At 43.1% G+C, this 72089-nt stretch overlaps 1 protein-coding gene across 1 annotated transcript; it reads left to right on the top strand.

Moving 5' to 3' along the window:
* Positions 1 to 26675: 26675 nt before the first annotated feature.
* Positions 26676 to 71552, top strand: SLC27A6 (solute carrier family 27 member 6). Its single transcript, XM_083464527.1, has 11 exons — positions 26676 to 27557; positions 35145 to 35351; positions 37712 to 37870; positions 41057 to 41181; positions 47058 to 47252; positions 58860 to 58950; positions 61647 to 61845; positions 62875 to 62972; positions 65382 to 65512; positions 67657 to 69046; positions 69590 to 71552. The coding sequence occupies exons 1-10, from the start codon at positions 27077 to 27079 to the stop codon at positions 67831 to 67833; spliced, it is 1863 nt and encodes a 620-aa protein (XP_083320653.1). The 5' UTR covers positions 26676 to 27076; the 3' UTR covers positions 67834 to 69046; positions 69590 to 71552.
* The last annotated feature ends 537 nt before the right edge of the window (positions 71553 to 72089 follow it).

Here is a 72089-nt window from a genome sequence, read left to right as displayed (position 1 = left end):
TTTTATGATATGGTGGTATAGACATACTTTTATAAATAAATACGCTGAAATCTGAAGTATTTATAAAGTGGACTTTGAACCAATGAACTTTCCATCTAATTATTTCCAGGTGACTGCTATGAGCAAGAAATAACCAAATAATCTGCTGTGAGCATATTCATAATGAGGATATCTATAACTGTAAGAATTCTGGTGTTCTTCCTTTCTTCATTCTCTGTTTCCCATGGCTGCAGGTACACATGTGTTTCCAATGCACATCTTAAGAAGTGAATGCAGGTCCACAGCAAATGAGTTAGTCTTGAAGGTGCCACAAGTTTTGGGGTTGTTTTTGTTGCAATGGCCCAACATGGCTACCTTTCAATAAATAGAATTGATATCTTCTTCTTTTTCCTACAACATGTCTTAAGAGCTATATCAAAGGTAGAAATTCAGGTTTTAGCTGTGCCGTTTGTTTAAATGTCGTTTTTGTTGCACAAGAGTGCTACAAGCCTGACAGGGATTTGTAACTACTACCATTTGTGTCAAAAGTCTGCATGGTTGGTCAACTTGATGTCATAGCATCAAGTGCTTATAGTAAAGGACCCCTGACCATTAGGTCCAGTCGTGACCGACTCTGGGGTTGCGGCGCTCATCTCACTTTATTGGCTAAGGGAGCCGGCGTACAGCTTCCGGGTCATGTGGCCAGCATGATGAAGCCGCTTCTGGCAAACCAGAGCAGCACATGGAAACACCGTCTACCTTCGCACCGGAGCGGTACCTATTTATCTACTTGCACTTTGATGTGATTTCGAACTGCTAGGTTGGCAGGAGCTGGGACAGAGCAACAGTACCTATCTACTTGCACTGCATGCTTTCGAACTGCTAGGTTGGCAGGAGCAGGGACTGAGCAACGGGAGCTCACCCCATCGCGGGGATTCAAACCGCTAACCTTCTGATAGGCAAGTCCTAGGCTCTGTGGTTTAACCCATAGCGCCACCTGCTTATAGTCATGTGCAGAAAGTGAATATGCCCACATCACATTCTCCTAGTGCAAGACATGATACCTCATCCATGGTTCTATCTCATTGATGGCAAATGATACTGTTAATAATAATAATAATATTTATACCCCGCCCATCTGGCTAGGTTTCCCCAGCCACTCTGGGTGACTCACAACAGAATATTAAAAGCACGATAAAAGATCAAACATTAAAAACTTCCCTAAACAGGGCTGCTTTCAGATGTCTTTTAAAAGTCAGGTAGTTGTTTATTTCCTTGACAAATGATGGGAGAGCGTTCCACAGGGAGAGCACCACTACCAAGAAGGCCCTCTGCCTGGTTCCCTGTAACCTCAACTCTCGCTGTGAGGGAACTGCCAGAAGGCCCTTGGAGCTGGATTTCAGTGTCCGGGCTGAATGATGGGGGTGGAGACGCTTCTTCAGGTATAAAGGGCTGAGGCTGTTTAGAGCCTTAAAGGTCTGCACCAACACTTTGTATTGTGCTTGGAAATGTACTGGGAGCCAATGTAGGTCTCTCAGGATGAAATGTATGTGTTTAGGGTGCAGAGTTTCTACTAAGACAGAAGGAGGTCTGTCATTGCTACCATTGCCCTGATGTCTCACTTTTTTGAGCACAGGACATTTCAGAGACTAATAACATCCTTCACTTCAACAGACCTCCTCTGAAACAAATGGACTATAGACCGCAATCTGACAAAGTAACATTTCCTATCAGATTCCATACACTCACAGACAGTGGGAAAGGATTTTAACAGGAGAAATTGAGGCCAGGCTGAGATTTTTTCCCCCACAGGTGAAATAACATTGGGGAAAGAATGAATGAGAGGAGCTATTTTGTTCTTGGGCTCACTTCGCCATTGTGCTTTAAAAGGTAATCGCCATTGTTGACCGAAAAGGAGAAGTGTCGGATGTTTGTCCCCAAAGATTTATGTGAAGAAAACTTTACAAGGAATGTTGACGTTGTGGCATACAGGATGTTGTTCCAACTGGGGCCTAAGTGGTGAAAAGTCAACATTCGCCACTTTTTCTTGGTAAAATATTTGCTAGAATGTGTAAATAAAGAATAGAAAGTTTTTACTTCACATCCATGTGCTAAAACATCTGGGGTTTTGTTTACACTGGAATGTAATGCAGACTTGTCTTTTTTTTTTTTTAATCCAAATCAGAGAACCTCTGAAAAGTATGTTTTTCTAAGCGAGACAATTCTGTCTGCATGTGTGGATAATTCTTGACTATGTAGCTGGAAAATGGCAATTAGGAGAAAGATATTCAGCTAGAGGTTAAGACACCATACTGTGGACATGTGTGTATCATTGTTCAAAGCATGAACTGCTATTCCCCTCTCCTTTCTCCGCTGCAGTTGCAGGTCTGGTAGGACTGTGATTTTAAAAATCATTAAGCAAGTGCTGTTAAGCTTGGCCTGGAACATAAATATTTTGGGTGTGGTTGCCTGAGCCTCTGTTCTGGTCTCTCCCCTCCTTCTGCATTTCCACCATCAATGGCTAAGTCAATATGACTTCAGCACATGTACTGGGTTGCACTAACCTTTGCACCTGCTCAGGAATTAAAACAATCCGTCATGTGGCCCTATGGATCTGCTAGTGCAATTCCCACCCACCTTCCTGTTAAGTTGTGGGTGAACATATCAGATGACACAGCGATTCTCCAAACAGCTCTTGTTTATTCACAGGCCAGAACAGAACAGAACTGAAGGGTTCAGCCAGCCTGCTTGTATAGAGCTCCACTACAACGCAACAGTAACCACTTTCTGTAACTATCCAATCACTGAACGTCACTTTTTATCCCTTATTTGCATATGTGGACCGGAACTATCTACAGTATCCCCCTGCTGGTCCAGGGTGAGAACTTCAGTACATAACACTTCCCATCTCTTTTTGATGGAGATAAATCTCATGGAGGGACTGGGTGATGGCACAGATGCTTCATCTACAACATAACTTCTATATGGCAGCAGCAAAAGACCGTCTCTGTATTGGACACTTCTAAGAAATACAAATCTCCCTTTGTATCCAGAATTACCTAAGGTAGTGATGTTATTTTCAAAGTGATGAATTTAAATTAGGCAGAGAACCATACGGAAATTTGATTTAGACGATGTCCCAGAAAGAGAAAACCAAACTACCTCAGAATAATTTGAGGTTGGGAAAAGTGAATTTTATTCTGGATAAAAGCAAAAACGCAACGAAGACTGTCTTAAACTGGAGCAGGGCTGGGCTCTAAACAATCCACGCAAAGGAGCTGTGAATTGATTTGTTGCTCACTGTGATAAACGGTTGACTACACCAACTGCTTGTATAGTTGTATTTATGCTTTGTGATTTTTTTCCTGAACTGCATATATAACGTTTTTTACTTATGTTTATGTTTTCAATTTGTTGCAGGTTGCTTGGAGACCTTTTGGGCAGCAAGCAACTAACAAGTTAAATAAGTGAATAAATAATATTGAGTGGAATCCAACTAACTTGTTCCATCAGCGCAAGGATTTCTGCTTGAGCAAAAGAACTCACCGCTCTCTTCCTCCCATGCCCCCTAAATCTGTTATGGGTTTTCCCTCCACCTCCAAAGCAGATTTGGGGAGGGTGTGGTACACACACAGGGAGAGGAGACCAGGGCAGGGAGCTGGCGGTTCTGTTGTACAAAAAAATACTACAGTGGTAACTCAGGTTAAGAACTTAATTCGTTCCAGAGCTCTGTTCTTAACCTGAAACTGTTCTTAACCTGAAGCACCACTTTAGCTAATGGGGCCTCCTGCTCCCGCCGCGCCACCGGAGCATGATTTCTGTTCTCATCCTGAAGCAAAGTTCTTAACCCAAGGTAATATTTCTGGGTTAGCGGAGTCTGTAACCTGAAGCGTATGTAACCCGAGGTACCACTGTATTGAGCTGATGGAACAAGTTAGAGACTGCCTATGATGATTATGATTTAAGAGCAGCCTAGTGATTGTTCTAGAAGCACAGGATACAGTGAAACTGATAAAACTAAGCAGGTGTGATCCTGAACAGAGGCCCAGAGAAAAGACCTGGAAATCTTATTTTAGCTGCTCTGAGTTAACATGAAAGCAAAACTGCTTCAAAAAAGACAATAAATAATGGGATTGAAACAAAACCAGACCGCAGAACATGCTACCATCCATGTGGGCCAAATTCAGAAATTTGAATTGGATCATACAATACGGAACAAATTAATACTGAGTTTTAAAGTGGAAAATGAAAGTACTTTGTGCACTCATCGGAATATATTCTGTGCCCAATGTGGAGCCTCGTTCTTTTCAAGGGAGGGTGCACACATCTGGGGGGGGGGGGAAAGCTGCTGATAAAGTCACTTTTGTGCATGGGAACCTCTGTGCTGAAAGTAACAGCATGGGGTCCCAGGGCGTGCCCCCCCCTTGCTTAATCTAAGTGGATCTGGGTCAGTCAGTGACTGGATGAGAAACCACCTGGGAACCCTATGTATTCTGCCTTGAGTGTCATGATAGACGAAAGGCAGAATATAAATTCAATAACGTGCGTGAGATTTCTCAATACGAGAGAAAGAGAGAAACTGCAAGGTCTATAAGATGATCATTTGCCGTCATCATTGGTGACTGCAAATCAAGCTTGTTTTACCTCGCATTTTCAAAAGGGTATTCATTATGCGTTGGCAGCCGCAGTCATATTTTCCATTTCTTTGCCCCCATCCCATCCCATTACAGAAATTATGTCATCCAACCGCATAGATCATTTGTCTTAAGGTAGGCCATTGGGAAAAATATTTATCATACATTCCAGGAGAGAATTACGCCACAAGAACCTGCTTTATGTACATCAGCCCCTGCATGTTTCTCTCCTCATCATCACACCCAGCAGAAATGCACAGAAAGGAAAATGTTAGATGGCAAAAGACTTAAAGCATTTTCGTTTATTTGCTTTTATAACTAGGCTTCATCAAGAAGACAACCCAGACAGAAAGGCTAGCTTTTCAGCACAGAATCCAAACAAATTGGCAGGGTGGACAAATCCTGTGTCTCATAACTCTGGAGACTTCGAAAAGCCTAAAATCCTGGTGATTTTTCCCTTAAAAAAAAGACTCTATCTGTTTTCATTTAAAACTATAATGTAACCTGCGTATCTGTAACAGGGGAAAACTTCAAAATATGATTATAGCATGCTCAAAAAGAGTCAGAATCAAAGCTGCTAGTTTAAAAAAATGCAGAAATGTATCCATTGCAACTATTTTTGGGTTTTTTTTCTTTTTGATGAGAAATCAACCAACATCTAGTCAAACTTGTCTCTCTCTCACACACACAAAGTCTCCTGCATCAGCACCTAGTAATCCCCATCACGTTTTGTGTTTTTTTAGTTATTGGTTTCCCTGCACCACAGCCTCATCACACTATGATGCCTTGTCGAGCTGTGACATTGCTGCCAAATGATGCCAAATTCCCAACAAATAATGGCACTAAAGAGGGATGCGGGTGGTGCTGTGGGTTAAACTACAGAGCCTAGGACTTGCCAATCAGAAGGTCAGCGGTTTGAATCCCCGCGACAGGGTGAGCTCCCGTTGCTCAGTCCCTGCTCCTGCCAACCTAGCAGTTCGAAAGCATGTCAAAGTGCAAGTAGATAAATAGGTACCATTCCAGCGGGAAGGTAAGCGGCATTTCCGTGCACTGCTCTGGTTCACCAGAAGCGGCTTAGTCATGCTGGCCACATGACCCGGAAGCTGTACACTGGTTCCCTCGGCCAATAAAGTGAGATGAGCGCCACAACCCCAGAGTCGGCCACAACTGGGCCTAATGGTCCGGGGTCCCTTTACCTTTACCTTTACTGGCACTAAATGGTCTGGTTTCATTATCCAAGTGTTGGGTGGCATCTTTGATACCGGGTGAACACCAAAGTTTTCTAGAAACTTTAATTATACCATATAGTTTATATAGTGTTTGATTGTTTAAACACACACACACACACACACACACACACACACACACAAAAACACAAACACACACACACAACCCACCACTACCAACAACCCTATGAACCATTGGCAAATACTGGCGCTCCTTTCAGAAAGGTCTAAGTGACATCTTTAGCAGTTGGTTCTTGGAAACATTAGAGCAGTACACTTAGCAGAACAGTGCATTTTCTATTCATATTTGGCTGTGTGGAAAAACTCTCCCACCGCTAACAAAAGTGGGGAGGGCTCAGATGAACATCCTCTAATCATTGAAATAACGTGGGAGCACAGGTTAGTTCAGCTGCTGCCATGTGTTGTGTGTATATGAATGGGCTCTGTGTGTATGCTGAGGAATGTGAAAAGAGCTCCTCAATGCAAGGGAGGTCCCTAATCAGAGTGTCGAAAGCGAGAATGGGACTGGCCTACACAGCCCTGCAATCCCCTTGACACATTATCTCAAGGTATGGGTTGGATCACTGTATGACACTGCCTGCCCTCAGCAGTGGAACTTCCAGGTTCATTGGCTCTATCTGCCTTTTAGCAGCATGGAAAACATTGCCCACAATGGTTCTTTGGTTACTGGACTGCCCCAGAGATAGCGTTGAACCAAGGTGGAACCACATCAAAGATGCAAGCTTTTGACAAAAGAGAACAGCAGATCTCCGATTGGTTTGAGACTGGCATTAAGGACATGGAGCCTGCTACTGCTGGGATCAGCACAGAGAGAAGGGACGCCGTGGTGCATCTGTGGCAGCAAAACCAGACACCGTCATCTGCCCCAGCTGCAATAAAGCATGCCTGTCAGGAGTGCATGCAGGAGCCAGGCCCTGTGACCAGTAGGGCTTCGCAGGACTGGGGCCTTCCTAAGTTTGTTCTGGAGAGGCAAGGCGTGGCCACACAGGTGAGGCCGCTTGGTGACTCACTGCACCTGGTGGCAAAAGACAGGAAGGGATATAAGGTCAGCATTTCCCTTTGGCTCTTGGCCACAGCAACACGCTTCCTGCCTTGCTGTGTTTGGCTTCTTGATTTCTTGCTTCCTGATCCTCAGACCTTGGCTTCTTGACTCCCTGCTTCTTGATCCTCGGACCCTTGACTTCTGGACTCTTGTTCCTGCTCCCACACTGCCATCTTGCCCCCGGTCCCGATGTCCTCAGCCGGGACTTCGATCGCCCGTGACAGTGCCTCTCTCATATCAGTCTCTACAGCCAGGTGCTGTATCTCTCCAATGGTTTGACTTTACTCCCAAAGGCACACGCTTCCATTGTCTCCCCAAACAGATGGATGCCCACAACTATTCCACGGAATATTACTTGACCTCCGTGGCAGAGCGACATGGCGGAGCAGCAAACAGGCGGGGGCGTGGCTGGCGCGTGTCACGGGGGTGTGGTGCAGGGCATGGCGCACGTCCCAGGGGTGTGCGGCAAGTGGTGTGCATCCCGGGGGGGCAGCCACGGTGGCACTCCCCCCCGGATGGCACCCAGGGTGGCCCGCTTCCCCCGCCCACACATTCATCCTCCAGTGCTTGACCTCTCACTAAAAAATGCTTTGAAATGTTACAACTGATCGTTTTGCCTCTCGATTAGCATCTGCAATATTAACTTTAAGGCTCAGGTATTTGTGGGTTTTGATATTTGTTTTAACATCTTCTTGATAAAAATAAATAAATAAAATGGCAAGTTAGGCAAAGGAGTTTGGCATTTTTTGAAGCTCTTTTATGGGTGCCAGTGTTCCAGCCTCAAGCAAACACCAAAGAGCCATGATGAAAATGCTGCCCAGCCATGGGATGAAGGAATCTGAACAATGCCTGAATTAGCCAAAGGTGACATGGCCAGAAATGTTATCCAGTCTCATTGTGCCAGTTTGATTGGGTTTCTGAGCAAGCTTCCGCTCAACATCCACTGGAAAGCTTTCTTACTGAAGTTCAGGGAACTACCCTTTTGGATTAGCTAAGCAACTTTTAGAGGGTCACTCAGGGACCGCCCGATCCAGTGTGGCAATAAATGGCAGTAAGCATTACTAGAATGCATGCAAATTCTTGGAAAGGTATCCACATATTCACATACTTCTTAGATTAAAATCAGCTCAAAAAGAGATGTGGTGCAGAGGGGATTGATTTATATCTGACAGTGAAAGCTACTGACCCATGATGGTGTGGTGGACTTTATGAACCTTCACCAGACAGAACTCTCCGTCTGACAAAGTCTAGGAATGTACATGCTAAAATAAAATTAAGGGTCGTCATCACAATTCCCAAAGATTCTTTGTTGTTTATTTTATTATGCAATCCATAACCCCCCCCCAAAAAAAAAATTCTGCCAAAGCTTGCATTCCCTTGCATTTGTTAATTTGAGTTCTAGATGCAGAAATCTGCAACACCTTAATAAAGCAGATTGGGCTTTTTTATATCCATTACCATGCTATTTTTAATTTTATTTTAACACATCAATGCCCTCTAGTGGCAAACCACTTTAGAAACACACTTGAACGATATTCTAGGATTCCAGCATTAAAACTGTGAAAGCGCACTGGTATCTGAGCGAATGTGCATCTGCATTAATAAATTGCAGACCTTTGAATCCTGGATGAGTGCACAGAAAATAGATCTGAGCTCAAATATAATCCAGCCTATTGGTGCAGCGATTACAACATAATACTTGTGAAGCACTTTGAACACTTAAAAACCCTATCTGAAGTATTATTATTATTATTGCTGGACTTTGCCAGTGTTGCATCAGGATTGTGAATGCAGAACTGATCCACTCCATCTATATTTATCATCTCCTTGGGAGGAAAAGGATACCACAAACTTCCCCTCATCATCCCTGGAGAGGTTGCGCTGTCAACACTGGCTTCAGCTATCTGTTGAGTAGATCTGTATGCAACAATATTTGGATCAGGCAGCACCAGATTTAGGCCAGTACAGGTGATTCTTCTGCATAGGGTGCTGAACTGAGGGGTACAGGTATCTGCTCAAAGATAGGCCCAGTCAGACGGACGACTGAGTTGCCACAACTAAGACGTGGTTCATTTAAGAGGATGCACAGAATGGAAGGTAAGAGCGGAGAGTGCACAAAATAAATATTTAGGGCACCAAACTTTGTCCTTGTTCAGGGCACCATAATACCAAAGTCCACACCAGGATCAGGGATAAAGTATATCTGCTATTGTAAAAATTAAAGGTTAAAGGTCACTGATCTGGTGCATAATGGCTGGGCTCACTGGCAATAAAGTGGGGAGAGCAAAGTTCATTACAAAGCTTAAAGCAACATGTTTAAGAGGGAATTTCTCATTAAGGTTTCTCTATTGAGTAGTGAATACATTAGAGTAATGTTGGCATCTAAAGCAAAAGCTGCTTTGAGTAATATGCTTGAATCCGGCGCAGGTTTGTAGTGATGGAAAGCTATTACCAGCTGGCCAGATGGAGAGCTGTTCAGCAGCCAGTGAAACACCTGGGTGGTCTCTCTCAGCATGGCCCTTATCACACAACCCTGCCAGTGCAAGTGAGCTAATTGGCAAATATATTAGCAGACTCAGCACAGCAGTCAAGGAAATGGAGAAGGAAAGGCCTGCGTTAACATATTCTAGATTTACACAGAGACATACAAGCCCATTTATGGTACGGTGTCATATATAGAAGCCAGGTTGGAGGGGAGGAAGGGAATACAGGTGTTCCTAATCTTCTCATTAGCATCTCCTTATAAATGGTCTCCTTTTCCACTGCAGAGCAACATAAGAGTGGTTATCCCTAAGCAACTAAAGCCAGACCTTACATAGGAAAACAGAAGACCATTTGTTGGAATGGCTGGACAGAGGTGGATTCAGATTGTTAATAAACTAAGGATGGAAGCCTTTTTCAGGCCCGGACCCACATTCCCTTATGGCAACCATCTGGGGGACACATGCCAGGTCTGGTGCAAAAGTGGATGTGGCCAGAGGCAAAAAATGGCAGAAGAACAGTTGTGATCCTTGTTGTTGTTGTTTAGCCATTTAGTCATGTCCGACTCTTCGTGACCCTTTGGACCAGAGCGCGCCAGGCACTCCTGTCTTCCACTGTCTCCCGCAGTTGGGTCAAACTCATGCTGGTAGGTTCGAGAACACTGTCCAACCATCTCGTCCTCTGTCGTCCCCTTCTCCTTGTGCCCTCCATCTTTCCCAGCATCAGGGTCTTTTCCAGGGAGTCTTCTCTTCTCATGAGGTGGCCAGAGTATTGGAGCCTCAGCTTCACAATCTTCCAGTGAGCATTCAGGGCTGATTTCCTTCAGAATGGAGAGGTTTGATCTTCTTGCAGTTCATGGGACTCTCAAGAGAAAAGCATCAATTCTTCGGTGATCAGCCTTCTCACCTCCATACATTACTACTGTGAAAACCGAGATCTTCCAGTTCTCACTTCCATACATCACTGCTGGGAAAACCGTAGCTTTAACTATACGGACCTTTGTGATCCTTAGTTTTCAACAATTGGCTACATTTGAGCCATGGGAAAGTAAGAGGTTTCTGGCCCACCTGCCCCACTGATACCCTCAGTATTTTCCATGCAACCATGCACAAACTAAGAAAGCATTCCAGCCAGGCAAAAGCACTAAGAGGGCACAGAGCAGGGTCCCTAGGTGTTGTTTGGTGATAGGATGTGTGAGCCCTGGAGAGGCGGGCATGCCCTGCAGGGGGCATGTCTTGAAGGCCACACCCAGTCCTTAGGTCTGAGGTTCCCTGCCTCTGCTTAAGAAGTAAACAGCACCTATCTTTATGAATATAATATTTAAGAGAATATTGGGATGGACTTTCGATTAAAGATGGATACAAAAGGTAATTGGTGACAGAACAGTTGCTAATACATTCGGAAACAGGCTTTTAAGTGGAAATGCAATATTATTAAATGGCATCTTTGAAACTTTTGTGGGAGCAAAAGGCCTGGGTGGTTGCAAGCAAGTTGGGCAAGTTTATAAAGAATCTGTTGTAGTTTTTATTGTACACAGGTGTGGATTCTTTGAGCCAAAAAATGTAAAATGTGCTGACATCAGCAAGACAGAATCACTCCTAATTAGAGTGGAGAGTGGGGAGGAGGAGGAAGAAAGATTGTAATTCATTGACTGACTTGACGAATCGGAAACATTATGGCTTTAAAAATTTGGAATTGGAATGTTAACGGACTCAACGATAAGAAGAAACGAAACAAGGTGGAACAACTGCTGAAAAAGAAGAACTTAGACATAATTTGTATGCAGGAGACACATGTTACAAAGAGACACAGAAGAATTTTGATCAATAAGAGGCTTGGAAAGGAATTTATATCTTCAGGTAAAGAGAAAAAGAAGGGAGTGATCCTGTATGTAAAGAGTAAGATCGAGGCCCAACAAATTTTTAAGGATGAAGATGGAAGAATCATGGCAATTCAAATTACTTGGCAAGGCGAAAAAATAATAGTAGTCGGGATCTATGCACCTAATGGAAACAGGACTGACTTCTTTAAGAATTTGGAAGAAAAACTGCTGGAGTATGCGGACCAGAAGATAATTTTGATGGGAGATATGAACGGAGTGGCGTCATTAGAAATGGACAGATTGAGAAACAACGACTCCAAAGAAGGAAAATTACCAAAAACCTTCTTTGAAATGGTCAAAAACTGCAACCTAATAGACATCTGGAGGTTAAGACATCCGCTAGACAAACAGTACACCTTCTATTCGGAACCAAATCAGTCTTTCTCGAGAATCGATCAAATCTGGATTTCAAACGAACTAACGCCAAGAATTTTGCAAGTGGAAATTCAACCGAGAGTTATCTCAGACCATAGTCCCATTAAGTTGGAAATTAAAGGTTTCGAAGAAAGGACATTCAGATGGCGACTGAATGATTACCTGCTGGACGACCAAAGGGTGGTCCAGGAGGCACAGAAGAAATTGAAAGACTACTTTATAGAGAACTGTAATAAAGGAACGAAAATATGTACAGTCTGGGACGCACAAAAAGCAGTAATGAGGGGTTACTTTATACAACAGAACTCGATCAAAAAGAAAAATAGGGAGAAAGGAAAGAAAGAAATCTTAAACCAAATTATGGCAAATGAACAAAAGCTAATTAGGAAACCAAACAATGAAAGGATTAAACAAAGCATCAAGGCCCTCCAAACCCAATTTGCAATGATGATAAACAAGGAGGTGGAATGGAATATTAAAAAACTGAAACAAAAGAACTTCGAATTTGCAAATAAATCAGGAAAATGGCTTGCGTGGCAGACTAAGAAAAGGAAAGAGCAAAATACAATAAACAAAATCGTAATGGGAGGAGAAGAGATAACCAACCCTAAAGATATTAGGAAAGGCTTCTTGGATTTCTACAGACAATTATATAAAAGAAAAGAAAAGAGCAACAGGAGAAAAATAGAGAGATATTTAAATGAGAAGGAGGTGCAAAAGATCCCGACAGAAGCACAGGAAAGGCTGAACACCCCAATTGACACAGTAGAACTGATGACGGCGATTAAAAAATTGAAGAACGGAAAGGCCCCGGGACCTGATGGTTTCACAGCTAGATACTATAAAGAATTGGGCTCAACCTTATCGCAACCACTGAGAGAGGTCATGAACACCATATTAAAGGAGAGAGAACTCCCAGAGACGTGGAAGGAAGCATTCATAACTCTTATTCCGAAAGATGAGGCAGACTTAACCCAAGTAAAAAATTACAGACCAATTTCATTATTAAACACGGATTATAAAGTGTTCGCAGGAATAATGGCAGAAAGATTAAAAAAGGTTCTACAAGAAATCATTCACGAAGACCAGACAGGCTTCCTTCCAGGCAGGCAGATGCGAGACAATGTGAGAAACGTCATAAATATTTTAGAGTATCTGGCCGCCAAGAATGAGAAGCGAGCAATGCTGATGTTTGTGGACGCCGAAAAAGCGTTCGACAACGTGTCATGGGACTTCATGCTAAAAAATATTGAACTGAGGGAAATGGGGAATGACTTTCTCAATGGGATAAAAGCAATCTATACGGAGCAAAAAGCGAAGCTAATAGTAAATAATGTGATTACGGAAGAGATAAAGATCTCCAAGGGAACTAGACAGGGATGCCCATTGTCTCCGCTATTATTCATCATGGTCCTAGAGGTGCTATTAGACTCAATTAGAAAGAAGGAAAGTATAAAGGGGGTGACAGTGGGCCAAAATCAATACAAAGTTAAGGCCTTTGCCGACGACTTAGTTTTGATGGCGGAGGAACCGTCGGAAACTGCAACAGAGATACTGGAGGAAATTGAAAAATTTGGAGAGGTGGCCGGCTTTATAATTAACAGGAAGAAAACCAAAATCTTAGCAAAAAATATGGAAAAAATAGAGATGGAGCGCCTGCAACAAAATACGGGAATAGAAATCGCCAAAAAAGTGAAATACTTGGGAATATGGCTTACGCCAAAGAATATTGATCTGTACCAAAACAACTATGTTTTAGTGTGGAAGGGAATCAAGAAAGATCTGGAAACATGGAACAGGCTTAAATTGTCTTTCTGGGGAAGAATCTCAATGATCAAGATGTCAGTACTACCGAAGATGCTGTTTCTTTTCCAGATGTTACCAATTTTAAAAGGAGCAGCGATTTTTAAAGAATGGCAGAGAACGATCTCTAGATATATCTGGCAGGGCAAAAAGCCGAGAATTAAATATAAACTACTAACAGATGTAAAAGAAAGGGGAGGCTTTGCCCTGCCGGATCTAAAGTTATACTACGAAGCAGCTTGTCTCTGCTGGCTAAAAGAATGGATTAAATTAAAGAATACAAAGCTCCTAGATTTGGAAGGATTCAATGCCAGGTTTGGATGGCATGCGCATCTCTGGAAAGAAAAGAAGAAAGGATACAGCTCATTTGAAAACCACATCTTTCGTAAATCGCTACTGGAAGTTTGGGACAGATACAAAAATATATTGGAAACAGGGGTCCCACATTGGTTATCCCCGTTAGAGGCTATGGGAGTTAAGAAAATTAATATGAGAAGTGACTGGGCCACCTATGCAGATTTGGTGAGGAAGGAAGGGGAGAAGTGGAAGATTAAACCATATGAACAAGTAAAAAAATTCGTCTATGATTGGCTACACTACCGCCAAGTAAACGAAATGTTTAAAAAGGAAGAGAAAGAAAAAGGGTATAAAGAAAAAGACTCAAAATTTCAAACAGAAATTGTTAACAACGACTGCAAAATAATCTCTAAAATGTACAAAATCTTGTTGGAATGGCATACAATGGATGAGGAGGTGAAGGGAGTTATGATTCAGTGGGCTAAAGATCTAGGCTATAATATAGATTTGGACGATTGGCAAAAAATTTGGAATGAAAATTTGAAGTTTACCGCATGTGTCACATTAAGAGAGAATACAATGAAGATGGTCTACAGGTGGTATATGACACCAGTAAAATTATCAAAAATGTACAAGACCTGTAACAAGTGTTGGAGATGTAGGGAGAAGGAAGGCACATTTATGCATATGTGGTGGGACTGCAGGAAAGTAAGGGGGTTCTGGGAGATGATATATAAAGAACTAAAGAAAATGCTAAAATATAGCTTTGGTAAGAAACCAGAAACCTTCTTGCTGGGGATAACAAGAAGGGATATAAGTAAGGGAGACTGCAAATTGTTTCAATATGCGATCACCGCAGCAAGGACACTGATAGCTCAAAGGTGGAAACAGGAAGAGGTCCCGAACCTGGAAGAATGGAGGTCAAAACTAATTGAATATGCAGAACTGGACAAATTAACGGGGAAAATTAGATATCAGAAAGATCACAGATTCTTAAAGGACTGGGGAAAATTTACGGAGTATTTGGAAAACATATGTGAGGATGGTACAACGCTAGTGTGTTTCAAAACAGCTTTGTGAATAATAGGGAATATTACCAGAAGGTAAAGAAGAATAAAAATATAAAATATAATGGGAATATTGTTATAAAGGAATGTGTGGATAAGGTACAAACTACGAATGATTGCCAGAAAAGTTGTGGGAGGTCCAAACAAGACAAAAATGTGATATGTAAATGGAGATGTTGAGTGTGTTTTTTTTTTGTGGAAAACTTTAATAAAAATTTAAATGCAAAAAAAAAATGAAGGCCACACCCAGTCCTTAGGTCTGAGGTTCCCTGCCTCTGCTTAAGAAGTAAACAGCACCTATCTTTATGAATATAATATTTAAGAGAATATTGGGATGGACTTTCGATTAAAGATGGATACAAAAGGTAATTGGTGACAGAACAGTTGCTAATACATTCGGAAACAGGCTTTTAAGTGGAAATGCAATATTATTAAATGGCATCTTTGAAACTTTTGTGGGAGCAAAAGGCCTGGGTGGTTGCAAGCAAGTTGGGCAAGTTTATAAAGAATCTGTTGTAGTTTTTATTGTACACAGGTGTGGATTCTTTGAGCCAAAAAATGTAAAATGTGCTGACATCAGCAAGACAGAATCACTCCTAATTAGGAACTGCTCTGAAAGTTTGGAATATGGCATACTGTGGAACTTGAACTGAAAGTTGTGTTAAGTTTCCCAACCACCACAGGGTGGCAGTATTTAAAAGCTTCATTTTTATTTTGAAATTAGATATTTTAAAAAAGACCCACTCTTACTACAAAGTGAAACATGGGCCGTATAATTGAAAACTTGTTGTTGATCAAAGAGAAGGGAAGCTTTTGAGCTTCAGGGAACAGTTGCTCACTGTTAGGGTTGCCACATTTCAAAAAGCAAAAACCAGGACACTCCAAAAATGTGGAGCTTTTTGTTAGACAAGCCCCAGAGTTGTTGAGCTTTCCTCTCAAAAAACTTGTCTAAGTCCAGACATCTGACACAGTGTACACATTGCTGTTTACTGCTGGTGTTTGAAGCCAAGTACACATAACATTAGCTGCAATCCAGGTTTATCCTGTAGTGCTGCTGTTTTAGGATTCCAACCCATTTGAAAATGTAAAAGGTAAAGGGACCCCTGACCATTAGGTCCAGTCACGGACAACTCTGGGGTTGCGGCGCTCATCTTGCTTTATTGGCCGAGGGAGCCGGCGTATAGCTTCCGGGTCATGTGGCCAGCATGACTAAGCCACTTCTGGCAAACCAGAGCAGCACACGGAAACACCGCTTACCTTCCTGCCAGAGCGGTACCTATTTATCTACTTGCACTTTGACGTGCTTTCAAACTGCTAGGTTGGCAGGCTTGAAAATGTAACCCATTGTTAAGCTGAGGTGTGCACATTTGAGAAAGCCGTTGCAGATGTGCAGGTGACAACTTCACTGAATTGGGGGTAATGCACACTGGGTGAAAACATTCCCTGATTCAAAACCCTAAAATGTATTTCATATAATTGACTTTTTATTTCTATTCTTTGTATATTGTATTGTTGTTTTATTGCTATGGCCGATGGCTGACGCAAATAAAGATTCATTCATTCATTCATTCATTCATTCATTCATTCATTCATTCCCTGTCTCTAGTGTGTACACACACACACACACACACACACACACACACACACACAATATTAAAAATGACATTGCTGCATTTTAAGCCTAAGTTACTCTAACTGGCTTTTACAAATAATGAAAATACTTTAAGTCAGTGTTATTTTTCTACAAAAAGAGGTGCCGGAACTCATCATAAATGCCTCCCTTGTTTTCTTATACAGTAATGGCAATGACACCCACTTGGAGGTGCCAGAACTGAGCTCCGGAGTGAGTTCTGGCTGGAAAAAAAAGCCCTGCTCTTAGTATACTATCTCAATGGCCTAGATAAAGGACTGTGAGCTTCTATGGAAATATTAGGCAATATTAGGCCAAGGGTTAAAAAAATTAAGTGAAGAAACAAGGTTTTATTTTGATAGCCTATGACCCTGGAAAAATGGTTGACCACGTTGGCCATCAGTGATTAACTTTCACTGGATTTTTTTATATATATAAAATATCTTAAAAGATGTCATACCCAGTTTGAGGCTATAAATCTCACACCTTTTGCCCAATTGGGACCCAAGAAGGCTAAAATGGAAAACTGGAAAAGATCCATAATGCCCCAATTTAGCCCTCAAGGGCCACCTTCTCCAAACCATGCCTACTAGCCCCACATCTAATGCCATATATGTGGGGCAGAGAACGGCATGGCTTCAAAGTGAGCTCCAAATTGTTCCTTCGCAAGTGGGGCTCACTAGGGCAGACTGCACTAAGGGAAACTCCCTAGTGCAGCCTAGGAGGTTCTGCCAAATGGATGCCAGACTACATAACAATAATGACTATCAGTGGAAGGGCTGCTTCTGTGGGTTGGCATTTTTGCATTTGGCCAGCGCCTGCCCTCCTTCATTTTGAGGGAAAAGCCTTGACCCTTGGCTGGGAAACCTGCAACCCTCCAGATGTTTCTGGAGTACAGCTCTCAACATCCCTCATCACTGGCCACAACAGACAAAGTTTCGCTGCTCTGGATAATATGCAATGTTCTCCAGACACAGAGTAGATTCATAGAAATTACCAGGCCTGAATCGAGTGATTTCAGTAGGTCTGCTCCTCAGTATGACCTAGTTCAGGGGTCTGCAACCTTTAAGAGAAGAAGAGCCACTTGGACCCGTTTCCGAAGGAAAAAAAAAACTGGGAGCCGCAAAACTCGTTATTATAAAAATAACTTTTTTGTCACTTTTTTATTATTTCTTTGTTTGACCCCTCAGAATTACTCCTCCTCATAGAAATAAACGTTAAATTAACAAGTTACCTTTTTGTGTGTGTGTGCTCTTCACTCCCCTTCAAAACAGTGACCAGCGTACATGCCCCCTTTCAATGCAGTGACCAGCGTACATGCCCCTTACAATGTAGCGGGTGGGCGGGAAGGTGACGTCGGGACGGTGCGTGACTAACGCACACACCGCCCCCATGCGACGTCACAGCCAGTACAGCGCCCGCCACAGTGGGGAGTGTCGGGGCGCACAATGCGCCTCCTCCCCTCGCTAGTATCCGCCCCGGAGCCGCGACAAAGGTGTAAAAGAGCCACATGCGGCTCCGGAGCTGTGGGTTACAGACCCCTGACCTAGTTTGATCACCCGTTCCATTGTATCAACAGCCAGTGGTTGGAAGAGACACTCCCTTCTCCCCAACTTCAGTTTAATTCTATTGTACTTTGGTGTGCATCTTTAGGCATTAGGCAGGTGTCCCTCTCAGCCCCCAATTGGGGACTGAGGCTGAGTGAAATATACTTGGAGTCAAGAGTGGATTTCATGCTCTTTATTCAGCTCCAAGTGGTGAGGGGGGAATGGAAGTTTCCCCAAAGTATCTGCTTTATATACATTATTTACACAATGGGCTGCACGTGATTGGTTAATTCCAGAATTCTCCTGTAAGCCAATCAGGTTGTGGATTCACTTCCATCTGGAGCTGGATTGGGTGGTTCCTGTGGACCAATCAGACTGCTGCATTGTTCTAGGACCAATCTGACTGCTGCATTCTGAATCCTATTGTTCTAGGACCAATCAGACTGCTGCATTTTGGATCCTATTCAGCTCAGTACATAACACTGAGCAGAAGCAAGGCAGGAAATATGGGAGGCACTGCAAAATGGACATTTACACAGCTGCCCCCCCACTCCTCCATTTCTGTGAGTTTGACCATACACTGAACACTCATGGCTAGTGACTCCCTGTGAAAACCCCTCTAACGGGGCCCTGCTAACATCATGAGGGGTGTGTAGCCACGCTCCCCCTCTGTTCCGCCAATGGACTAAAGAATATCGTCCAAGGCCTAAAACCGCCAAAGTTGTGACAATTGCTACGGGGAAGGCAAAACCAGCAAAGCAGGGAAATTCTTTCCTGGCTCTGGGAAACAGCAACCATAGTAGGGAAGCTGGAATAGGAGTTCCTATGTGTAAAACACATTGTGAAATTTAAAAAAAAAAACAGCTACAAAAACAAATAAATGCATTTTTAGTACTTAAGGGTTGTGTCCATTTTTCAAAACTTTGGTTGTTGTACCCAGGATTTTTCACTTGACAGGAATCCACAGCCTTAATTACTCTTGTCATAAAAGACACCATGGACCATGACAATTTACGTAGAATATAAACACAGTTGTTATACGAAATCCAAGTCAAATTCTTTGGCAAGAAAGATCCTTTGGAAAACAAAAATGTAGCTGTTTATTCATAATGTAACGCTGATCCCTCATAATTGCATACACTAGGCCTATTGTTTATGTTATCTTTGTTGCCTCTCGTTCCCTTGTGATGAAGCAAGAATTAAAAGATACCAGCAGATAAAATTCTCATCCACCCAGATCCAGAAACTACAAAAATGTGTCAAACAAATAAAGCCTATATGGAAGTTTAGCAAACCCACAGCTGTTTGTGAATTTCTCTGTCTGGCAAACAAAATGAGGAAACAACTAGGATTTTCCTAAGCAATAGGGTACAGACAGTAGGAGGAATGCGCCCCTGATCTGGTATGAGTTGCCAATCCAAGATCTGTTCTTTCTCATAAGATTAGAACTTCCAATGAAACTGAATGTTGGAAGATTCAGCACGGATTAAAGTACAGAACTCAGTCCCATAGGAGGCAATCATAGCCACCAACTTTGTGGCAATGGTGGGCAGTGCGTGATGGCAGTGGAGGCTGAGCACCCACAGCAAAAATTCTGTGGGTGCCCAGGCCCCCTGGAGTTGGCACCAGTGAGAGCTAGATAGACCAAGAGGCTGATTCAGCATAAGGCAGTGTCCTGTGTTTCCAATGTGCCCAAAGAGCTCCTGGCTAACCCAAATGCACCCACAGTCTCTGTTTACCTATATGCTTATCTGAAGTGTATTCTTCAGCTCAGACTGGGGTATTCAATGTGTTGGACTACAACTTCCATAAGTACCACCTAGCATGGGCAATGGTCAGGGATGATAAGAGCTGCAGTTCAGCATAATCTGGAGGATACCATGTAGATTAGAAAACCCAAGTTAAGGGCAAATATTTCATTCATTCATTGCCTGATCTTCACCATAAGATCCAGGGGCAGGTTACAACAATCTTACTATAAAAACACTCCATTACCCAATATTAAAAAACAGTTTTATTAAACTACAGCGAGGAACTGAAAGGGAAAGGGAATGGTGGGCCAAAAGAACTGGTTGGCATTTGGTCTTTCTGAATTGGCTTAGGTGTGCCCGAGTTGAGAGGGAGCTATACCAGGAGCTATACCAGGCCCTGGATTCAAATCTAGGAACCCCTCTTGAAAAATATCAACCATTCTGCCTGGCTAATGTTCCCCCTGCAACTCTTGACATCTATGACTGGCAACGGGCTGAAGTGTGAGTCTGGTGCCTGTCTGCTGCTCTGTGCCCTAACTCCTTCCGATGAGTCCTTGGTGTCCTGTCCAAGCTTAGCTCAAGGAAGCCAAGGGATGCTGGGCTGAAGCAAGGGTCACATTCAGCAGTCAAGATGAAAGTGCAGGGTTGCAATGGGCAAGATCTTTCAGAACCCTGGACAGATCTCTGTGGCAAAGACTGGCAGTAACTCACCCAAGGAGAGCTGTTGTCTCAGCAGCATGCTGGGGCCCCCTGGGGCCTGCCTGTTCTGGGTCTGCTTTTAACCCCACCCCCGCCAAGGATCTGTTTCTTAAGGGATACTGCAGGCTCTAGCGTCAAGGCAGTGAAGACAGAGGTGCCAGGGCTTTCTGTGTCTGAGATGTTGTGTAAAATAATATTCTATGGCCTGAAAGGTATTGAAATGTGGGGTGATGGTTCCTTAGGTGGTGCCTCTTCTCCTTCTTCAGCGTAGAGGAAGGTTCATGAATAATAATAATAATGAAGCCGGGCTCAGAGCGGCTAACAACAGTAAAATAATACAACATTCATGAAGGATGTGGGCCAGAGAACATGGCAACTGGCAAAAGAGCTAGCCATTGGCTTCGTAGTGGCATTATCTCCCCCTCAGCATAAGAAAACACAGGCTTGTCCTACCCCTGAACATTACTTACAGAACAATCCTAAGCATGTATACTCAGAGGTTAAGTCCCACTGAGTTCAATGGAACTTTATCCTGAAAAAGTTTGGTTAGGATTGCAGCCTTGGGTTTAATGAAGTCAGGAAGTATTTGAATCAAAATGCCACTTCTAAAACTAATATGAACTGAATGGGGGGGGGGATCTAAGATTTTCATAATTTAAACTTGCAAAAATGCACATTTATGATTCTCCTAATTGGAATGTTTTCTAACACCCTCAGTTAAATCTGTGGTTGGATATTGGAACATTAGAAATACATTTTTTGATATTTAACATTATTCACATTAAATTCATCACATTTTACCTTCTTGTTAATGTAACTTTCTTTTTCAGATTTGAACTTATGCAAATCAAAAATGAAAAGTTAAAGCCATTATCTGATCCCGCCCCCACCCCATTTCAGATTTGTGTAAACTTTTGTTTTGATTCTGACCACTTTCCCCATAATACTTTTCCTGCACAGAGATAATTTCTGTGTAGGAAAAATATATACACTTGCATCTGTGAACTGTGATGCTGTGAGTGTTTATTTTATCATGGGTACATGAGTTCAATAACTGCACAATTGCTGAGGTGACCATCCTGTTCAAGTTGCTGACTACATTTAAGTCATATTGATGTGGGGGAAATGAAATTTCTCTCATTTGTGACCCTAAATGCTTTATTAGAAACTATGTCATGTTTTAAGAAATAATAGTAATAATTGTTGGATGATGATTTTCATCACAACCTTCCTGCAGGTCATTAAATCCCCCCCCTCCAGTTATTAACTGTAGGAAAAATTATTCCATTGGTACCAATTGATTTAATCTCTGCTCCCATGGTTCATTGTGACCTATTATTAATTTTCTCTATACCTGTTATAAGCATTTTGAAACCTGATGTTTCTACCCTTAGTTAGTTCAGAACCAAGCAAATGCCAGCTCTATAAACAGCAGTGTCAACAGGTAGCAATGTTGCTACCTTCACAAACATCTAACATTTTTAACTTTCTTATATATTCATTTAAGGCTTTGAATTACAGAGAAAACTATAATCTACAAAAAAGTAATCCTTATCATTTATACTTCCTAAATTCAAAGAACTGGGACACGATTACACAATGCAAGACGTGTCCTGAATGGACAAACAAAATCTGCTTAATTGTTTCTGAGCCCTCTTTCATCTGAAGCTTAAACAATAAGAAGAGGATAAAAGGATTTTTCAAGTGTGAGGCCCCTGACTGCTCAATGATCAGAGGCCTCCTATACACCTCAAAACAGGCAGCTGAAAAACAGTATATGTTTGCAGCATGACTTGCATGAAATTGTATTATTTAAGGAGGGAAATAATATTTATATTCAACACTTGACCAAGATGCATTTTCATAATGTGTCGTCATCTCCCCGCCTAAAAAAAATAAAAAAATGCTATGAACCTACATTTCGCAGAACAAACTGCAAACGATATATAGTACAAACCACCATGCCATTTAAAGTTATCTTCAAAAGGTAAGTGAACTTTTTAGAAAAACTGTAACAAGTTATTCTTGCAATGACTGTCAGACCTGCTGATACACAAATACAGTAGTTGTCATGTGGATCTTAAACTAACTTACTTATACAGAAGTGGAATGGAATTTAATTACAGTTGCTTTCAAGAAAATATGGCAATATTGAAACACTATCCTATATGCTGTCTATGAATGATCTAACTGTAAAACGTTACATTGGAACCTGTCCAATACTCAACAGAAGGGCAGCCTGTTTTATCAGATAAATGGGTAATTTAGCTGATGATAGTCAGATGGTATAATAAATATTCACAAAAAATCACATGCATCATCACAACCAACCATTTTAAACTGCAGTGTGTGACAACGTAGGCAGCAGCTCCCAGACTTGTATATGTAAGAGGTTTTGTATGAATTAGCTGTTTTTTCAAGTTCCACTCAACTACCCTGGGCTGCTCCCTTGTTATTCAATGAACTTACCAAAGCGCTTAATTTCATTACCCAATTCGCTGCTTTTCATTTCTGCCTGGAGGGTGGAAAAATATGTAACTTATGGTCAATTCACACATTGTACTGGACTTCTTCAGGGAAAATGTAGCATGAAAGCGGCAACGCAATGATCTGACTCAAAGACGGACTGTAAATCAGAAATTTAAGAAATACTCTGTTCACAAGTGATACCTTTGTATGCCTAGGCAGGGGTGTAGCTAGCCGCTCCAGCACCCGGAGCGCTGGGGGCGGGGCAAGCCGCCCACGGAGGCAGGGTGATCCGCCCAGGGAGGCGCTGTGGCGATCTACCCACGGTGTCCGCATGGCGGACGCAAGCCCCATGTTGCCATTTCGGGCAGCTCGGGGCCCCAAGCCACTGCCTCACTCACAAGAGAGACGCATGGCTTGGGTGCACTGCAGGCCAGGCCCCGTGGTAAGTGCCGCCCCCGTGGTGTGCCTTTTGTCACCCCCTCAGGGATTACACAAGCCCCTTTTGTGTATTTGATCTCACATTATATTATGGAGTAGAACCACCACCACATTTGTGAAAGGAGCAAGGAAATTTCACAAGTTACGCTAGAAACATAGTTTAGCCTGGAATGTGTTACTTTTTACTGTTGTTCATATGTGAAGAGCCAGTGCAGTGTAGTGGTCAGACTAGGACCTGGGAGACCAGGGTTCAAATCTCTGCTCAGCCCTGAAGTTCAGTGGGTGACTTTGGACCAGTCCCTCTGCCTCTCAACCAGGGGCACAAACTCCTATGAGCAGAGGTGTCTTCAGTCCCCTTAATATTTTGTAGCAGGGTGCTCAGCCCCCCCCCAAATACTGAGGGCCTAGCATGGAGATGTGGGATGTGAAACACAAGAGCAGTTAAGTACAACATTCCTAGTGTGAACATGTTTACAAATGGGGAGGAATGTTTGTCCAGCCAGCAGGTAAACTTCCTGTTTCCTTCTAGGCTGGGACAGACTTCCTCTGCATGTGATCAGAGGTGGGTGTGGCCTCACCTGTGCAGGTAATGACAAAAGCACAGGGCAGGGCAGCCATCTCTCTCTTTTTGACTACATGCATCGAAGAAGCAACATCTGCTTAGCCAAATATGCTCTCTTGGCCTCCAGCCAAGAGAGGACAAAGGGACTATCTCTTTATGGGATAGTTTCTAGGTGTATGTTACTTTTCTAAGCTAAGTCTGCCTTCTGGGATCTGATTGTGAACAGAATGTGAGTAAACTCTTTTTATACTTTTAAAGAAGACTGTGTCATGTCTTATCTTTTATGAGGGAATAAGGGGAAAATACCAGAACAGTTATTATAGAGGCTTTAGTGAGCCTGAGCAAATGCATCCGCTGTGAGTTTAAAAAGGGGAATGTTACTCTGCTAAATTGTGAACTTGTTGACACAAGTTGGAAAGGTTATAATTAAACAATATATCCTCTCCTGCATCCCTGAACATTCCCACAGGAGCCTCCATCCAAAATGCTGCTTCCTAGGCATGCCAGGCTGCCAGTGGTGCCACAAGGACTGCCAAGCTGCTGGCTGGCCTGCTAGGCTGCTTGTTGTTGGCCTAGCAGGCCTGCCAGCAGCCCGTCAAGCTTCACAGCACTGGCAGCGGCCTGGCAGGACTCATACCGGTGGCCTGGCAGGCCTTGCGCTGGCGGGCTGGGGGGGGGGGCTCGCCGCAGCAGGAGGTGGCGGCAGGAACATCAGACCCACCAGGTGGAGAAAGAGCTCAGCCAGTGAAGGTAAGGGTGGTTCAGCAGCTCTTCCTCCCTTACTTTTGGGCCAACCTGAAGTACTTGCTGAAAGTGATGTGCCATGGCTCGACCGTGGAGGTCTACAGGCCACGGGGCAGGATTCATGCCACACTAGAGCGCTTTGTGAAGCTGGGCCAAAAGCAACAGCAAAGGGCAGGTTCACACCTACCAGGCGGTGGACAGGAGGAGCGCCGGCTTCCAGAAGCACGTCGGTGTTGGCAGGCTAGCAAGTAGGCCAGCAGTGTGGCAGGCTTTGCGCAATGTGGTGGCACTGGCTTGGCAGTCCTCATGGTGGGAGGCGGCAGCAGCCTGCCAGGTCTCGCCGTGGCACTCCTCGGTGGCAGAGCGGGCAGAGAAAGATCTCAGCTGGTGAAGGTAAGGCAGAGCCACGTGGTCCGGAAGATGCAGCAGGGAGGCGAGCGTCAGGGTCGTGGGGCAGCAGTGGACCGGTGTGGGTAGCATAGGCGCCGACTCCATGGGGCTTGAGGGGGCTCGAGCCCCCTCAAAAAAATTTTTGGGGGGGCTCAGCCCCCCCAATAATCTCGGGCGGGCGCCCTTCCAGCAGAGCGCCGCCGCCGTCCCCCGCCTCCTCCCCACCTGCTCCTTCGCCAGCCAGCCAGCCGCGCGCCCTAATCGGAGAGCCCCGGCCGGAAATCCCGCGAGAACAGGGGAATCCCGACTGGCCACACCTCCCAGCCAGCCAATCGGCTGGCTGGGGGGGCGTGGCTTGCCCTATTTAGGGCCGGAGCCACTTTATTTGCATATTCATGAGCTTATTTATTATTCATGAGCTTTCCCAGGCCCCCCCAATATTTTTTCTAAGTCCGCGTCCCTGGTGGGTAGTGGCAGTGAGCGGTGAGGTTGTATGAGGGGGCAGGGAGGTGAGCAGTGTTGGGATGTGTCCAGGAAGACGGGGGCATTTGGCAGGCCCCCAGCTGGCTCCAGCCACCGGCCAGCAGCCGGGCAAACTTCGGTTCTCGGAACAGAATCAATCAGCAACTCAATTCTCAGAAGCCTTCAGAAACGGAGCACGCTTAATCAGCAGAGTGAATAACTCTTCACAACGGAAGTGGCGGACAGAGGCATATGTAAGCATATTTACAAGCGTTGGGTGGCGCTGTGGGTTAAACCACAGAGCCTAGGACTTGCCAATCAGAAGGTCGGTGGTTCGAATCCCCGTGACGGGGTGAGCTCCTGTTACTCGGTCCCTGCTCCTGCCAACCTAGCAGTTCAAAAGCACGTCAAAGTGCAAGTAGATAAATAGGTACCACTCCGGTGGGAAGGTAAACGGTGTTTCCATGTGCTGCTGTGGTTCGCCAGAAGCGGCTCAGTCATGCTGGCCAATTGACCCGGAAGCTGTACGCCAGCTCCCTCGGCCAATAAAGTGAGATGAGCGCCACAACCCCAGCGTCGGCCAGAACTGCACCTAACGGCCAGGGGTCCCTTTACCTATTTTCAGCATTAGGAACAAAGGAAAAACATGTCTGCTTCCCTTCGTGTCCAAGCAAAAAACAGGATAGCAAAAGCTATATACAAGCGAAGTTCCCAGCAGACTGCGTTGGAAGTAAACAGACATGTGACATACAACAACTGCACACGCCTGGTCTAAAGGTGGAATGGAACTATATCCTAACAAGCAGCGGGGTCCCGCGGGGTGGCAACAGTGGCATGAACAGATGGGGAGCATGGCATGGTGGAGGGGTGACCGTATGCGCACAGGCAGGGGTACCAACTGGAATAAAATATTGGGGGGGCAGGTAAGCCCCGCCCCACATCATTGATGGCGCACACCATTGGAAGGGCAATGCCCATGAACTTTTGGGGAGGGCGGCCCCCTCAGATACTTTATGGGGGGGGAGCGAAAGGGACCTTGGCTCCTACGCAGGCGCTCAAGTTGGCACCTCTGCTCCCGGCTTATCATGAGGCGAGAAAGGGACAGCGGTCCGCTCGCTTTTCCCGCCGCCGCCGCCTCGGGCGAAGGGGCGGAGTCGAGCCTTATGCAAGGACTGAGGGCGTGAAGGGGAAGACGACGAAGGAGGCGCGCGCGCAACAGCCTCTCCACGCCTTCGCCGGCGGCGCTTTGCTGGGACGGCCGGGGGAAGACGCTGCCGCTCGCTCAAGTCCGCTGAGGGGACGAGGACTCTCCGCTTCCTCAGGGGCAGGCGCAGGTGCGGGGCCCGAAGCCCCTTCCAGAGGAGAGCCGCTGCGTCTTCATCTCCTTCGAGCGCCCTCCCTCCGCTCCCGGCTCCTTTACGAGGCTGCCCGGGCGCCTCGGGTGACTGGCTCCTCCCCGCTCCCTTGGCCGGGCGGAGGCGGGCGGCGTGCGCTTGTTTGTCCGCCTGTTTGGTCTCTCGAAAAAAGACTTTCCAATCCGCGCGCCGTCGTTGTTTTTCGCCGCGGCCGCCGAGCTCATGTTTCCCTCTTGGGCGACGGCAGTGGCGGCCGGTCTGGTCTCCTTGCACTTCCTCCAGAAGCTCTTCTTCCCCTACTTCTGGGCCGACCTGAAGTACTTGCTGAAAGTGGCGCGCTATGGCTTGAGGGTCGAGGTCTACAGGCTGCGCGGCAGCGTTTCCACCGCGCTCCAGCGCTTCGGGGCGCTGGCCCGCCGGCAGCCCGACAAGCCCTTCCTCATCTACGAGGAGCAGGTGCACACCTACCGGGAGGTGGACCGGAGGAGCAACCGGGTGGCGCGGCTTTTCCTCGAGGAAGGGGCGCTGGTCAGGGGCGACACCGTGGCTCTGCTCATGAGCAACGAGCCCGACTTCATCCACGCCTGGTTTGGGCTGGCCAAGCTGGGCTGCGTGGTGGCTTTCCTCAACTGCAACGTCCGCGCCAGGTCCCTCCTGCACTGCATCGCCAGCTGCGCGCCCAAGATGCTGGTGGTGGGAGCAGGTAAAGTACGCGCTTGATCCGTGTTCGAAACTCTCCCGTTGTTCTAGGCGCCTTTGGCGACAGGGAATTTCCTTAGCTAGAGCTGTTTCTGGGAGCAGCACTGCCCCTGAGATTTCTGATTAAAACTGCAGAGTGGAAGGAGAGGAGGAGCTTTTTCTGCCTCCCCACTTCCAGCTGCTCTCTGAAGACTGGAGAAGTCACCCTCTGTTCACAGGCTATGAAGGACTTGCTCACACATTTATTGACAGCTGCATGAATCATTATAGCTAGGAAGTGGAAGGGGCAAGCAGAATATAAAATGGAAGGACAGTTATAAAGTGGTGTGGAATATAGCTATTAATGATAAATTAACATGTGCCATTAAGGTAAGATGGGGAATATGCAGGAGAAACGATTTTGAGGAGATATGGAGGGTGTCTGTAGAATTTGTACTGTTAAAATGGAAAGGGGTCAAACCATCACAAGAAGTGTTGAAATTTGGGGGGTGGGGTGGGATAGTTACAATGGAATGGCCTTGGTGGTGGTGTGCACATTTTATTCTTATTTATGATTATTACGTTGTCAAAATAAAATAAAAAAACAAAAACAAGAGACCCTCTGAAGAATATTAGGAGGGTGGGATCGACCATGTGAAAAATGAACAAAATATTTAGCTGCGGTTCATTCATTTTCAGCTTTGTATTCTTGTTCTTAAAAAAAGTGTGCCTAGACATTCCGTTGTTGCGCCCATAACCTAAGTTTAAGGCGCCATTTAGCTCCTAGCTTTCATATCTGTTTCTAACGCTGCACCTGATATTTGCATATTGCCCGCCCCTTTATCCTAGTGCACTTCATTCTCCCTCCTCAACGTGCCCTATAGTTTATTCCTTCTCATGGGCGTAGCAAAAGGGGTCAGGGGTCAGCTGCCCCCCCATCAAGTAAAACAAGAGAAATCCTTAATTAACTGACCAATCACATCGGTTCTGCCACCCCTAGGAAAAAATCCTGGCTACACCCATCTTCATTCTAGAGAATCTAGAGGAGCAGGGTGGGGTTTATGCCAACCAGGGATGCCAACTTAAGTACAGTATTGGGGGCGGGCAGTTAAGCTCCGCCCCACATAATTGCATGACATGCTGCATGCACGCCACATGAATGGCAATGTCTGTCAACTTTGCGGGAGCCCTGCCCCCTCAAATATTGGGTTGGGGGGAATGGACCTTAGCCTCTCTGAGTTTGTTCCTGTGATACCAACTCAGGCTGCATGCAGATCAGTGATTGCGTATTTGAATACTTCTTAGAGTAGAAAGGTCTATGAGCATAGAAAATGGTTTGATAGGGTAAAGCCTTCTCCTTGATAGTCTAGTTTTGCATTTGCGTGGAAACTGTATGTTACATACACTCACGCGCGCACACACACACACACACACACACGAGTCCTGAAAAAGGTTTGGCACTATTTTGAATATATAAACTTATAGCGGCAGGTGAGGGTGTTCTAACTTGTAATCACAAGGACACGGTGCTTTAGCAACAAAGAAGTCCCATGTTTTGCTAGAAGTTGCATGCAGCATGCACAGCGATTTTCTTCATATCTTTAGGATTTGGGGCAGATTCTCAACATGACTTGGTCTCAGTTATGCTTTAGCAGCCAATTTAGAAGTCTTGAATGAATGAATGAGTGAATGAATGAATCTTTATTTGCATCAGCCATCGGCCATAGCAACAAAACAGCAATGCAATATACAAAGAACAGAAATAAAAAGTTGATTATACAAAACACACTTCTGGGTCCTGAATCAGCAGTCAAATAGTGGACCTTATTCTAAGTGCCCCAGCTAAAAACCTTGAAACCTTTGCTGTCATCTGCTACTCTTGATCTGCTAGGAGGACACTGTGGTAGTGGTTGGGTGACCTGGAATGGACAATAAGAGAGGGGTGATAATCTCATTCCTCAAGTCTTTATAAAGAGTGCAAGCCAGAAGGGCATGCACCACTGATTTGGTACTGCCATCTCCACAGGGACATAAGCGTTTTTCATGTGTAGCAATCTGTAGGATTGATTATTCTTATATGTCTTGTTGAATACTGGCATGAGCCAACAAGTGGTAGTTTATTCTATTCGTTATGGCTCCAATATGGAAAGCTATATTGAGCTAACCTGTTGCGGTAGCAGGAGCCAGCACAATTCCTGCTAGCCCAATGGGAATTGCTCCCTCTCCTGTTCCCTGCATCCCATCCCATCCCATCCCCAGATTTGCTCTAAAGGGTCTAGGGGGGAACCCAGAACAGATTTTAGGGGCATACAGAGGAGAAGCTTCCATCCCTCAAGGAAACTCCTTGCACTTATGGAACCTTAGCACTACCTTGAATATAAGCCAGAGGCTTTGTTTACAATTAAGTGGTATACAGTTTTCATTAAATACTGTAAAAGACACGTTAAGTCAGCAAATGTATCTTTGGCAATTCCAAACCTGGGTTTGCAAAGGTAATGCGGATGAAGAGGGGTGAAATAGTAGAATTGGGAGGCACTGTGGACATAGACTCATAGAATTATAGAATTGTAGAGCTGAAGGAACCCAAAGGGTCTTCTAGTCCAACCCCCTGCAATACAGAAATTTCTCTTCTCTTTAATGTAATTGAACCTCCCCTGTTCAATGCTGTAAAAAGGTAAAGGACCCCTGGACGGTTAAGGTCAGTCAAAGGCGACTATGGGATGCAGCGTTCATCTCACTTTCAGGCTGAGGGAACCGGTGTTTGTCCACAGACAGCTTTCCAGGTCATGTGGCCAGCATGACTAAACCGCTTCTGGCGCAACAGGACACTGTGATGAGTTCCAGAGTACATGAAAACACTGTTTACCTTCCCGCTGCAGCGGTACCTATTTATCTACTTGCACTGGTGTGCTTTTGAACTGCTAGGTTGGCAGAAGCTGGGACAGAGCAACGGGAGCTCACCATCATCCTGCAGATTCAAACTGCAAGCCCAAGATGTTCAGTGGGTTAGATCTGCTTAAATACATCTAGTGAAAGAGAGTTAATACTTCCTGAGGCAGCCTGTTCTACTGATGAACAGCTCTTAGTGTTAGGAAGCATCTCCTGATGTTTAGCTGTAATCTGCTTTCATGCGGTTTCCACCCACTGAGTCTAGTCCTGTTCTCTGGAACAGCAGGGAACAAATTTGCTTCATCTTCCATATGACCACCCTTCAGATATTTGAAGACAGCATTTATGCTCCCTATGCATGGTTGCATGGACAGCAGAATGCAGAGGATGGTGCCTTGTAGTGTCAGCTATCCCCACATGCATGCAACTGTTAACCCCTCTACACGGTGATTTTTACATAATTTTATGATGCCCTTTGATTTGTTTTGCTTTACATGTTTATCAGTTATGATTTATAATGTTATCGTCTGCTACTCTGGAACTCTTGTGAGAAGGGCAGACTACAAATACATAATAAATAAACCCTTCCAAGGTGCTTTTGGGTGTCCAAATTATCTCCCATCACCAAACCTCTTAAAGAAAGCTTCCTAGAAGGTTTGCAGACTCACAACATACTTGCCTTCCAGTATGAAAGCCTTTCCCTGATGCAGAATTACCAAGTGGGAAAGAATACAGTGATCAATTATTGAAAACAGTTTATGCTGATTTCCATTAACAGGCATAAGTATTTGAGAATTACTTTATTATTATTTATTAAATTTGCATACCATCCTTCATCGGAAGATCCTAAGGCGGTTCACACAGATAAATGCAAATTAAGAATACAAAATACATAATAAAACAAAAACAAACCAATAAACCCCTCCCACAAACACATTTAAAAAGGCATAGAATGTTAATCAGCCAAATGCCTGGTTGAAGAAAAACATTTTCACTTGGTGCCTAAAGATCTGTAATCGTCAGGTGAGCCTCCTTGGGGAGAGCATTCCACAAACAGGGAGCTACCACAGAAAAGGCCCTGTTCTTGTGTTGCTGCCCTCCTGTTCTCAGATGGAATGGCAGATGACAAAGGGCCTCAGATGATGATTGCAGGGTCCAGATTGGTTCATATGAGGAGAGGTGGTCCTTGGGGCATTGTGGTCCTGAGCACGTATAACATGTTTTCCTGAAATAGCTGTTACATATAGGCCTATACATATGGATTATCATAATAGAAGACACATGAATAACATAATTTTTAAATCCAACTTTAGTTGATGCTAAAGATTTCTGTAAAATGTCACCAGTAAAAACTCTCTGGAAGATTAATTGTATTTCAGGAATCCTGATCATTGTCTCTTTGACCACTTAACACAAGACTAAGTGGTCTTGCATGGTAGTTAATTCCTTGCTAACATTGTACAAATTCCATGTGTCATTTGTTGCATACGGTAAATAGACTTGTTTCTTGTTTTGTCGTGCTTATGTGTATCGTGACCCTCTGTTCTATGAGATAGTTATTAAGAACAGGAGAAAATGTATGCATTTTTAAAAATCACTAGGTAATTCAATTTGTCTTTTAAGGAACAGTTCGGTAAATATTGTTAAATCTCCACAAAAATTACTGAATTGACTTTTATAGGATCACTGTGAGACTGACTGTACTCTAAAAAATTATGCTGAAACTGAAGTAGAAATGAATGACATCTGGAGTTGTACTTGGATTGTTTATTCTTTTAGCATGTTTCAGTTTAATATTTTGCTTTAAAAGTCTTTCTTCTGAAAGTTCTATTAGCCTACATATTACCAGATGAATGCAGCTGTCTTAAATTAAAGATTGATGGGAGTAAGTTCTTGCATTGATGAAATTCATTCTGAAAAAGTAAGGAGAAACTAATGTGTGTTTAGAATCAGGGGAAATGGATTTTATTTAACAAAATTAACGTGCTTTGAAAAGTACTTTACTTTAGGAAGTGATGTAAGATGTTATGGAAACATAATCACTAGGCATCATTGAAATGCTATTCTGTCAAGAGAATGGGAGCAGCTGCAATCTGCCGATTCTTTATGAACTCTATGTACTTCCAGCAGGTTTTGATACTGTTGATCGTGGTATCCTCCTGGGATGTCCCCGAGTCACAGGATGAGTGCCCCATTTTATGGTGGGTTTAGTTCTGCTTACAGGATTGATTCCAGAAAATGCTCTTGGGTGACTGCGCCTTGAACCTCTGTGGTGTGCCATAGGGCATGATTTTGTCCCCAGTACAGTGGTACCTCGCAAGACGAATGCCTCGCAAGACAAAAAACTCACTAGACGAAAGGTTTTTCCGTTTTCGATTTGCCTCGCAAGACGAATTTCACCTATGGGCTTGCTTCGCAAGACGAAAACGTCTCGCGACTTTGTTTCCTTTGTCTAAAAACAAAGACATGTTTTGTTTATAAAGTTAATTTATTTTCCCTTCAATTTTTGAACTGCTCTTTACAGTATGTGTGACTTTAAAGAGCAGTTAATAAACTGTTGTTGTACCAAATTTGGCTTTGTTTGGACTTTTTTTGACCATAGGAACGCATTAATTGATTTTCAATGCATTCCTATGGGATTTCGTGATTCGCAAGACGAAAAATTCGCTAGATGACAAAACTTGCGGAACGAATTAATTTCGTCTTGCGGGGCACCACTGTACTATCTAATGTCCATATGAAGCCACTGGGAGTGTCATTAAAAGCTATCGGTCAAGATGACACTGGTATGCCGACGGTGGCAAGCTCTGTTTCTCTGTAACATCTGAATCGGGAGGGACAATACATTCTTAATAAACTGCAACTTAATCTTGACAAGATAGTGGCCATGTCTGGAAATTGAGCTTTGTACAAGCTCTAGATCAGGTTGTACTCCATATGAAGGAGCAGGTGTGTAATTTGGGGCTTCTCCTAGATTCATTGCCTTCATTAGAGGCCCAGGTGGCCTCTGGCTCAAAGCACCCATTACCAGCTTTGGTTGGTATTCCATCTACAACCAGTTCTATACACTGAGAGCTTTGCATAGATGGTCCATACATTGGTAACTTCCCAGTGAGACTACAGTAATGTGCTGTACGTGGGGCTACCCTTGCATCTGGTTTGCAAGCTACAGCCAGCTGAAAATGCAGCTGCTAGAGTGCTTAGTGGGACACCCAGCTGTAGAGGTACTGTGCCAGTTTTGAAAGATGTACCACATCTTCATTAGACATTAAGGCAAGTGTTGGTGCTGACCTTTAAAGCCCTAAACGGCCTCAGTTCAGAATATCTGAAGGAGTGGCTCTACCCCCATTGTTCTACCCAGACACTGAGGTCCAGTGCCGAGGGCCTTCTAGCGGCTCCCTCACTGCAAGAAGCCAAGTTACAGGCCTTCTCAGTGGTGGTGGAACGCCCTCCCACCAGATGTCAAAGAGAACAACAACTACCAGACTTTTAGAAGACATCTGAAGGCAGCCCTGTTTAGGGAAGCTTTGAATGTTTGATGCATTACTGTATTTTAATATTTTATTGGAAGCTGCCCAGAGTGGCTGGGGAAGCCCAGCTAGATGGGCGGGGTATAATTATTTATTTATTTATTTATTTATTTATTTATTTATTTATTTATTTCAGGGTTTTGTTGTTAACATAACATTTAAAGCCTAAACCACTTGGGACAAGGATACCTAGCAAACCACCTCTCCCAGTACAATTCGAGCTTATATTTAAGATTTGCCAAGGAGAATCCTCTGGCCTCTTCACAGCCACTTCAGAGGAGAAGCAAGGATGCATGCATGTGCATGTGCATGTGTGGTGTAGTGGTTAAGAGTGGTAGACTCATAATCTGGTGAACTGGGTTCGCGTCCCTGCTCCTCCACATGCAGCTGCTGGGTGACCTTGGGCTAGTCACACTTCTCTGAAGTCTCTCAGCCTCACTCACCTCACAGAATGTTTGTTGTTGGGGAGGAAGGGAAAGGAGATTGTTAGCTGCTTTGAGACTCCTTAGGGTAGTGATAAAGCGGGATATCAACTCTAAATCCAAACTCTTCTTCACGTGTTTTCTCCCATAATGCTAAGCCAGGACTAGCTAACCTGTGGCCCTGCTAAAGTTGTTGGATCCCACCAGCCCCAGCCAGCATAGCTAATGGTCAGTTAGTCTGACAACATCTAGGGGAAGGCATAGCTTAGTTACCCTTTTGTCAAACTTTGGATTAGTGTTACGTGAAGCTAATCATCATGTCTTTCTCATACCCTAGTGCAGTGAAGAAATGAAAAGCTGAATGGTGCTTTCTAGATGATAGTATATTTTGTTCTCAGTGGCTCCTTTTGGGTTCTGTTGAAGATTGTAATCTGGGACACAAACCTGACCTGCTTCCTGCCCCAGTCCCCGATCCTGACAGACATTTCACTGCTGATATCTACAGTGGTACCTCGGGTTACATACGCTTCAGGTTACATACACTTCAGGTTACAGACTCTGCTAACCCAGAAATAGTACCTTGGGTTAAGAACTTTGCTTCAGGGTGAGAACAGAAATCGTGCTCCGGTGGCAGCGGGAGGCCCCATTAGCTAAAGTGGTGCTTCAGGTTAAGAACAGACCTCCGGAACGAATTAAGTACGTAACCAGAGGTACCACTGTATTTAATTGAATCCAGTATTGTATTTAATATGTTGCAATATTATTTTTTAGATATGCTTGGAACCTTAGAGGAAATTCTTCCTAGACTCCAAGAAGATATCAGGATTTGGGTGATGGCGAAAGAATCCACATTGCCACATGTTGATACCATTTTGGACAAGCTGGAAGTTGCCTCTGATGATCCTGTACCAGCTAATCTCTGTGTTGCTAATAACTTGAAGGATCCTCACCTCTACATTTTTACCTCTGGAACAACCGGTACAACATTCTATAAAGGTTTTCAATACACAGTCAGAAGTGATTGTGGTGTTGTTGTTTTTTAATGATTAACCTAGTGCAAACACACTATAAATCTACACTGATATGGGAGGGCCCCACCTCGAAAAGCTCTTGGCTTGGAAAACAGTTAAAACTTTTCTTTCTTTCTTTTTTAAGGCCAGCTGCCTACTGTATACTTCTGACCCCATAAACCTATATAGTACGTAGTAAGCTTTTCAGTTTTTCCAGATGGCCAGGAGGACATTAAACTTACTCATTTAAGAAATAACTACTTTTTGTTTTACCTTTTAATATTGCAAAACAACAACCACCACCTACTAATTCTACTTTGAATATTGGAACAAATAGCAGCATATTTTCTGATCATGTGACGTAGCTTTGGAATTTGGCTTCGTGAGCTTTATAATCTCCTTTCTTAGCATGTTGTTATACATCTGTTATGAAATGTTTCCTGTCCAAGCTTGCTGAGCTTACAGGTCATTGTGGAGAAAGAAAATAGGATTAAGTTACTAACTAGCCCTTTAGTTTTGAAGCAGATGGCCAGGATTGTTGCCATTGGTACAGATGCTAAGAAGCTAAGATCTTTATGTGCTTGTTTCGAAACACTCCTTATCGGAGGACATGAAAAGCAACATTATATAGCTGATTGAAAACAAATGTTCCACTCATAGTATTATTGTTATTTGTTAAATTGTATGATTATTTTTGTATTAAATATTATTTAAGAGGCCCTATTTGCCATATGTTCCTTACATTTTGATTAACAGCAAAGGCTAATTTATGTGTCTGTGCCATATACCAATATTATAGATGCCTTTTCGTTTTCTTCTCTGATGCTTGCAGAACATGTCTTATCTCCGTTACCCATAATATTTCCTGATCAATGATGTAGCACACATCCCCCCCTTTTAACTTGTATTATTGAAACCAAGTGCTTAGATCTTAATTTTACATACATTTAAAGCCACACTTGTGTGCATGGTCCCTATTGAAATAAATGCAGCAGCATATGCAGAATGTTGAAATGGAAAAAAACAACAACAACCTCTCACATCTTCCAGGATCAGGTTGAAGCATAAGTCAGTTTAATTCATGCTGCATATATACACTCTTATCGCAGGAGACCTGGGCCCTGTGGGACTTGACATTCTTCCGCAGGGCCTGCAAGACGGAGCTGTTCTGCCTGGCCTTCGGTCCAGGCCCAGTTTGACCCCCTCTATGGGACCCTATAAAGTTACCTCTGGCCCTTTTATCGGCTCATGTGGGACCAACATAGATAGCTGGCCCTGATGAATACTTTGAGGTTCCCGACCCCTATGGTTGTAATTTCATGTGCAGTCATTTAATTTGATCCTGATTCTAATTTTTAAGCTGTATATTAATCAGTTGTTTGATTGTGTTTTAATGTATTTGACATTAGATGTTAGCTGCCCTGAGCCCTGTCTTGGCCGGGGAGGGCAAAGTATAAATAAAAATTAACTTACTTAGTTACATATAGAATTTGCAATAGCATCATTTGCCTAAAAATTTGCAACTTTTATAATTCAAGCAAATCAGGTAGTGTGACCAGAAGAGAAGCTCTTTTCCGAGGAAATAATTAGACTATCTAATTATTACAACTATATGTGTGATAGAATATAGGAGATTGGATCACCAAACTTTTTTTTCCTTTTATTCAAATGAAGCTGAGGGGAAAGGGAGCTGGTTAACAATTTGTTCCCCTCCCTCCACCAACCAAGCAGTTTTCCTAATCTAATTCACGCCTGTAACGCCTTTGATGCCTGTAGCTTCAAGATGTGATGCCTGAATTTTGATCAGGAAAGTGCCATAGGTGAAAGAACATCAGGATGTCCAATCTGTAAAAAGCTGTAATAGTTTCTGAGGGGGGAAAAACATTGATGATTTTTGTTTTATATACCTGGGTAGCAGGGAGTATATAGCTTCCATAAACTGGCTACTTGTTTTGAAATAAGAAGTTTTCTTTTAAAAAAAAAATGTTTCATTTTTCTTCAAACAATAAAATAATTTTACATCAAATTTCAATATCCCATTTCAAAATATTTTCTTAATGCATTGACTTGCCTGTTATTTTAACCTTTTCGCAGAATATATAGTGAATGGGCTTCAGCAGGAGCAACTGGTTTGTTTATTTATTTTGGATGTTACTTAGTAATATCCCAGAACCATTTGTGCAAATTGCGTAACCTATTTTAGCATACAGATGAAAATTTCACCCTGGAGTGCAAAAAGTAGCCATTGATTTTTGTAATTAAGCAGTGTTTACTTCCCTTTGAAAGAAAAAAATATATGTTTGCGTATATTTTATTTCTTTATTTCAGGTTTACCAAAGGCTGCAATTATCAGTCATCTGCAAGTTCTGAAAGGAGCTGCTGGATTATGGGCATTTGGTGCTACTCCTGATGACGTAATTTATATTACTCTCCCTCTTTACCACAGTGCAGCCGCTCTACTTGGCATAGGTGGATGCATTGAACTGGGTAAGGCAAGTTGACATTTCCATTCCACCTTAAGGAACAGGCATGAGATTGTTGCATGTCACATGTCTGTTTACATTCCTGCACAGATTGCTGGGAACTTCCATTTGTGTACAGTGGTGCCTCGCAAGACGAAAAGAATCCATTCTGTGATTCTCTTCGTCTAGCGGTTTTTTCCTCTTGCGAAGCAAGGCCATTGATGGATTAGCGTCTTTTAGCGGCTTATTGGATCAGCTGATAAGCGGCTTAGCGGCTTAGAAAAAGGGGGGGAAAGGAAAAAAACCCGCAGGAACTCGCAAGACATTTTCGTCTTCCGAAGCAAGCCCATAGGAGATTCATTTTGCGAAGCACCTGCAAAACAGAAAACTCTTTCGTCTAGCGAGTTTTCCGTCTTGTGAGGCATTCGTCTTGCGGGGCACCACTGTATAGCTTTTGCTTTTGCTGTTCTCTCTGAGATGACACAAGAGAGAGACGACATGTTTCTGTGTCCTGATTTATGTTTAATAAATCTGTAGCTGTAGAATGATTTCACAAGCCTCATGCCTATTCTGTGTGCGCAGTACACTCTGCTAATAGCGTGCCCTGGTCGCTGATTTATGTCTAAGAACAGGCCGATGGAAGGAGACGGCACAGCTGGGGCTTGCCAGCTGGCCTCCCAGCCCTCTGCAAGTCCATAGTCTTTAGTCATGCTGAGGGAAAGCATGTATTGTTAAACTACGTAACAAGTGTTTCTAAAGGAGATGAATGATCAACTACTACACTGAAATAGTTAGAATAAGCCAAGAAATGACCCTCAATCAATAATCACGTTAATGGGGTGTGCCTTGTAGTTGCTTTAACTTTTAGTCCATGTTTTGGGTGTGTGCTTGGCATATTGTAGGAATGCAAAGTTACAGGTTAGGTTCCATCAAGGCAAGGTCAGGCAAAGCAGAGGTCAAGTTCCAAAAAGGCAAGCAATAGAGGTATCATCTGGATAGATCCAACTGAAGCTTAGACTGCAGGTCAGTCAATGCAGGCCTTAATATCCCTACGACAACCAGGAACCCTACACTGAACCTTAAACAGGACTGCTGCTTTCTCTGAGCAGTTGAGGCCCATTGCTTGTGAGCAGAGCTACTTTTAAAGGGGCCCAGCGCTATAAGGATGGAGAGTCAGAGCCCTGGGTCATGGGAAAGGGCAGCTGTAAGAAGCTCTGGAGAATATCTTCTTCCACCTGATACACGTTGCTCCCATAGGATTTCCGTTACAGGCCTCTGAGGATAGCCTTATGTTGTTGAGATGGTTCTATACTGGCTGCAGGTGAGAAGCATAATTTGTTCCATAATCTACTGGGAGAAAGACAGAGATGAAAGCATCTTCTGTTGTTGTTTTTTTGTTTTTTTTTAAGTGGGGGGGGGGGACTTACAGCAGTTTCACTTTTTCCTAATCAGCCAAATGAATTACGCTGAAAAGCTGGTTCTTAGTATTTCCTCTGCATAAAATGGATGAAAGTTCACACAAATAGTGTATAGTAACTTTCTGATGCATAGAAGACTCCTGCGTGCACAAAAAAATTTCAGAGTGGGTGCGGTTGGATAAGCAGGGCATCCAAACTCTAAGGAGCAGCAAACAAATTAAACATCCCTTCTGCATTCATATAGCATTCTGCACGTTTCTGTGTAAACAGGCATTTTCACCTCAAGGGAAATTTACCAGTACTTCCCAGAAGGGCGGCAGCCAATATGGCCTGGCCCTGAGCATAGCTTGATATATAACTGCTAAGATCAGAAATATGTTTTGCAAGGTTGCAGTCTGCCTGTCCCTAGTTCCTGAACGAGGTAACTGTGCCCCTGAAGGACCAGGAGCGCAGCCTGGGAGCACAGTATACCTGAAGGAGCATCTCCACCCCCATCATTCAGCCCGAACACTGGGGTCCAGCTCTGAGGGCCTTCTGGCAGTTTCCTTCACTGCGAGAAGTGAGATTGCAGGGAACCAGGGAGAGGGCCTTCTCGGTAGTGGCGCCCGCCCTGTGGAACACCCATCATTTGTCAAGGAAATATACAAGTACCTGACTTTTAGAAGTCATCTGAAGGCAGCCCTGTTTAGGGAAGTTTTTAAAGTTTGATGTTTTATCGCTTTTTATTATTAATAATAATATTCTGTTGGGAGCTGCCCAGAGTGGCTGGAGCAACCCAGCCAGATGGGCAGGGTATAAATATATTATTGTTATTATTATTATTATTGGATCTGGCCATGCCAGTAGGGTAGCCTATCCTGGTTTAAGGGATATTTAGCATTACAAGAGTGTTCTGGTAGAATCAATTACCTCAAAGGCACACCAAACATGTTGTTCAGGCATGGTGATCAATCTGGTTGTGGGAGACCGGGTGCTGTGCACAGGCCTAGCTAGCACTGTCAGCTCCTGAGATACAACCCCCCCAACCATAAAAGGCTCAAAATGCACAGCCCAGTTCACCCTGCTCCCCTGATATCAAGGACTTGCCCCAATCGTGGCCTGCCAGCAGTGTGAAAACGTCCAAGAGAAGGATAGATTTATTGTTTATTTGAAGACGCTTGTGCCATAATAAATCTGTTGCTGCTGCTTTTGCTTCAACAGACTAACACACTTCTCCTCTGGCAACAGAGCGGAGTCACTGCGCCCAGTTCAGCCTTCATGCAAAGGCATAGTGTGTTTTAGGGGTGGGGTTCATCTCAGCCTGAGGCCATAGTCCCTTCTAAGCCGTTTGAAGCCACATACCAGTGGTAGGTGGGGAAAGAGGCGAAAGTGGGTGAGGCAACAAATGTCAACTTTACCTTTCTACAGGAGCCTAGTTTTTATACACAATCTTTCACCCCACTGTCAGCCATCCATACAAGCAGGACACATGATCAGAGTTCAAAGACCCATTCCAGTCATTCAAAAATAGTGTGCAAAGCAGAGACACTAAGAGGTGTGGCCTGAGGAGGGTACAAGGGCCAGATGGAGAGGTACGGGAAATCTGTATTCAGCCCCCAAGACTTTGAGGTTCCCTGCCCCAATGCATTGCAACATGTACACATATATATATATTTAATTAAACCAAGTGTGTATCAATTAAATTCAAATCTGTTCTTAAGGATGTTAGACCTAAATAAAATTATCCAGTAGGTACTGTGCATAGTGTCAGCCAAACGTTAATCCTGAAACTGTGGTTTTGTTTTTCCCCCAAGGTGCGACATGTGTTTTAAGAAAGAAGTTTTCAGCTAGCCAGTTCTGGACTGATTGCAAAAAGTATAATATTACAGTTATTCAATACATTGGGGAACTGTGTCGTTACCTTTGCAAGCAGCCTGTGGTAAGTCCAATTAAAATAATATGTGTTAGTTTTATCTATAGCCCACTCTTCATCTAATGAGACCCTAGAGCAGTTTATGAAAGACAATTTTGAACAATACAAAACGCAATCAGATACCATCATAAAATTATTAAAACCATGCTTATGTGGCAGAAAACCACAGAGCACAAAACTCTGACTTCCATTAATGGTTGTGATTTACCTGAACAATTTTGAATGAGTTGGAACACTCCTGCTATCTGTGTACCTAGCCTGGGTAAACAACATTGGAATTGTCCCCAAGATTGCAAGATTGTCAACAAAAGAAAAAATGGGTGCTGCAAGAATTTTAGTCATTCTAAGCATGCATAAATCTCTCTCTCGCCAAGGATCTCAGCCAAATATATTATGAGGCAAGCAACTCTTTGAAAGGATAGTCTGCCTCCTATCTTATTGCTTCTAAAAGAAATCTACCTGCTTCTAAAGTACAGTATTTTTCCATGTATAAGACAACCTTTTTATGAAAATCTTAGTGATAAATTGGGGGTTGTCTTATACTTGGGGTAATATGGTAAGTAAACAAGGGCTGGAGCCTTGTTGGTAGCAGGTAACAGTTGCCAAGGGGGGTGGTCATCGAAAAACAGCTCAGCAAAATTACAAAAGAAGCTCAACAACTGTTTTTGTGATTTCCTCCCAAAAGCTCAACAACTTCATTAATTTTAAAATTTCTTAATTTTGGACTCCCAAAAATAGGGGTCATCTTATACATGGTGTTGTGTTATACACGGAAAAATACATTACACGTGAAAGCAGAGTTAGAGGCAGTCTCCATGGCATGCATGATCTGCATTTGCACTTTGGGGCCAATATTTACGCAGAGCGATTCAGATTTCTCATAGCTAGTTTCTGGCTCCGCAAAAATGGCAATTCCTTAGTTATTTATGGAAATGCCTGTATTGGGACTGACAGCATTACTGCCATGCCATGCACAAACATCCGAAAAATGTGTTTTCTGTCATCTTATATTGTGAACGGCCCTGAGATCTGTTAATGTAGAGGGGTTTATAAATCTAAGTAAGTTAAGTAAAAACTCAAGAAGATAAATCTGTAAAAGATAAATCAAGAGAGAACAATAGGGAAGTTCAAAGCAAGAGAAATACAAATTGTTGGTTCTCACCACTGTCTTATATAAATGTGTAATAGCACCTACAAATTCATATCGCAGATGAAGAATCACAAAAAAATATTTGAAGGCACAGCCACTCCAGCCAGACAAATTCCTTATATGCACCCAGTGTTAATCGGCATCAGTAGGTTCCCATTCTTTTTACTATGCTATTATATTCAGAAAGATGTGGATTAGATTGGATTCTTGACATCCTGGTATGAGCCCTGCCTGATTTAGGTTGTATATTTTTCAGTGTAGAATAGCAATTGACAGATTGAAGATGGGTTTTGTGCAGAAAATAAAACAAGGTATCGTTGGGAGTGCTAAAGCTTTGGTTTAAGGCCAGTTTTGTTTTTTGTTTTGTTTTTGTAATAGCTGCCTGCCTCTTATTAGGGCCATCATAACTGCTGAAGGAGAAACAACAATATGTTGTGTTATTTATTTATTTACACAACACATCCCACACTTTCAACATAATGTATGTTGCCAAGGCAGCTAACAGAGTAGAAAGAAACAAACTAGTATAATTTAAAACAATGAAGGTAGGTAGAATTCAGCGTTATGCTATTACAAATGTTCTGTCTACGCAAGCCTATTAGCTTGCCAGATGGAACAACACCCCCCTCCCTGTCCCCCACATGCTGGTCTGTGGGTTCTCCCCCTGAGCCAATTCCAGGGGCACACAGGAGAGGGGGAAAGCCTCATTGCACAAGTGGAAGTCCGAGTGCAGGGCTTCCTGCTGACGGTGTTCTTTAGATCATGGGTAGACAATATAAGGCCCGGAGGTCCGGATGCAGCCCAATTGCCTTCTCGATCTGGCCCCGGGACGGCCCGGGAACCAGCGTGTTTTTACATGAGTAGAATGTGTCCTTTTATTTAAAATGCATCTCTGGGTTATTTGTGGGGCCTGCCTGGTGTTTTTACATGAGTGGAATGTGTGCTTTTATTTAAAATGCGTTTCTGGGGTGTTTGTGGGGCATAGGAATTTGTTCATTATTTTTTTCCAAAATATAGTCCTGCTCCCCCCGCAAGGTCTGAGGGACAGAGGACTGGCCCCCTACTGAAAAAGTTTGCTGACCCCTGCTTTAGATGAATCTCGCCCAAAGCATACAATTAGTCTAATAGTATATTTTAATTGTTGTAACACACCGTGGGATATTAGGGTGAAAGGCAGGTAAGTAATAACAACAAACTACTGCAGTAATCCTGCCCACCCAGCAGTTTGAAAGCACGTCAAAGTGCAAGTAGATAAATAGGTACCACTCCGGCAGGAAGGTAAACGGTGTTTCCGTGCACTGCTCTGGTTCGCCAGAAGGGGCTTAGTCATGGGGACCACATGACCCGGAAGCTGTACGCTGGCTCCCTCGGCCAATAAAGCGAGATGAGCGCCGCAACCCCAGAGTTGGCCACGACTGGACCTAATGGTCAGGGGTCCCTTTACCTTTACTGCAATAACAGTGTATTAACATAAACAATAAAACCAAGCTGCTCTAAAAAAAAAGTTTCTAAAGTTGATTGATAACGATATTTATGAAATTGCATGACTTGCTTAACTCTTTGTCATGTTTCTGTAGGGCCATCTCGCCCAATCTTGCTCTCAGATTTGTATAAGGTTTCCATGATGTCCTCAGGGTATTTCCAGTGTTTGCAACTTTACACTTGCCTCTATAGGTCTGTTTCCTTACTCTACATGCTTAATCCCAAATGCTGGCCCCTGGCCTTGGCTGTCGCCTCAAAAGTATTTTCTGCCTTGAGATGTGTTGAATTGGTTTAGTTACTTTGCAGGGACTTGTGACAGCAACTGTGATTTTGCAAACCATTAAGGTTGCAAACAATGCCATAGCAGCTTTGAACTAATCTGTCTCCTTGTGTGGGATATCTACAATAAACAAAGCTTTCTTTTGTTAATGAAAAGGATAAATGGAAACAAAGTTTACCTGCCTATCAAACTGGCTACTAGAGAGTTTCGGTTTCTGCAGGGATATGAATAAACCATTCAGTCTGAATTGAGCGGGTTTCTCTAGTGGTCTTTTTTTCATCACTGAACAAAAGGTCACAATAAAAGTCTTTGTTGTTGTTTTTAGTCTGGTGTTACCAGGATTTGCATTTCAATAACAGAGAATTCAGTGACCTCAGCAAAGGGTAGCTGCAGTGGTGCAGATGACATGCCAATTTGAAATTAGCAAGGAATCAGATTCCTTTGAAGGTAGGTGCTTTTAAAAGTAGGCGCTCAAATCAAGTCTATTTTAGTTGATTGCCTGGAGGAAAATAAGCAGGATAAACAAAAAAGCAACATGATTTAAATGACTTTTCTGCACATTTTAAAAATGGTTGCCCTGATCCAGCTAAAGGGAATTGTGGCTAGGAATGCAACTCTTTGCACAGTCTGCATAAAAACAAGTCTGATTGTTCTCAACAGGGCTTTCTGCCATATAAGTGTCATTCTGCCATGTAAGCGTGTTTAGAATTGCAGCATAAATCTTTATTGAAACCAATGAAACAACTAACTATAATCTCATTGCTCACAGCCGGACCTAGGGCATATGCACACTTCCTTTTTGCCCGGCTGTTTAAAGCTCAATCAGAGCAAAGGTCAATCCGCAGAAAACCCAAATTGACGTTTGTTCCTATTCAGCTTTAAAGAGTGAGTTTTCACAGGGAGAGCTCAGGCCAAAAAAGAAAAGAAAGCAAGAGTGTTAAAGCGTGAACCTGTGCCTGGAAAGAGTGCAGCAAAAGGTAAATGTGGATAAGCCCTTATTTAAAGCTAACTAGCTAGGTTAGGGTGGTGATGATTAAAAATGCAAAAGCTGGTTGTCACTTATGGCCATTTGTCATAGCCAAATGCAGTGTAAATTCTGCAGATAAAAAAAACACATTAAAAATGTTGATGAGTTGTCAAGTACATAAACATATAGGCTGTTCCTAAGAACTGATTGTGGTTCAAATAGAGGTTACATTGTTAGTGATGTATATATACCGTATTTTTCGCTCTATAACACACACCAGACCATAACACGCACATAGTTTTTAGAGGAGGAAAACAAGAAAAAAAATATTCTAAGTGAAACAGTGGATATATGATTCTTGTGGTTCATGCTGTGGCCACAGACATGTGATCTGACAGTGAGTTTGGAGTAGCCCAATGCAAAAATCCTGAGGATCCATGTGGATCCATGCTTTGTAACCACGTTTTTGCACCACTGTGGCCCTTGGCAACAGTGGGTGCGTGATTTTTTTGGTGCAAGATGTAGCCATGGACATGCTATGTGATCTGATCGTGAATTTGGGGTGACCCAGTGCAAAAATCCTGAGGATCCATGTGGATCCGTGCTTTGTAACCACGTTTTAAGTGGGGAGGGAAGGAAAAGCACTCAAGGGACAAGGAGCACGCATGGGGTGGGTGGAGAAGGATGCTGCTAATAATGAAGAAGAGGGGTATAAGGGGAGAAGGCTCCTCTCCTCTCCCACTTTGCTCCTTTAAAGCAAGCAGGCTCTGCTTTTCTCCCTCCTCCCCGCTCAGCGAGCTGAAAAACTTTGCTGCTATGTAGCGAGCTGAGTGGGGAGGAGAGAGGGACAGAGAGCCTGCTTGCTTTAAAGGAACCAACCGGACAGGAGCCGCTTACACTCGTGTAAGCGGCTCCTCTCCTCTCCTGCTTTGCTCCTTTAAAGAAGCAGGCTCTCTGTCCCTCTCTCCTCCCCACTCAGTGGCTCTTCTCCCGCTTTGCTGTTTCAAAGCGAGCCACGGAGGAGGGAAGGAAGGGGAACCATGGATCCTCTGCTCACGACTGCAGCAGATCCCCCCGCCACCTGTAGGCATTCGCTCCATAACACACACAGACATTTCCCCTTACTTTCTAGGAGGAAACAAGTGTTACGGTGCAAAAAATATGGTACTTCTTTTTGGTCTTGATATCATCTCTAATCCAAGAGTTTTTGCAGGCTCTCAAACACTATAAAAACCTGAGAAACTAAAAAGCGGAGTAAGTATACAGTGGTACCTCTAGTTGCGGACACGATCCGTTCTGGGGTGTCGTTTGCATCCCGAAAAGTCAGCAACTGGAGCGGTGCTTCTGCGCAAGTGTGGAGCACGATAGAGCACTTCTGCACACATGCAAAGCGTGTAGAACGCTTCTGCACATGCACGTGTGGCGAAACCCAGAAGTATACACTTCCAGGTTTGCCGTGTTCGCAAGCCGAAAAGACGCAACACGAATCTAACGCAACACAAGGTATGACTGTACATACCATTGTGAATGGTGTTTTCACCATACTAACTTCAACACACGCGCACACAAATAAACACTCCTATTGTCGACCTCTAGCCTTAGGTATAGAGTGATAGAATGGACTCCCTTAGAAGGTGGGAGACTCTCCTTCGTTTGATGATTCTAAGCAGAGCTTGGATGGCCATCCATCATAGATGATTTAGTTGTGATTCCTGTATTGCAGGGGGTTGGGCTAGATGACCCTTGGGTCCCTCCCAACTCTACAAGGAGCCATCCCATACCAGGACTGCCTTCAGGAACCTCCAAGGAATTGGTTGTGACTTTTATGATGGGTCACACTGCAGCTGGTCTCTGATCTGTAGATAAACTCAAGACAGGGGCCGGATTTTAATTTTCTTTTTTTTAAATTTTCTTTTTAAATGTGAGCTTCGAATCTGCTGTAGGTTAAAATGTGATGGGTTCATCTTAAGGATGTCTATGTGTGTTTTTAAAATGTCTTTCAGAAAGAGGGAGAGAGGAATCACAAAGTTCGCCTAGCAGTTGGGAACGGAGTAAGAACAGATATCTGGAAGGAATTTTTACACCGATTTGGTGACATCAAGATATGTGAATTTTATGGTGCAACGGAAGGAAACATTTGCTTCATGAATCACACGGGCAAAATTGGATCTGTGGGTCGAACTAATTTCTTTTATAAGGTGATTATTTACATGCATATACTGTGTGAAGGAATGCCAGATTAACATGACTTTTATAGCGCAGTAGTTGGCAACTTCAGAGTCTGAATCACTCGGTGGGAAGCTGCTGTTCATACAAAATCAAGCTTTAAACTTAGCTCTCAATCAAGCCCTAAATCAATAATCTAGTTATTAATTGCATTATTTTGGTCAGATATGATATATGCAGGGACGCGGGTGGCACTGTTGGTTAAACCACAGAGCCTAGGGCTTGCCGATCAGAAGGTCGGCAGTTCGAATCTCCGCGATGGGGTGAGCTTCCGTCGCTCTGTCCCAGCTCCTGCCAACCTAGCAGTTCGAAAGCACATCAAAGTGCAAGTAGATAAATAGGTACCACTCCAGTGGGAAGGCAAATGGCGTTTTCTGTGCGCTGTTCTGGTTCGCCAGAAGCGGCTTAGTCATGCTGGCCATGTGACCCGGAAGCTGTACGCTGGCTCCCTCGGCCAGTAAAGCGAGATGAGCGCCGCAACCCCAGAGTTGTCCACGGCTGGACCTAATGGTCAGGGGTCCCTTTACCTATGATATATACAGTTGTTTGAATCTTTGCTTTATGGTTTTAACCATGAAACAGATCTAAATATTTACTCCCCTTCCCTTTCTAAATTCCTTTTTTGGGGAGGTGGATTTTTTAAAAAATTGTTTGCTAGTGATGCTTCACTGAAAAACTTGGTTTGGGGATCACTGAATACTTTGTCCAACTGGGATTCTGCTCATAAATCACTTTTCTCTGAAATGCTTCTCAGGGCTTGCTGTCATTTAGCTTTAATAAAATGAAACCCTCCAGTAGCATGACTCCTGTGGGATAGGGATACATTTAGATCAGTGTATAGAAAGCTCCATAGGCGCCGACTCCATGGGGCTTGAGGGGGCCCGAGCCCCCTCAAAAATTCGTTTGGGGGGGCTCAGCCCCCCCAATAATCTCGGGCGGCGGTGGGCGCGTCCGCGGCTTTTATAGGGCGCCCGATCGCCAACACCGCCGACGCTGTGGCTGCCCGAGCCCGAGCCTGAGCCTGAGCCCGACCCGGAGCCCGACCCCGACCCGGAGCCCGAGCCTGAGCCTGAGCCCGACCCGGAGCCCGACCCCGACCCGAAGCCCGAGCCCGAGCCCGAGCCCAAGCCCGTCAGTCAGGAAGGAAGGAAGGAAGGAAGGAAGGAGAAATGGGGAGGGAGACGAGGGAGGAAAATTGCGCGCAGGGTGAAGAAAGGAGAAGGGCGAACGAGACGAGCTTCCAACCCAAAAAAGGGCTGGAAGACTGGGAGGATGCAGGATCGGGAAAGAAAGCGACGCCTTCCCCGCCCGCGACGTCGCCCGCTTGTCATTGGCAGCGCAGCGGGCACCCAGAGGGGCTGGGCACCGGCGCAGGGCCGCTCCGCAGCCGCGGAGGACAGCTGTGCGGCTAGCAAGGTGCACCACGTAGAGCGCGGCCCTTGTGTGGCCCGGTGGCCAGGCAAGCTCGGGCGGGGACCCCCATGCGAATCTAAGACGGGAGAAGAGGGCAGAGCAAAGGGGGTCCCTTCCCCAACCTCCGGCTCTGAGACTTCCCTGCGCCCCAGAAAAGCGAAAGGATTTTCTCTTCTTCTTTTTTTATAAATATTTTATTAAGTTTTCAAATACAAAGTTAGAAACATACACTGAAGAAAAAAGTAAAAGAACAAGAAAAAGAAAAAAAGAAAAAGAAGAAAAGAAAACCAACCATTCAACACATTTTTTATATAACTAACTGGACTTCCTCGCATCTCCCTTACCCTGCATTCTTTATAATAAAGATATCAGCAAATTATTACCTTGTTTCGTACCTTATTTTGTACTTTTCAAATACTATACCTCTAAATTTAACATACTTTTCATCAGTTACTTATATCTTAAATTAAACATAGTATTACCTTAGATTTTGACCTTTTCTTACTTAAAATATAATTTCCTGTTTCCCAAATCTAATTGGTGAAGCTATAGTTTCCGAATCGTGTAAATTTTTAACATTCATACAACTTATATTGTTTTTGTAAATAGTCCTTAAATTTTTTCCAGTCCTCTTCCGTTGTTTCTTCTCCCAAATCTCGGATTCTGCCAGTCATTTCAGCCAGTTCCATGTAGTCCATCAATTGCGTCTGCCACTCTTCCAGTGTGGGCAAATCTTGTGTCTTCCAATATTTTGCGATAAGTATTCTTGCTGCTGTAGTTGCATACATAAAGAAAGTTCTATCCTTCTTTAACACTTTCTGGCCAACAATGCCCAAGAGGAAGGCCTCTGGTTTCTTGGGAAAGGTATACTTAAATACCTTTTTTAACTCATTATAGATCATTTCCCAGAAGGCCTTCACTTTTGGACAAGTCCACCAGAGGTGAAAGAATGTCCCTTCAGCCTCCTTACATTTCCAACATTTATTATCAGACAGGTGATATATTTTTGCAAGCTTGACTGGGGTCATGTACCACCTATAAATCATTTTCATAATATTTTCCTTCAAGGCATTACATGCCGTGAATTTCATTCCGGTGGTCCATAACCTTTCCCAATCCTCAAACATGATGTTATACCCAATATCCTGAGCCCATTTTATCATGGCTGATTTGACTGTCTCATCCTGAGTGATTTTCTCTTCAACCTGCCCTCCATCCTCTTGCAGAAAACTCTTTGCCTGCCCTGCCCGTATCTCGTTTTTGCTTTTTAATTCCACACACGCACCCTTCGGACTTCGTGGCAATCGGGCGCGCGGGTGCGTTTCCTAAGAGAGTGAGGACCCCCGCCTCCTCCCCACCTGCTCCCTCGCCAGCCAGCCAGCCGCGCGCCCTAGCCGGAGAGCCCCGGCCGTCCCCGTCGCGCAATCGGCTGGATCTCCCTTCAGCAGGCCGTGCTCACAACTCGGCCCAGGGACCCCCAGCAGCGGATCTCCGGCTCAGCTGAAGAATCCGGCAACAAGCCCCCTCCTTCCCAATCGCTCCGCCGAAATACGCTCCAGAACCCCCCAGATAGGCCGCCGGCCGCCAAGTCTAGTGGCGCCCTGAGCGAGGGTCTCTCCCCAACACCGCCACCTCGAACTGCGTTCTCCCGGCTACCCGAGTGAACCAGCGGCAGGACCCCGGTATGGGCCCCCCCAATATTTTTTATAAGTCGGCGCCCCTGGAAAGCTCCCTTTGTGTGGATGTATGAATACTAAGAACAGAGAGTTGTCAGTGCATGCATTAGCATAGCAAGCAGTAAACAAGCCCAACTTACAACAACTCATTGTGAAACTCTTTCAAAAATCCACTTATTTTTGTGTGATCATGACTAACAGGGCAATAATGTGGTTCTGCTGTGCTAACAGCTACTATGCCAGGACTGATGCCAATGTACCATAGTTTTAATCCTCTGCACTCCCAGCAGGGAGGTGGAAAGTACCACAGTATCAGAACAAAAAGCTAAGGTAATAATACCAATGGGTGGGTGTTCCCACCATCTATCATTCAGATGGTGGCCAGTGAATGGTCATTTTGCATTGCCAGCCAAACGAGGAATAACATCACATGTTGAAGTCAATATTCCCTCCCTCACACAATGTACTATCTTGCTTCTCCCAGCAACGTTTGATTCCATCACCTATGGAGACGCTATCTAAGGTGGGTGACACAGCCTTGGCCTGATGAGTTAGAAATTAACTATGAGAAGTCTGAATCCATTAACAGAAGGCTCCTTGGTCCAGCAGATGTTTCTATGAAAAGAAGGAGATGATTTCCTCCCATTTCCTGTTCAGTTCTCATTTCACCATACTGTTTTGGAGGGTTTCCCCAAACTCTGGAGCAGATTTGTGGGACTGCACAGGGAAGGTCCATATAGTTAAAGCTATGATTTTCCCTATAGTGATGTATGGAAGTGAGAGCTGGACCATAAAGAAGGCTGATTGCTGAAGAATTGATGCTTTTGAATCATGGTGCTGGAGGAGACTCTTGAGAGTCCCATGGACTGCAAGAAGATCAAACCTATCCATTCTTAAGGAAATCAGCCCTGAGTGCTCACTGGAAGGACAGATTCTGAAGCTGAGACTCCAATACATTGGCCACCTCATGAGAAGAGAAGACTCCCTGGAAAAGACCCTGATGTTGGGAAAGATGGAGGGCACAAGGAGAAGGGGACGACAGAGGACGAGATGGTTGGACAGTGTTCTCGAAGCTACCAGCATGAGTTTGACCAAACTGCGGGAGGCAGTGGAAGACAGGAGTGCCTGGCGTGCTCTGGTCCATGGGGTCACGAAGAGTCGGACACGACTAAACAACAACAACAACAGGGAGTTGCAAAGGGAAGCAGGATTTGAAGAAAATTAGACCCCTGCTTCCATTCAAAGGGAGCAATCATATAATCATACTCTTCCATTAAACACATTGATTTTTATATATCCTGCAATGGCCTAATATTGGAATGACTTTAGTTGTGGATAAAACATAAGGATTGAAGTTCCTGAAGCCTCTTTTACAAAGTGTCTCATTTTTGTGAAACAAGAAAGACTGCACACTCAAAGGATTTTGGTCCAATGGAAGGCTCTTAGTACTTTTTGTGTGTTTCCCCCTTCTCACAAAGGAATTGAAAAGAAGATACCGATTGAATCAGCAACATGCTCAGCATTCTGAGTGTCTTGACTTCCTCGAGTACTACAAGTCTTTTGAACAGTTACTCATCTAGTTTTCATTTTGGATCTCTTCCCAGTTAATGGGTACTGTTGTGTAGTAAGTGACAAGCTGTGTAAGTGCAAAAGGGATAAGTAATTGCAGGGCTTGAGAAACATGGTCTAAGAGCTTGACAATGAAATTTGAGAAGTCTGCATTCTGGACAATCATGCTTGTTCAGTAATTTTTTACTTGTACTGAAAAGTCCTGTATGGAAATACATTGCACTACAAGCTAAATAGTGCAATAGATATTTCTGAACTAAGGATTGTAGCAGCCAACTCATATTGTTCACAACTCATTCCCATTGAATCCAGTATGTGCAAGATCACTTCTAAAACATCTGTATTTTTGTGCTTTTTTTAAAAAAAATAATGCTGCCAGACTTTTGCTGAAATAAGAACTCATACATTATTCATAATATTTAAATTCTCTACATTCTAAAAAAAGACGCAATATTTTCCCCCTCACATTAAATTAATGTATTGTTCTTTCTCTTGATAGAAGTTAACCAGTTTAGTCTTTTTCCCCAGTCTTTATTCAAGCTTTATTATTCGTTTTCCATATATATATATACACAACACCTAGTCATCCTCACTATCATCAATCCAATAAAAATATCACAAATGATACATGCAGTTTTAACTATGTGCTTTCTACACGAACCCATGACTTCCTGTCTTCTCCATGTTTCCTTTATATTAAACATCTTGCTTTGATTTGTAATTATTAATTTATAAAAATTCTCTTTTCTTTTTAAGTATCATTTTCCATTGTATATATTACTTACAGAAATCATTCAAAGGCAACTACTGTGTTTAAGTTACAGCTATTTTTCAAATAATTTCTGAAATTATCCCATTCTAGAATGAACTCTTGTCTTTTTTTATCTCTGATTCTTTCCGAAAGGGAGGCTAATTCTGCGTATTCTGTCAATTTGAGTAACCATTCGACTCTGGTAGGGAGTTTGTCATTTTTTCAATATGTCGCCAAAAGCACTCTCGCGGCCGTGGTTGCATATAAAAAGAATTTTCTTATACCCCTGGGAATGTCAATGCCAGTAATACCCAGAAGAAACGCTTCTGTTTTTTTAGGGAAATTTACCTTTAACATTATTTTTAGTTCTGAGTGTATGTCGCTCCAGAACCCTTTGACCTACCTTAACCAGTTTGGTCTTAAGGGAGCTCATCTGTTCCAAACCACAGAAATGGCTGTGGCTTTAAACTATAGTAGTCCCTGTGTCTTTGTCCATGGAGTTTTCTTAGCAGGGATACTGGAGTGGCTTGCCGGTTCCTCCTCCAGGTGGATCACATTTGGTCAAAACTCTCCACTATGACCTGTTCATCTTGGGTGCCCTGCTCGACATAGTTCATAGCTTCTCTGAGTTATTCAAGCCCCTTCGCCATGGCAAGGCAGTGATCCATGAATAATAATAATAATAGTAATAATAATTTATTATTTATACCCCGCCCATCTGGCTGAGTTTCCCCAGCCACTCTGGGCGGCTCCCAATCAGTGTTAAAAACAGTACAGCGTTACATATTAAAAACTTCCCTGAACAGGGCTGCCTTAAGATGTCTTCTGAATGTCAGGTAATGAAGGGGAAGAGAAGACTCCCTGGAAAAGACCCTGATGTTGGGAAAGATGGAGGTCACAAGAAGAAGGGGACGACAGAGGACGAGATGGTTGGATAGTATTTTCGAAGCTACTAGCATGCGTTTGACCAAACTGCGGGAGGCAGTGGAAGACAGGAGTGCCTGGCGTGCTCTGGTCCATGGGGTCATGAAGAGTCGGACACGACTAAACAACAACAACAGTTCCTGTGAAAACACAAGTGAGATCTACAATGAAATGTTGCAGTGTGGAGTGCTGCTGTCCACTCCATTCCATTCTTTCTCTCCGCTCTAGTTTTCCATTTGCCCTCTGCCCCAGTTAGTCATCATTCCATGGCCACTGAGCATGCACAGTTTGCATTAGGCTGGTTTTGAGACATTCTCCCCTTCAGCTGCTATTCTAAATACACTAACCTGGGAGTGTGTTCCCATGAACTCAGTGGGGGCCTTACTTCTGAGTAGACACATACTTCCTAGATGTTTACCATGCTGCTTCGTAACCCTCCTATTGTTTATAGATGGTGCAGTTTTGGTTATATGAGCACCAGAACACCAGAAATAGAGAAAAATTGAGCCAAAGAATAAACATTTCTCTTTCCCAAGCCCATTGGATGGTGCAACTCTCTTTTCTTCAAACCAAATATCCTGGTAGCATAGTTTAGTCATGCTACATTTCCTTTTCCCGTCAACTAAAGCAGAAACAGGAATAATTATTTCCTTAGTTTTTCAATTAGTGGGTTTGTCAGTTCCCATCTGGGAGTATTAATTTATGCCAGCTGAGGCTTTCTATGAATTAAAATATTAGTTATTTGATTTTGTTGTCTGTTGGACATTATTAGTAGCAGGGGGTACTTAAAAGACTTCAGTGACAGCTGTATGATTTGGGTCTTGGGCTTCTTGAGTTTCTAATAAGTATTATATTTCAGCCAAATAAAACAATGCAGTTTTACCCCATCCTGTGGATAATGCAAGAAATAGTTCCTTTTCTTTTTTATTTACATTTTATTTACATTTACATTCCAAAATGTTAGTTTTTCAGCTTAAAGAAATATTAAATTATTTAGTTCAGATGAGAGATCCTAAGGCAGAGCTTTCCAAACTTTTCAGGCTGGTGACACACTTTTTGGACATGCATCATATTTTATGACACAGAAATTCAGTTTTACTAGCAAACCGGAGGTTAAACTAACCCCTTTCAAGCCTGGGCTGCCAAGATAATAACAGGTCTTAGAACCAAGCCTTATACAAAAGGGCTGCATCTAGAAAAGAGGAGACCAAGAGGCGTTATGACAGCCATCTTCAAATATCTAAAGGGCTGGCCACTTGGACGATGGAGGCAAACCGTAAACTATAAACCAAAACAAGCTGTGCATAATCAATGCAGAATTTGTCCTCCTGTCCTCCTGCCCATCAATTGATATAACCGGTGATGTCAGCTAATGGGCAAGTAGGCCTGTTTTAGGGGAAATGGCCTCGTGGGCTAAATTGGACCCCTGACGGTCCAATCTTGACTTACTGGGCAAAGGTTTCCCACTCCTACGCTAAGCCATGGTTTACCTTAGCACTGCATGTCAACCAGTCCAGTAACTCCCGCTGCTGTATTCAAAGAGATGAAGTGGGTCATTCTTCAATGCCTTGTGAATGGGAAAATCCAGGTGTCTTTTCCCAGATGGTATATCAGCTTCAGGAGAACTACATTTGTTCGGTGCTCAAGCTGCTGTGTGCTGTTGCTTGGAAGATATAATTTCCTTGATAGCAATCCTCTCCTTCCCTGTTCTCACACTGGTGAAAGAGGTTCTGGCTGTGGAGGAATTGACTTCAGCTTCAGTGTTTTTAAAAATGTACTGCTAGCATCTGAAGGCCATGATGAGTTACAGTTGTTAAAGTGTTATCCAAGCTGTTCTCCATTTGATCCTCCACACACACAACCACAGAATAACCTCTTTTGATGGTGTTGGATAACAAGTACAAGCTGCAACTTTCTGGACAGCAACTATTAAATGGAAGTGGGTAGCCAAAAGTTTTCACAGTGTTGTGCGGGGGGTACTTTTCCACTTAGTAACAGCAAAACAATTAGGAAACGTTTATGCTTTTACATCTGGAAAAGCATGTTTTATGTCTGTGATCCTACAGTTTTGTGTTATCTGAAACATGTTCCTGAAGCTTGATTCTTTTTCATTGTGAAAAAGAAAAAAAGATTCATGACAAGATCATTTTATTTAACATTATTTATGTAACTCTTGAGGGACGCGGGTGGCGCTGTGGTCTAAACCACAGAACCTAGGGCTTGCCGATCAGAAGGTCAGTGGTTCGAATCCCTGTGACGGGGTGAGCTCCTGTTGCTTGGTCCCTGCTTCTGCCAACCTAGGAGTTCGAAAGCATGTCAGAGTGCAAGTAGATAAATAGGTACCACTCCGGCGGGAAGGTAAACGGCATTTCCGTGTGCTGCTCTGGTTTGCCAGAAGCGGCTTTGTCATGCTGGCCACATGACCTGGATGCTGTCTGCAGACAAACGCCGGCTCTCTTGGCCAGTAAAGTGAGATGAGCGCCACAACCCCAGAGTCGTCCGTGACTGGACCTAACGGCCAGGGGTCCCTTTACCTTTACCTATGTAACTCTTGATGGTAGTAATACCTATAACTCAGTTTACAGGAAATATTAATATTATTAATAAAAGCAATTAAAGCATTTACAAATAATTAAAATTAATAGTAATAGAGATTAAAACAGACAAAATTATTTTACTAGAATGAAAAGCAGGAAGGAAAGAGAGTAATTCAACCTCCAAGATGTAAGGGCTTTCTGAATCCGGAAAGCGCTTGAAGTTCTGGAAGACAATGGGTACCCTGAACTTTCAAAACAGAATCTTTTTTCCATTTGTCAAATGATGAGATTCATTTTTATGACTTTGCAAATAAGGCACATGCTCACAACAAGTGAATTAGTTATCATGAGATGTCAATTGATTTTTATTTTATTTTTAAGGAAAGGGAGTGGAATAGCAACAGGAACCCAGAAGAAGAGCAGTTGTGTTAGGTGGGAGAATGCACTGGCTGTATCTACATGTTATGGCAGGCCATCTCAAAGCCAAGGTTTCTTCTGCACATTTACAGAAACCATTAACCATGGCTTGCCTTAACATGCCAATGCAGCCATTGCAACTTTTTGAAAATATTGTAGTATGTATCACAGATGGTTGAGATGTAATATCTTATTACAATCCTAATAGATTTAGAGTGAAATCCTGTGCATGCTTACTCAAAAGTAAGTCACATTTTGTTTCATGGGGCTTGCTCCCTAGAAAGTGTGTTTAGAATTTCATTTCTAAAGATGGAGGTAACATAGTTCTTGGCATGTTTTATGCTGTTATACACCAATTCACAAACATGGTTTGCTTCAAATAGTCATACTGAATGGATTGGATTCAAAGAATGAGGGGAAGGAAAATAAATGTTAGTGCTATTTAGCAATACCAGCACAAGAGCTTGCAGAAGATTTTACATGCTGCGCTGTGGGTTTGACAGCCTAGAACTTGCCAATCAGAAGGTCGGCAGTTTGAATCCCCGCGACGGGGTGAGCTCCCGTTGCTCGGTCCCTGCTTCTGCCAACCTAGCAGTTCGAAAGCACATCAAAGTACAAGTAGATAAATAGGTACCGCTCCGGCGGGAAGGTAAACGGCGTTTCTGTGCGCTGCTCTGGTTCGCCAGAAGCGGCTTAGTCATGCTGGCCACATGACCTGGAAGCTGTACGCCGGCTCCCTCGGCCAAAAAAGCGAGATGAGTGCCGCAACCCCAGAGTTGGTCATGACTGGACTTAGTGGTCAGGGGTCCCTTTACCTTTACCTTTATGAGAGGGAAGTTCTGTAACAGCTGTTAGGATTCCATTTGTGAGGGGGGAAATTGCACATCCTCTTCTGCAAATGGAAGAACATTTTTTTATTTACCGTATTTTTTGCACCATAACACTCACTTTTTTCCTCCTAGAAAGTAAGGGGAAATGTCTGTGCGTGTTATGGAGCGAATGCCTGCGGGTGGCGGGGGAATCTGCTGCAGTCGTGAGCAGAGGATCCATGGTTCCCCTTCCTTCCCTCCTCCGTGGTTACAAAGCATGGATCAACATGGATCCTCAGGATTTTTGCATTGGACTACTCCAAACTCCAAACTCACTGTCAGATCACATGTCTGTGGCCACAGCATGAACCACAAAAATCATATATCCACTATTTTGTTTAGAATATTTTTTTTCTTGTTTTCCTCCTCTAAAAACTATGCACGTGTTATGGTCTGGTGCGTGTTATAGAGCGAAAAATACGGTAGTTTTGTTTTAATCTAGCATGAGTTGTGAAACAGGACATTTTTCAAGATATTCTGCAAATTAACATGGATCCAAAGTTGCATGTTATATCTGAAACTTATTCATATATATCTTATTGTATGTCGTTGATACTGTAAGGTGACTCCCTTTTCATAGTGTGTGTAATTGTGTAGATTGAAAGTGGCCTTCCTGTTGAGCTAGGAGGGAAGCAAGTCAACAGGTGGTCATTGAAGGAATACTTTGACTCATTGACTATTTATAACCGTTTGTAATATTCTGAAGAGCCTCTTCACTTTGTTGTCTAGAAACACATGCAAATGTAACATGAGAATGCAGCTTTCTACAGCTAGTGTATCTATACTTTGACTGCCACAATTTCATCTATTCCTTTACTCCAGGGGTGACTAATCTGCGGCCCTCCAGATGTTGTTGAACTCTTATCAGACTGAACCAGCATGTCTAATGCATAGCTGTCAACGTTTCCCTTTTTTAAAGGGAAATTCCCTTATTCCGAATAGGATTCCTCACAAGAAAAGGGAAAAGTTGACAGCTATGGTCTAATGATCGGGTTTGTAGTTCAGCAATGTTTGAAGGCTCACAGGTTTCCCACCCCTGATTTACCTCTAACATTTTTTGAATTTCACAATCTGACATTTGAGAAAGTTTTGAAGTGCATTTTGTATAACTTGGTAAGCACATTAGAACTTTTGAAAGTGGTATATGAAATTACTTCATTTCACAGCATTGGTGCCCAAGGTTTTAAATATTCCCCATGTTTATTTATTTACAAATATACAGACAATAACAAAAGTACTATGAGGAGTTTACAATATGAATATTACAATTAAAACGTATTTGTTGCATCTTCATAAAAGCTTACTTTTAGGTAAGTACAATCATTAAGTAGAGCACACAACTCATTTAATGTACATTATTGAATGTTGCCACAAGATGTCACTGTCTAAACATTCCTGATCCCTTTTTTCTTTCTACTTTAAGCTCTTTTTCCCTTTCGACTTAATCAAGTATGATTTGCAAAAAGGAGAGCCAATCAGAAACAAACACGGATGGTGTGAAAGAGTTAAGAAAGGTAAGGATTTTATCCTGAATTTTGATGGCAATAGATACTCCAGCGGTATTGGATGCCTAATTGAAATGAAAACAAGAACACATACTTTAATAGGACTGCAGTTTCTTAACAGGCATAGTCACTGTTCCTTAGTCGTATTGAGAGAAACCACCTTGGCCATTGTTGTGCTGTGAATCCCTGGACCAAGCTGCATCATTCAGGATGCTGAGAATCTTAGCTTGAATTTTTAAGGATTGCTGAGAAAAACTTAAATATTATAAGGCAGATTTTGAAAGAACTGTACTGGCTCCCAGTACGTTTCCGAGCACAATTCAAAGTCTTGGTGCTGACCTTTAAAGCCCTAAACGGCCTCGGTCCTGTATACCTGAAGGAGCATCTCCACCCCATCATTCTGCCCAGACACTGAGGTCCAGCACCGAGGGCCTTCTGGTGGTTCCCTCACTGCGAGAAGCCAAGTTCCAGGGAACCAGGCAGAGGGCCTTCTCGGTATTGGCGCCCGCCCTGTGGAACGCCCTCCCATCAGACGTCAAAGAGAAAAATAACTACCAAACTTTTAGAAGACATCTGAAGGCATCCCGGTTTAGGGAAGCTTTTAATGTTTAATAGGTTATTGTATTTTATAGTTCTGTTGGAAGCCGCCCACAGTGGCTGGGGAAACCCAGCCAGATGGGCAGGCTATAAATAATAAATTATTATTGTTATTATTATTTGCTAATGTTGTAGGGCTTGTTTGTACACAGAGATGCACATAGACATTACAACACAATTATATACCCTATTTGTCTGTGTTTAAACAAGGTTTTTTGACTCAAAAATCATGTCAAAATGCTGGGCTTGTCCTATACACGGATAGTGGCATGGGGGGGGGGTAGCGGAGAAGCAGCGCATCTGCCAACCAGCCTGTTGACGGGAGCGCAACTTCCACCCAATGCCACTGTGCGCAGGAAACAATCTAGGGAGTGTTTCCTGCCCGCAGCTGCGTGGAGGGAGAAGCTCAACAACTTTGGGCCCTCTTCCTTCATTTTCTTAAAATTGAGTCCCCCAAAATAGGGGTGTCTTATAGATGGAAAAATACGGTAAGTGATGCTCCGTAGCACAAGGAGACAGAAATTGACAGATTTGAAATATCAGAAAAACACTGTGGAGTTCTGGTAAAATGTTTTGGTCACGTTGCTTGTTGAACTTAATAAACTAGAAAAGCATTAGTGGAGTCCATGTGTAACTCAGTTATATTACAACCGCTGTGTTACATGAGTTTACTTCCAGCGAAGATGGCATCACAACTGAATGTGCTTATGAGACCCTAGCGTTGAGTACTTCGCCAAGCCTGTCACAGTTTCCATGCTGTCAGCGATGCAAATTCTTAACTGTTGCTCTGATATAAAGCCTTACTCTTTATTCATACTTGCTATTGTACTTGCTAGAAAAGTCTCCAGAATTTTAAAATGCATAGCTTAGGATCAGATAACGCCAAACCACTGCTGTCATCTGGTGGCCAGATTGTGAAACAATTTTGTTTCTTTTTATTTGTATGTTATTTACATATTTACAGTTATTTAATTCTAACAAGCTTATAGCTCATATTGTTTCAGTTTATTTGGGATTCTTTGTTATTTCTTCTTTAATACATATTTAAGGAAAACAATGAGACCACAGGAAAGCAATCTCATAACGCTTCCACTTGACATTTTCCTAGAAAAAATAGACTGGGTTTTTTAGGCTAGATTGGAATTTCCTTTTTGTATGTTGATTTTGCTTAATATACACAACCTGATCTTGGGAAATCCATGTCTATAATATCCACTCTGACCTATTTCCTCCCTCCCCCCCCGAAAAAAAAACACTGCAAGAACATGCTCAGTTATGTGAAGACCAAGGTAGCAGGCCCTGAAATTTGAGTGTCGAAATGTTGAGGTTCAAACTCCTGTATGCGGAAAGAGACTTCAGTTTTTCTAAATGGCCCAGAATTACTATTTTTTCAACCCAAATGAGGCCTTAAAACCACATTGGTTTAGAGCTAAGCAGTCCCTCTTAAGTTCTATTTCTCTCCGCATACCCCCCCTCCCATTTTTTTGGCCAAATATATCAGAGACATAGTTTGTTATCAAATTGCAGTACATCTGGATGTGAAGAGTTCCGGCATGGCCTGCCCTACCAGTAGGCAGAATGAAGCACCTGCTTCAGTTGTTAAATGCCAGGTGACGGAACCATTCTCCCAGAGTTCTCCAAAATAGCATTCTCTCTGCTCCCTAAGTTATTCTGCTGCACTCAGGTCTGGTAGAGGGTGTTATCCCATCACCAGTGTTAAAGTGAGATTTAACTCCTAGTCCAGTTGGATTCTGTACATGGGTGGCATCATATTTTCCTTCTTGAGAAGTCTTGAGTTTGTATGCTGACTACAGTCTGCTTTTGATTTATCATGGCCATAGTATAATAATTTAGAATAAAGCCGCCTTTATATTTTTCTTAGGATCTTTTAGAGTGAACCGACATGCTTCTTTGGTCAGCATTTTGTGATCACTTTGGATTGACAAGAGAGGCAATGCAAGAGAAACTCGCATACACACAAACACTTTTTGCTACGATGCTTCAAGAGGCATTCTGTCCTTTTGATAGCTTTAGACAGCTTGGTAAATAATTACCGATTGTGCTGAGCTAACTTGCATCTGTCTTCTTCTCCATAATTTTACACGCAGGTGAGCCTGGCCTCTTAATATCCAAAGTACACTCAAAGAATCCATTCTTCGGCTATGCTGGAAATAAGAGAGACACAGAAAAGAAATTACTATGTGGCGTGTTTAAGAAGGAAGATTTTTATTTCAATACAGGGGACCTGATATTTCAAGATCAAGATAACTTTCTTTATTTTTGGGACAGGACAGGAGATACATTCAGGTACAGCTACTATTAAAACTTAAACCATCTCAGTGTGTGTGTGTGTGTGTGTGTGTGTGTGTGTGTGTGTGAACAGATAGTTCTGCTTACACTTACTTTTGTTCTATGCCCAGTTCACCCTACATCTGACTACAAACATTTTCACCGAGCGGGGGGAATATTTTACCTAAAAATAAAAATCCTTGGAAATAGCTAATCGTAAGAAGCAGGGAATACATTTGCCTACTACAGCACCTGTAGGCTCTAATAATATGCTTTGCTTTAAAGTTTACAGGTTGATTTTTCTAACAATTAAATTCACAGCTAACCTTTGTAAGTTTAATTCCTCAAGATATTGAAGTCAAAAGGTGTATTGGTAATGATAAATGGTGGTATTTGTCCTACTCAGTGTAGAACGATTAAAAAATAACTTGTCCTTTGATTTCAATGGGTTTACTTTGAGTAGGACTGACATTGGCTACAACTGTGGTTTTTTTGTTACATTCACAAAAGCCTGGGCAAGCCTTCATCCCACACACTCATTCTCTCTCCTTCTGTGGGAGATTGTAAGCTTTCACTTCCATTTTTAGCTAACTGCAGTTAAGCATTATGTCTGGACCAGATCAATTGTGGTCCAGTAAACTATGGTTTACTGAAACAAGCCAACTTTTTAAAAAATTAAGCAAAATTTATTTCAATAATCCATAGTTATTAACCAGAGTTTAGGCTTTTAACATGAATGCTCAGCTCTCAATCCCCCCCCCCCATCTATTTCCAATTAGCCAATCTTCACATGACCATGAAGGAAGAGGGGAGTGCCTGGGCCTGAAAGCTCATCATGCCTGGAAGTGATGATAAATCATAGTTTTATCAGTAATGAGCAGATACTGTCAAAATCCCAAATGAAGTGCAATATTCCTGTTTTGCGGAGAACAGTCCTTAAAAGAAATGCAAGCTTGGTGTTTTTTCTGCATGGTTAAAATTAAAAAAGCAGAATTGCAAGCTATCATGAGGTACTATGCATATTTACCTGCACACTTTTCATTTTAGATGGAAAGGGGAAAACGTTGCCACTACTGAGATTTCTGATGTCATCGGTATGTTGGATTTCATACAGGAAGCCAACGTGTATGGGGTTTCTGTACAAGGTAAGGAAAATATTCGGCATTTTACTTCGTAAATAGTGTCGATGCAAATGGCATCTGCTAATACTGAAGGGATATTCGTTAGGAAGGAAGCTTTTTTAAAAATGAAGTAAATAATGAAATTTGAAAGTGGGTTAAACCACAGAGCCTAGGACTTGCCGATCAGAAGGTTGGCGGTTTGAATCTTTGCAACGAGGTGAGCTCCCATTGCTCGGTCCCTGCTCCTACCAACCTAGCAGTTCGAAAGCACGCCAAAGTGCAAGTAGATAAATAGGTACCACTCCTGCGGGAAGGTAAACGGCGTATCCGTGAGCTGCTCTGGTTTGCCAGAAGCAGCTTAGTCATGCTGGCCACATGACTTGGAAGCTGTACGCCGGCTCCCTCGGCCAAAAAAGCGAGATGAGCGCCGCAACCCCAGAGTCGGTCACGACTGGACCTAATGGTCAGGGGTCCCTTTACCTTTACCTTACATCAGTGTGTAACAAACAAGCTTATGATATGATCCAGAGAAGTGACACTTATCTAAATTCCCAGTCAGCTCTGCTGGAGGGTTTTTTTGACGAGGTGCACACATTCCTCAACCGAACCCACCTAGATCTGCCAGAGGGGTTTCACTGACAGTGAGGCTGACCCACCAATAAGGAAAACCCCAAAGTGGAACTCCTCTAAATGGAAATGGGGCATTTGGGGATGCAGCTTCACCACTGCTGTCATCATGTAGCAGCAACAGGCCTGATAAAGGTATTGTCAATACATCAGCCAAGGAACTAGCACAGCAAAACAGCGTTTTTCCAGCCATCCCACCTTCCACCCTGGCCAGCATCAGTAATAGGTCTGTATATGATGTGCTGGTGACTATGTTCCAATGAGGTTTATATTGCCTCCTAAGTGTGCCAGACCTCCATACAGAGGCTTTGTTTCTATTTTCAAAAGAGAAAATTTCCTATGCCGGGAAACCAGTTTTTATCAATGCAATCCTGTATGTGTGCTTACTCAGAAGCGAGCCACATTAAATGTGCATATAGTATTTTAGCCTTAAGTAGTTTGTGATACGGCCTTATTTTGGGATGGAGGACGAAAGAAAATGTTCACACATGCATTGAATGTTGCATGCATAAAACTAAACAAAAACTAAACAACACAGAGAGCTAGCTAAAATGTAAATAACTTAATTTGCAGATTTTTAATTCTGTTAATCAGCAGGGGAAATATTTGCTTAGAAAACTTAAAATGAACGAAGCTTACAATACAGTCATACTTTGGGTTAAATGTGCTTCAGGTTGAGCGTTTTCAAGTTATGCTCCGCGGCGACCCGGAAGTAACCAAGCGCATTACTTCCGGGTTTCATCGCATTCACAGACGCTCAAAATGACATCACACGCATGTGCGGAAGCGGCAAAACGCGACCCTTGCATGCGCAGTTGCATCTTACGTTCTATTCAGGATGCAAAGGGGGCTCCAGAACAGATCCCGTTCGCATCCAGAGGTACCACTACATGTATTTGGGATCATTATGACAGTTTTGCAGAGGGGGGAGTTGCATTTGAAATTAGCATTGTTTTATGCTAAGCATCTAACAGAGCACTACAGAATGAAAGAGAAGTACAGTTTCTTAACTGCTGCCTTTGCTACAGGTCTGACATTCACATAGCTGTAACCTATGAAGTCACAATCAAGTCTTATGCTCCTTCGCTTTAATGCCATCTCTGCTGCCTCATTGCCATAAGCTATCGAAAATACCATAGAGAAACCCCAGTTGTTTCCCATGGGTAGGAGTCACTGTGTCAACTGCTGAAGCCTTAATGCTCCCAACTTCACTATTCCTATAGGAGCACTCACATAGCTATTTAAAATGTTTGGAAACAAATTCCATGCACCAGCAAGAATACCATCTCCTTCAGTATTAGTAAAACAATTCTTGTTCATTTTTCCCCCTTTTCTTCCTCAAGCTCAGGAGCATCCATTTAATATAAAATGCATTTTTTAAGCTCCCAATACTGAAAACTAGAATAGGCATTTAGAAGGGCTCTTATGGAAAAAGAAACAACAGACTGTGCACTCTATTAACGCAAGTCTGTCCTTGTGATGCTAGCTTGGAATCTGAACCAGATATGCTTCACTGTAGCAAGCACAGATTTAAGTGACCCATACAACTTTTTGGTTTAATAATAATAATACAATTTATTTATATCCCACCCTCCCCAGCAGAAGCTGGACTTAAACAATTATGGAAAGAAGCTCAGACAAACAGGGGGGTGGGGTGATGTGCGACCAGAACCATGAATTAGTATGGTGTTTTCTTCATTTATCCAAAAGCGATACTATGGTGTAATATCAGAAGCACTGACTATATCATTTGATAGCTGGGCATTTTTGAATTTTAATGAATATAACATTAATAATCCCCTACAGGTTATGAAGGAAAAGCAGGAATGGCCTCTGTCATCTTAAAGCCTAATAAGTCTTTAGATCTGGAACAACTTTATCAACATGTGGTGATGTATCTGCCCAGCTATGCCTGTCCACTCTTTATAAGACTCCAGGTAATAATATACAAAGCACCATAGGCATGTCTCCAAGCCTCTTAATCATTAGCAGGAAATCAGCTCAGCGATCTACTAAGCCACACATACTGAACACTAAGTGATGACTTCAGAGAAAGCTACCTAATGGGTATTTCAGAAATCAGTTGTACATTTAGTCCTCTTTACCATTTCCATTAACAAGTTGGAATTAGATAGCACACTAATGAAAACTACAGATTATGCTAAATTGGAAAGAGTTGTGTACCCCAGGAAAGATAATATAAAGGGATTAGTGGGATTAGAAACATGAATCAGGAATAACAAAATGAAATTTCAACTGGGAAAAGAAATAATGTTGGAATGTAGAGATTCCGCTTCTAGAACAGAGCATATTAGAAATTACATAATAGCAGACTCACACCCCCCCCACACACACAGCTGGTGCCCACCAGATCCTTTGACCTAAAATACCCATCAGCCTCAGCCAGAATTGCCAATGGTCAGTGGTTCCAGTGACATTGGAGGGGGCACCAAGTTGCTACTGACTCTTTGAAAAGTGAAGTCAGTTAGGCAGTTGTTTGTAGTGTTGGGTCAAGGCTGGCCAACATGGTGCCCTCTGGATGTTGTTGTTAGACTCCAACTCCCACCAACCCCAGCCAGGATGGCCAATGGGCAGGAGTGAGTTGTCATCCGACAACGTATGGAATGCACTGTGTTGGCTATCCATAAAATAAATACAGTCTCAGCTTACATCTGTTGGCCAACACGTTTCATAACTGGATTTTGTAAATGGGAATATTGTGAGCCAGGGGGGCTGTGGGGTCCTTGCCTGCATCAATATCTGGTAGGGAGGGGTACTGGGAGGTAATAAAGGCTTCTCTTGGGTGAGACTGAAAGATACATACTAAGAACTGAATCCTGCAAGACTTTAGCTTTGCTGTGCTTCTAATAGGAAGACTCTTAAGAATTGCTTTTGAATTGAGCAAATGCATCTCTGTGTATTTCCTCACACAGTACAATAGGAAAAAGAGAAAGAGCAGAAAAATAAGATCAGGGAAGTTATATATGACCACATGCCTTGGTAGATATACCTAGTTGTCCTTACTGGCTTTTGCAGAACACTTTTTGGTTGAGCAAAGGATTTTTAAAAATTGAATAAGCCATGTGTCAGTATAGAGATGAGCCTCACTGCCTTTTCCATCTTTGATTTCTGTGACAGTTGTATGAGTCAGAGGAAAGTTATGTGGGCAGCTAAAACCCTTTGTATCAATCTTTGTATCAAATATTATCTCTTAACATTTTTGTAATATAATCTTTACAGTTTCCAAACAAATTTATAGATTTAAAAGTTCAGCAAATTATAGGATATTGGTGTATTATAAAGCTACTTTGATAAATTCTGCTTCAAGCTTCAGAACCCCATGCTTGACATTAAGTTGGTTCACACAACACAATGAGCCAAACTATAGCTTACCAAAGCAGTTCAAATGTGTGTGCAGCCTCCCAGGATTTATTTCCTCACTAACCACAAGCTGTGGTCGAGGTTTGTTATTGACTACAACTCATAGCTCAGACTTTCACGTGGTCTCAGTAAGCCATAGTTTGGATTTCCTTCTTGTGTGAACCAAGTTAATGAAGCTGCATTTTGCATTTCATGTTAAACCATGGTTTATTGTGATGTACATGAGCAAGAACAAACCTTGCGATCATGTGCTCCCTCTCTCTCCTCCAGCATTGTGGCTGAGGAGTTAAGAAGCGTTTAGTTTTGCTTCTGGTTTATAATGTCATGGGACATTAAAAAAAAAGGTCATTAACGTTAACTGTTAATTTCAAACATGTCAAATTCAAACCAAGGGTTATGGAACTAGTTTGTGGAAACTGACTACAGTTGGTGTTAATCAGAATTCCAGGTTTGGAGGATATGGCAAATTGTGGTTAACTAAAAGCAGAGGCAAAACCTCCCAGATTCTTGGCCTTCTAAGCAAGCCAAGGTCATTGTGATTCATTCGCATCATGCTGCACCATGGTTTCATGAGTTATTCAAAGGTAGCCTCAGACTCTGAAGATATTCATCTCCCTCCGGATAAAGATGTAACACATCTCTTGGTGAGCCTGTTTTGTTTACAGCAAACAAACTAAAAAATCTTCTCTTTTGCTTCTAGGAAGTAATGGAAGTCACAGGAACTTTCAAGCAACAAAAATTTCAGTTGGTCCAGGAAGGATTTAATCCATCTGAAATCAGTGACCCACTATATTTTTTGGACAGTTGTAAGAAGTCTTACGTTTTATTAACTAAAGAACTGCACGATAGAATCTTATCTGGACAAGTGAAACTTTAGTGCTTATTAATAAGGATTTTACAAGCTGCTTCACAAGACAAGACAAAACTTTAAACATGTTTGTCAGCTATATCCTGTATGGTCTCCTGGCGAAGAGATGCACACTGTTGAATTTTACAGTAAATATTAGGGAGGGATTATGCTTTATTAATCTTTCTCTGTTTTGACCATCAGTGCATACTAATCTACCTCTTATAGTGCAATCCTAGGCATGTCTACTCAGAAGTAAGTCTTGAGTAAGATTTACTCCAAGGCTAGCCTTAGACTATCATTGGTTCAGTATTTTATAGTTTTCATATAAATATCTCCTAATTAAATGTTGTTTATGATCAGCATAGACAAATGACATTGAGAGAATAACAAAGCTACAGTGAAATTATCTTTCGCTGTCTTACGCTGCATATTTTATAGTATAACCTCCCTCTGCTGGACAAAAACTGGTCACTATTAGCAGTAGATGGCCGTTGTTCCTAATGGTCACCTCCTAACTATGCAGGCATACCTCTTTTTATTGCACAGTGCTTTATTGTGCTTTACAGAAATTTATGATTGTGAGGATGTCGGTGCAGCAGCAAGAAGCCCAGGCAGGGAAAGGAGGCCTTCTTACTACCGCCTCTCTTCTCGAGAATGGAGCTGGCCAGGGCTGGAGCCAGGTTTTTCCCCTCCCGCCCCTGCAGCCAGGGAGTCTTTGCTTAATAGTGTAAACATAACACTCATATGCACTGAGAAACAAAATTAAAATAGTGTGACTCCCTCTTTTTTTGGCAATATTTACTTTATTGCAGTGGTCTGGAACGGAACTTACCATATCCAAGTTATGCCTATAAACATTTTTTTAAAAAAAAAAAAGTTGAAAAGAGAGAATCATGCCACAATTTTGATTTGTTAACTCTGCGAAATCATGCCTCTGTGATAATTTGTGCTGCAATTCTGTATACCTGGGGCCAAGCCACTACTGAATACAGTGGGATATGCTTCCGAGTAGACATATTCAGTATTGTGCTATTACTTCTGACACGCAGGACTGCAACATTATTTATTTTACTGAAACAGAAATTATTCACATCTTCCTTATTTTAATGTTTTCTGATCTCAATGGCCTCTGAACCACAGTAGTATTCTTTGTTTAAAAACTTAGCGCCAGCTTGTAGTCCCTCTCTGCACAGAACGCTTCTGAATGCTTTTATTTCCAAAACCGAATACCGTATTTTTCGTCCTATAGGGCGCACCGGCCCATAGGACGCACCTCATTTTTGGGGGGGAAATGAATTTTAAAAAATTATTCCCCCCCCCCCGCCCTGGCTGCCGCCCCAAGCCTTGCGCTCACCTGCCCGAAGCACGGGGCACCCTCCGGAGGGCTCCCCGTGCTTCAGGCGACAGGCTGCCGCCCCAAGCCTCGCGCACCCAGCGGGACCTCCTGCCGGGCGTGCGAGGCTTTCAGACACTTGCCCGAAGCACGGGGAGCCTTCCAGAGGGCTCCCCGTGCTTCGGGCGACAGGCTGCCGCCCCAAGCCTCGCGCGCTCGTCGGGACCTCCTGCCGGGCTTGCAAGGCTTGCGGATAGCTTCCTGAAGCCTGGAGAGCGAGAGGGGTTGGTGTGCACCGATGCCTCTCACTCTCCAGGCTTCAGCAAAAGCCTGCATTCGCCCCATAGGACGCACACACATTTCCCCTTCATTTTTGGAGGGGAAAAAGTGCGTCCTATGGGGTGAAAAATACGGTAAATTAAATTGCAGTCCTGTACGTACTTACCTCAGACTAGACACACATAGGATTGTGCTGTTAGTGTTCTTTTTTTGAGCATGAAACAAAGATAACACGTTGATTTCTGTTCCTATGCAAATATACAGGAAGAATACCTTTGTCTGCAATAATACGAGAAGGTTGTGCAGATGTCTTTAGCACACTGGGTACCTGTATCTTGCACATTAGGAATTTCCTATCATATACATGTAGTAAAACAAGAACTTTTTTACATGTATGCAACAGGTGTTTTTGTTCATTCATTAAAAAACCTAAAACCCTTGCCCCTAAAGAATTGCCATTTGTAAAGCAGTCCTCGCTTGAAGGTGTTCCTAGTTGTAAAGCAATACTTCTTATTTATTTTAATACATTTTAAAGTCCCATTCTTTTGTGCGAGACTCATGGCAGCGCACAACGAATGATTGAAAAATTTCCCTCCTATGCATCATGACACTCCACCTGGCACACAGTCCCATTCTTGTAGAAACTAGCTATCTGATCCACTTTCTGTACCTTTACATTTCTATTGCCCTAGAAACTAGGGCAGGGGTCAGTAACCTTTTTCAGACGTGGGCCGGTCCACCGTTCCTCAGACTATGTGTGTTAAGTTGTGAGTGAACATATCAGACGACCCAGCGATTCTTCAAACAGCTCTTGTTTATTGACAGGCCAGGACAGAACTGAACTGAAGGGTTCAGTCAGCCTGGTTATATAGAGCTCCAGTACAATGTAACTGTAACAATTTTCTAAAACTACCCAATCACTGAATGTCATTTTTGATTCCTTATTTGCATAACTATCTACAGTATCCCTCTGCTGGCCCAGGGTGAGAACTTCAGTACATAACAATGTGGTAGGCTGGACTATATTTTTGGGGGGGAAATGAACGTATTCCTATGCCCCACAAACAGAGATGCATTTTAAATAAAAGGACACATTCTACTCATGTAAAAACACACTGATTCCCAGACCATCTGGGGGCCAGATTGAGAAGGTGATTGGGCCGCATCTGACCCCCGGGCCTTAATTTGCCTACCCCTGAACTAGGGCATGGATCCAAAGGATTTCTGTGTGAGGCTCTTTTGCCCACGCAGCCTCCCTTTCTTGCTGCTAGCCATCCCCACCTGCCATATGCCATTCTGTTTCGGCTGTTTCCCCCCCAGTCCTCAGGAGCAGAGATTGAGAGGATAGAGAGGGTTTAAGAGGAAAGGGCCTGTTGGGAACATCTAGCATCATTCACAGAACGAAAATTAGGATGCAGGCCAAAATCCCTGAGTGCAGCATAGAACTAGCAATCACAGACAGTAAGAAGACACTCGTACACAAACTTCATCACCTTTTAAAAAGAAGTATACTGCATTTCTCTTCCTACCATTCTACAGTGATTGCTTTGTAAGCTCTTCAGAGCATGAGAGGCAATAGAAACGCCTCGTACCCTTGGCCCTGTGCTGTTGAGTCAGAAGTGCCCATTAACTCCTTGTAAGTGATGAACAATGGATCTCCGAGATCTTAAACTAAAATACCAATTCTGTAAATGCTGTTTTTCTTGACTTTATTAAAAGCAAGTTCCTTTCTCATTTTACACACACATTAACTGGTGTGTTTTTTAATAAACAATGAAGGTAGAACATAAAGAAGTGGGATCATAGCTCAGTTGTAGAGGTTTGTTTTTTTTTAATAAAAAAATAAAGGTAGAACATAAAGGAGTGGGAGCATAGCTCAGTTGTAGAGCACATGTTTTTCAGGCAGGAGGCCTGATGTTTATTCCCTGGCACCTCCGGTTAAAAGGATGATGTTTCCTGCTCTCTGCTTGAGAAAGGATGCTGTTGGTCAGAGTAGGTGGTATGGGACGAAGATGGACAAATGGTCCAACTTGGTATGAGGCTTCCTGTGTTCCTGTGATTTTTTTTTATTATACAAAATGTATTAATAAGCTGCTTTCATAAATAATAAAGGACCAGAATTTTTAAAACGTAACGTATTTTTGTTTCAGTTTTAATCATGCACTTATGGTTGTTGTTGTTGTTTAACTGTTCAGTCGTGTCCGACTCTTCGTGACCCTATGGACCAGAGCACGTCAGACACTTCTGTCTTCCACTGCCTCCCGCAGTTGGGTCAAACTCATGCTGGTAGCTTCGAGAACACTGTCCAACCATCTCATCCTCTGTCGCCCCCTTCTCCTTGTGCCCTCCATCTTTCCCAACATCAGGGACTTTTCCAGGGAGCCTTCTCTTCTCATGAGGTGGCCAAAGTATGGGAGCCTCAGCTTCAGGATCTGTCCTTCCAGTGAGCACTCAGGCTGATTTCCTTAAGAATGGAGAGGTTTGATCTTCTTGCAGTCCATTGGACTCTCAAGAGCCTCCTCCAGCACCATAATTCAAAAGCATCAATTCTTCGGCGATCAGCCTTCTTTATGGTCCAGCTCTCACTTATGGTATGTTTACAATTTTGTGGCTCGGGAATATATGGGAAATTCCCACCAAATTCTGAGCAGAGAAACTTCCAGATTAGTTA

Source organism: Podarcis liolepis, assembly GCF_965112155.1.
Source record: "Podarcis liolepis genome assembly, chromosome: 11".
Taxonomy (NCBI): Eukaryota; Metazoa; Chordata; class Lepidosauria; order Squamata; family Lacertidae; genus Podarcis; species Podarcis liolepis.
Note: the sequence above shows the minus strand (reverse complement) of the source record. Positions and strands in the feature narration are given on the sequence as shown.

Excerpts from the sequence above, each read along its gene's own strand:
- SLC27A6 (XM_083464527.1), top strand. The coding sequence starts at position 27,077 with ATGTTTCCCTCTTGGGCGACGGCAGTGGCGGCCGGTCTGGTCTCCTTG. Across the intron at positions 35,352-37,711 it reads TTTTACCTCTGGAACAACCG|GTTTACCAAAGGCTGCAATT; the intron begins GTACAACATTCT and ends TCTTTATTTCAG. Across the intron at positions 65,513-67,656 it reads CACTCTTTATAAGACTCCAG|GAAGTAATGGAAGTCACAGG; the intron begins GTAATAATATAC and ends TTTTGCTTCTAG.